Below are 72,089 nucleotides of genomic sequence, written 5' to 3'. Positions count from 1 at the left end.
TCTACAATAGAGGTAGTTATATCTATTGGAAAGAGGCAGGGTGAGAGATGTATGCATGAATGCCCATTGCACAGTGCCTGGCACATGATAAACACATAACAAGTTGCCATGGGACTGGCAGGTCAGTGGTTAGTGATGTGGCTGTGGCTGTGATGTTCGTGGTTGTGAGGGAAGCTATAGGGTGAGTCAGCAAATTACAGAGCAACCTTTATACTCACATCACGACTCCAGCTTAGTATCTCCAGCAGCACTCAAGAAATATTAAGAGTATGTTGAACTAAATAAAAATAACAATACATCTTGTCAAAATGTGCAGTATGCAGCAAAAAACACTGCTTAAAGGAATGTTTGTAGCACTGAATACATATATTAGGAAAATAATCAAATTGAAACAGGAAAACAATAAAGGAAATCAATGAAATCAAAAGCTGCTTCTTTGGCAAGATCAATACAATTGATAAACCTCTAGTCAGTCCAACACAGAAAAAAAAGAATAAAGACATATTACTAATATTATAAATGAAAGAGGGGCCACCACTACAGATTTCATTATGTTAAGAGGATAATAAAAGAATAAATATTAAGGACAATCCCATGCCCACATATTTGATAACAGATGAAAAGAACCAATATCCTGAAAGATACTATACTTCATCTGTTGCAGTGATAACACAGTAGCGTCTTTTCCTCTCTGATTTTTCCCTAACCTCAGTGCTGAATCTTCTTCCTCACCTTATTAATATAGATTTCTCTCATGCTTAGCTCAGTACCTAACACTTAGAGAGGTATGCGTTTATGTGTTTCTCAAATGAATGAGTCACTCCTCATTTCCAGCCTCATTCCTCTCCTTTTCTCCATGTCTTACTTATCTATCAAAAATTTAACTCTCAATTCTAGGGAGATAATAATTTAGTTTCCAGTTTCCATCAAGCTCCAGGTTCATATTTCCAGCTGTCTGAAGGATACGTCCACCAGAATGATCTGCAGCAACTCGGAACAAAGAGCCTGCTGGACTTATGACCTCTGCTGGCTTTACTCCTGATGCTGCAGTTCTCTGTAGTATACCAATGTTCTCCATCATAAAAACCTTAGGTTTGCATGATGTCACCTTTCCTTTTCCCTTGATTTTTTTTTTTTTTTTTTTTTTTTTTTTTTTTTGAGACGGAGTTTCTCTCTGTCACCCAGGCTGGCGTGCAGTGGCGCGATCTCGGCTCACTGCAAGCTCCAACTCCCAGGTTCATGCCGTTCTCCTGCCTCAGCCTTCCGAGTAGCTGGGACTATAGGCACCCACCACCACGCCCAGCTAATTTTTTGTGTTTTTAGTAGAGGCGGGATTTCACCGTGTTAGCCAGGACGGTCTCGATCTCCTGACCTCATGATCCGCCTGCTTCGGCCTCCCAAACTGCTGGGATTACAGGCGTGAGCCACCGCGCCCAGCCTTTTCCCTTGATTTTTAAGTCTTGGACATAGTTTCTTCCTAATGATCCCCAACTCCACCCTCTGTTTCCCCGTTGCTCCTGGCTTAGGCTTTCATCTCTCATTGGAGTAATTCGACATCTAAAACGCCATCCTATTCATGCTTCTCCTTGCACAAATTCACCCCTGCACACAAGTCTCATTGCTAAAGAGAAGTGGCATTTCCAGAAAGTATTTCAGTAGAGAATTCAGCCTTCTTTCCTTCTAGATCATAACCGTATTTCGGGACCCATTTCCTGCCATCCTTACCTTTTTCAAACTTAGAATAAGCTCCAAGATTTGCCTTTGAATCTCCAGTTTTCTGTGGCTCTCCTGTGTAGCAGAAGTTGGTGCTAGCTTACTTCTCTCAAAAAATTGACCAGTGTGGGAGGAAGATATCACAATTCTAGTGGACACGTCCACTGCCGTTAGAAATGACACATCCCCCGACTCAAATGCACAAAAGCCTTTGACTCTAGTGACCAGGCTGTACATTAATTTCATCTACCCTGTATCTCCTTGTTTTCCCTTCACACATCATCTCACTGACCAGAGAGTTTTACTTATGCCCAGTGAATTTCATTGATCTCCTCTCGTTCCATCATAACCCTAAAGGGCCAGGTGATTTTTATGGTCTTTTTTTTTTTTTTTTTTTTTGAGAAGGAGTCTCGCTGTCTCCCAGGCTGGAGTGCAGTTGTGCGATCTCGGCTCACTGCAAGCTCTGCCTCCTGGGTTCACGCCATTCTCCTGCCTCAGCCTCCCGAGTAGCTGGGACTACAGGCGCCAGCCACCACACCCGGCTAATTATTTTTTTGTATTTTTAGTAGAGACGGGGTTTCACCGTGTTAGCCAGGATGGTCGATTTTTATGGTCTTGAATGTCATAAGTATATATTAAACTATGATTAGCCAGCTGCATCCCAAATGATCTTTAAACCCCCAACAGTACAAAAATGTTACCCTGATCATGATAACCCACTTCCAGTTTTGACTAATTCCCCATTTCTCTAGGGTCATGTGTGACTGTGTGAGGAGGCATGGTTTCTGTCAGGAGCTGAGCCTTTGGAGAGTGCCAGGACTGAATTAGGTCACTTTGCTGTTTTGTGTCTTCTCTTTGCTCCTCCAGGCGCAATCTCCACCTGCTCTAGGTTCTGGGAGGCAGATTTGTATCCAAGCCTCAGAGGCCTCCCAGGCCTTGGCTCCCACAAAGGCTCAGCCATTGGGCTTTATCAATAGAGATCTGTTGGAAAAGAGATAGAGGGAAGGTATTTATTCCTCCAGCTTCTCACAGGTGCAGCACTTCCCATGGAGTGGCTATGTCCTCCCATGAAAGTGGATGGCTCCTCTCTGGTGACCTCCTGCCCCTCAAGTGTGACCCTCAGATTTCCATCATCACTCCAACCCTTCATGCCTCTGCCCTAGGGGTGATGATGGCTCTCCCACTGTTAATAGCCCTGGGAAACTACACTGGTCCTTGTGATTTTCCAACACTGCGTCTGCACCTTTGGAAAACAGGCCCTTTATTAAACTTTCCTCAAATACCAAATTTGACTGTGCCCCATGTTTCCTGTTGGGACCCTGACAGACATAACCCCTTAGTGTGTGATGTGGTTTGGCTGTGTCCCCACCCAAATCTCATCTTGAAGTGTAGTTCTCATAATTCCTATGTGTTGTGGGAGGGAGCTGGTGGGAGATAATTGAATCACAGTAGAGTTTCCCCCATACTGTTCTCATGTTAGTGAATAAGTCTCATAAGATCCAATGGTTTTACAAGAGGAAATCCCTTTTGCTTGGCTCTCATTCTGTCTTGCCACTGCCATGTAAGAAGTGCCTTTCACCTTCCACCATGATGGTGAGGCCTCCCTAGCCACATGGAGTTACAGCGTGTGACTTTATGTTACTTAGTTAACTTCTAGGAAGATATTTCTCATTGGTAGAATGGGAATTATATTACTTATCTTTCAGAGCTTTTGTGAAAAGCAAAATAAATAATCCCTTCTAAAAGCAGGAAGCTCAACTCTCTATAATAAAAATAGGATAAGTGTAATATCATTAAACTAAATTTCTGCATAAACAAAATGGGAAAGACAAAATACACTAATGTTAATAAGTTCTGTTAACCCACTACCATTAGACCAGCCCAAAAGACAGAATACACACTGGGAAACAATCTTGCCATATACACAATAAATAAAATTTATAATATATAATACACTCTTACTAATGAATATAAAGAACTAGAAAATGAATGCAATAGGAAAATAGCTAAAGGTAGTAAGAGAAAAACAAACAGGTGGATTTAACATGTTTAAAAGATGCTCAACCACATACTTTGTAAAAAGAAATGCAAATTAAAACCGCATTGAAATATGTTAGTTTTTGTTGTTTTTACCTGTTGAATCCAAAAAGATTGAAAAGTAGGATAATATATCCTGTTGATGAGTATGTCGGGTAATCTGAACTCTCATACATCATTGACAGGAATATGAATTGGTACAACCTCTTCGGAGCGAAACTTAACAATATCTAATAAATAAAAAATGCACATATCCTCTGGCCCAGCAATTCTACTTCCAGAAATTAATTTTCTAGCTATACATACACAAGTGAAAAAAGACACATGTACCAAGCTATTCATCACAGCACTGTTTGCAGATGCCAAAGATGGGGCCAGTCTAAGTCTCCACCAGTGTTATACGCATATAGAGGCTTTGTCTCCTCCAGCTCGGCTCAGCTGGAACCAGCTGTATTAGTTGGGGTTCTCTAGAGGGACAGGACTAATAGGATAGACGTATACATGAAAGGGAATTTATTAAGGAGCATTGATTCACACAGTCAGAAGGTGAGGTCCCACAATAAGCTGTCTGCAAGCTGAGGAGAAGGAAGCCAATCTGAGTCCCAAAACCTCAAAAGTAGGGAAGCTGATAGTGCCGCCTTCAGTCTGTGGCCAAAAGCCCGAGAGCCCCTGACAAACCACTGGTGTAAGCCCAAGAGTTCAAAAGCTGAAGGACTTGGAGTCCAATGTAAGAGGGCAGAAAGCATCTAGCACGGGAGAAAGATGAAGGCCGGAAGGCTCAGCTAGTCTAGTCCTTCCATGTTCTTCTGCCTGCTTTTATTCTATCCATGCTGGCAGCTGATTAGATGGTGCTCACCCAGATTGAGTGTGGGTCTGCCTCTCCCAGGCAACTGACTCAAAAGTTAATCTCTTTTGGCAACACCCTCACAGACGCACCCAGGAACAATACTTTATATCCTTCAATTCAATCAAGTTGACACTCAATATTAAAGCTGGTTTCCCATAATTCCCTTCCTTATAAGTTTCTGGATTGCAGCTCATCACAAGAGACATGTGCAAGAGCTGGAAGACAGTACTGCAGCATGTGTTGAGCTTGAAAGCTGGTGCACGGCAGGTGTTAGTGCCCATCCCAGCATGCTGCTCACTGACTTGCAGAGAGGGCAGCAGCCAGTTGTGCAGCTCCTACTGCATTTGTCTCTGAATCTCAGTTAGGTGTGAGTCTGGCTCCATGGAAAAGGGCACCAGCTTAGCTGGCAGGTGCCCTGAATGGTCAAAAATAAATGTGGTGAGAGAAAGCCACGGCTTTCCCTTATCCTCGCAGGTTCTAGTTTTTCCTTGCCACACCCCCACCCCTGCTTTATGGTCCACAGCCCACCCTGTTGACTTCAGACTGAGCACCAGGTGCGGAGTCAAGACTTACACGGGCTGCTGGCTCCAATGCCCAGAGCAGAATTCGACTGTGTGAGGTCTCATTTTTCCAGATCACTCAGAGTACACCCACTTGCCTGATCAAACCCCAATAGATTAAATAAATCATAAGGATTATATAGCCATCAAAAATTATGAGGTAGATTTATACGTGGATATAAAGCAATGCACAAGGTTATATTAAGTGAAAAAAAATGAGGTTTAGAAAAACGTACATGGTGCTCTACTTCCTGGGTAATACAGAAGTGAAAAAATGCACACGTATGCACTGACCAGGAATCTGTCGTGTGCCAGCTCATTCCAGGCTATCACTGGAAGGACGTAGAACCTGTTTCCTCTCCACAGGGGACGAGACCTGGGAATGATGGGGAGGATGGTACTGCATTGTCTGTCTTTTGTACTGTTTGATTGGTTTCATGCACTTGTATTGATTTTTAAAATAATGATAGTGACATTTTTAAAGTGAAATAACGCTGAAATCTCTGGGCATAATCTCCTGAGCATCAGTGGTGCTCAGTACGCCTCAGCTTCCTTTCTGTCCGTACCTTGCCACCTATTCAGGTCATCCCATGCTTTGTGCCTCCATGACTCCATGAGCCGTGCTACGGACACGATGAATAGCACAGGCCAGGCAATGAGGAGGTGCTCATCTGCGGCAGTCAGTCTGAGAGCCAATGGCACATCTAAAGAAAGAGCATTGTTGGACATGAGTTTAGTTGTTGGAGTAGAAAGTAAAGAAAAAGATATTCAATAGTTTGTTCTTGAAGCAAAAAAAAAAAAAAAAAGGAGAATCTCAAAAGTATACAGAGGGTGCAGGGTAAAAGGAGATATTTCCTATGGCTGTTGGCCTTCTATATTTTACTTATGTTAAAGAAACATAAGTTACTGGAAAAGGGGGAGTATGCACTAACACCATCGGAAAATTTGAAATACTCGTAATGGTATAAAAATCTCAAAAGCTTGGCAGGGCGTGGTGGCTCACCCCTGTAATCCCAGCACTTTGGGAGGCCCAGGCAGGTGGATCACCTGAGGTCAGGAGTTCAAGACCAGCCTGGCCAACATGGTGAAACCCCGTATCTATTAAAAATACAAAAATTAGCAGGCGTGGTGGCACACGCCTGTAGTCCCAGCTACTTAGGAGGCTGAGGCAGGAGAAGCGCTTGAACCTGGAAGGCAGAGGTTGCAGTGAGCCGAGATCACGCCACTGCACTCCAGCCTGGGCAACACAGTGAGACTCCATCTCAAGTAAATAAATAAATAAGTAACTCAAAAGCTGAATTCTGCTTTATTTATAACTAAAAAGTTTAAGATAATAGGTGTGTATATGTAACACAAGTGTATGTCGGTACACTAGAGCCTTAGGAATACGTTTTTGTTTAATTTATAAGAATAAAAAAAGTTTCCTCTGAAGTCACCGTGAGGAAGATATGCAATCTGGTTTAATGTATTCCGGCAAAAAATATTTATGGCAGATTATAAATTTTGTAAAATATTCACACACAAATATAAGATATTCTGGTAAAAAAAAAATGAAACTTAAAAAAGCTCATTGCCTTGAACAAGGCATATTTTTGGTTAGCCAGTTGTAGCAATAAAAGTCATATATTAGAGCCTGTAGGCAGAGAAAACTCAGCTCTGCCCTCCTACACACTTACAGCACGGGAAACACATCCACTGTTTCAAGTCACTTCCTCCGAGTTACTCCAGTGGGATTTCAGCAACAGGACCTTCATGCACAAGTGCCAGTCCTCCTCCGCCTTTTCCTGTAGCGCTCCCACCTCTTACAACTGGCGTAGAATTATATTCGAAGGGAAATAATAGGGCAGGCAAACACCAAAGACTGCACTAGAAAGAAGGAAGGATAGATCTGAGAAAGAGAAGAGCTTTGCCACAGATGTGAATTCACAGTGAGCAACATCACCAGAGATCATGAGGACCCCCTGCAATGCACTCCATCTGCTCCCAAGGTTCCCCCTCAGCCTGTTCTCGACTGTAGCTGCCAAGGGAAGCAATGTGAATAACAGAGAAGAGTCATATTTTTAAAATGAAGCTGCCAGTCATGGTGGCTCACACCTGTAATCCCAGCACTTTGGGAGGCCAAGGCAGGAGGATCACCTGAGGTCAGGAGTTCAAGACCAGCCTGGACAACATGGTGAAACCTCGTCTCTACTAAAAATACAAAATTAGCCAGGTGCAATGGTGCGGGGCCTGTAATCCCAGCTCCTCAGCAGGCTGAGGCAGGAGAATCGCTTGAACCCAGGAGGCGGAGGTTGCAGTGAGCCGGGATTGCACCACTGCACTCCAGCCGAGAGAATGAAACTCCATCTCAAAAAAATAAATTAATTAATTAATTAAATTAAATGAAGCAAAAAGCTTCAAAGTCCTATGCTCCCGTAGCTGTTCTCTGTAAGAGCCAAGTGCACAATGGCCTTCATTCCTGGGCATCTGCTCAGAACTGCGTGTGGCGTCCATGAAGGCGTCAGTGCACTGCCAGGCTCACTTCCACAGACCTAAAAGCACTACCAACTCAAAACAAACAGAGCTCACCGTTCATAACCATAATCCCTCTCAGAGTGGTTCAGGGTTTTTCTGTGCTGATTAGTCCCAGCAAATCAGACATCAAGCTTTCCAGAGGGAGGTTTCCTTTCTTTCATACCAATTAGAGAGCATTTGAGGAAAGGGAAAGGCATCTCTGCCCTGCTGCGAGGCGTTATCTTTCATCATTCAGGAGCATCCCAATCATCATTACCAGGCATTTATAGACCACCTTGCCTCCCCAATCAGCTTGTAAATGGTTTTACAAATGGATTAGAAACAGCATAGATGGGGATCACTTCACACAGCACCAAAGTGTACAGTCTCCTCAAGGGGAAATGTGGGGTCTTGGGTATAAATCAGGATAAAATTATGCTAAGGTTTAAGACCAACCATGAAGAATGGCTTGTTTGCAAAGCCATAGGGAATATTAGGTAAGCAAAGGACATTTCCTGCCCCTGGTGACAAGCTCAGTGCTGCCTGGTCGGTGGAGGTCTGAGGTTAATGAACCTGGCATCCAGATGGCAGTGTTGCCTGAGGGACCAACGGGCAACCTCTTTGACTTCTGGAGGGAAACCGATCAAGCTACAGCCAGGGCTTCATTGTGTCCCTGAGTCTCATCAGCAACGCAGCACCAGCCTCTGACCCTGAGCCTGGACGACACAAGCCACTGGCCTTCTGATGCTCACACGTCCATCAGGACCCAGGCTGTCTGCATTCCAGAGTCCTGCTCTGCAAAGTCAACACTGGCACTTTCCTATAGAACCAAACCACAGGAACCAGTTTGTTTTTGCGTAAACCCTTGTAAAGTACATTGGCCCACAGCTGCCTCACTCAGGTGCCCTTCAGCTGCAACTTTGAAAGTGTTTGCTGTTCTTCTTAAAGTTGCCCATTCAGATACCATCAGGAGATGCTCTGCTGAGCCTGGCTGTTCACTGCAAGTCCCACCGATGCCCCCATGCAGTGCTGGAGAAGTATTGGCCATCCCTGTCCATCTTGCTTTGTTGTAAAGGCAGAGAATTAATGTACTTTATATAGTTTGAGTCTATTAGAAGTGAATTCCCTCAGGGCAGTTATGAGCAACGCTAATTTTTAAATGGGAATTGTACTTGATATTTACTATATGGAGGTGTGGCCTTTCCTCCATGGCATTTGGTGAATTTTGTAGCAAACCTCATAGTTTTTCAAAACGTGTCTACAATGCCAGCAATGGTTTGTGACACACACACCAAGTACACATATATTTTAGAAAATATTCTGACAGCTTCAAAGGTAGCCAGGTTCCTACCCAGGAACTAGTGAAAGAGAACACAATGCTTGTCAAAGGCAGCACACATAGGCTCTGGGTAATGCACAGGCTCTCACTCAGTCTGTCTGGGAGAAGGCCTCAGATTCTGCATTTCTAATAAGCGCCAAGGTGCCACCTGTGCTGTAGGTCAGGGGACCACACTTGCAGTGGCTAATGCCAGAAGGTTACTTGTGCCCTTCAAGTCCCAAGTCTGAGGGATTTTTCCCAGCCAGCGTGCTGCATGGATGTCGTGCTGGCCAGAATTCCTGACAGTTCATGATCAGGCGTAATTAGAGCAGAACTTCTCCAGGACAGCTCACCGCTTGGCGGCATAGCAAGAGGCTGCCACCAGAGAAGGGAACCCATGAGAAACAAAGGTACCCAGCTGTCCAGAAACAAAGGGCCCCACACCCCCGTATTCTGCATTGGTCATTTCACCTCACTCCAAACAGAAGGCAAAGTTAGAATTTGCTGTTAAGCCTGAAAGCCAAGTCTCCTGACTTTAGAGACAATTGAGAAGCAAAAGCAAAGGGAGCCGGGGGTGCAGTGGTGCTGGAGTCAGCTTCAGGGACAGCATCATCATTCAGAGAACCCAGAGGCAGCTGAGCAGGGCTCTGGGGCCAGGGAGATCCCAGCATGTGCAGAGGAGGTGCAGGTGTCACAGGTTCATGAGGAGAGAAGAGGGACTCGGGCAAGGGCAGCCACCAGGATTCCATGTTAGAAGGCAGAGCACACTGCATGGTGAGAGCCTCAGCCAGGGCTTTCCCGGGATGGCATTCTGAAGGAGCAGGCAAGCCAGTTTTGTACTAGAAGAACAGAAAACGGAAGAAACAGAAGCAGGAGCAAGTGGGAAACACTGAGAAGCCCTAACACCAGGTGGAGGGCCTCTTGCTTCCCAGGTTATTCTCCATGCATGATTGCATGACTGTGGCCTCTGCTGGTGAAAGATTGTGGTGTTCAAGCCTGGAATGAGCCATTTCAGCTACAATCAAGTTATTCAAGCCGTTGGGAGGGGATCTCAAGAGATGCATCAAAAATCTGCAGACTCCGTAGACAGAGCTTAGTGAAGTGGGAGATGGCAATTAACTCATTTTTTTATGCCATATTATTAAGCATCTTCCAGGTGTGAGATGTTGGATGGTGTGCTAAATGCTGAGAAAGAAAGAAAGACGTGAGCTCCTCAAAGATGACCTCATAGCCTCACTCTGTTTCCCCAATGTGTAGTATACACTCTGGAACACAATGGGATTAAAATGTATTTACCGAATGGAAAAAAGAGCAGTGAACATTGTGTACTTTGTGCCAGGTGCTGTACTAAAATTCTTCATAGGCAATGTCCAAGGGAAAAGAAAAAGATGAATATAGAGGCAACAGCCATTCTTCCTAGGGGTTTTTAACTGAGTATCAGGACTCATTATGAAATCTCCTGCAAAGATTTTTTTCAACTAGAAGAGAGTGTGGAGGATGGCATGGGCTTTGTGGATAGGAATAAAAGAGATTTCCAAACACAGCTGTTGCTTCCTGGACATCCTTACAAGAGGATTTGCCTCAGTTGCTGCTCCAGAAGGAGCATCTTTAGATGTTTATTTGGCTATATGAGCATCACATCTTCTTAGAAGCCAAGGGCATAAAGAACAGTGGTGTTTCCAGAATTTGAAGAAACTCTACTGTCTGGGAAAAGACAAAATTTACATTTCTAACAGGTCTGGGTAGCTGGAGAGGTTATGGTGACCTTCCTCTCAAAAAAAATGCATGTATGTTCAAGCATGTGTGTTAAACCTCTTAAATCAGAAGCCAACTCTTAAAAATGAAATCCAGAAATAAGAACAAAATTAGTTCTCCCTGAAGCTGCAACTTTAGGGTAGAGCTTGTTACCGTTTTCCCCCTTGGCTCTGCTAACCTATTGGAAGAGACTTTCACTGATTCAAATGCCACCAAGAAGTGTCAGAGAACAACTTGTTTACTGCCCCACAAGCTCCTAGAACAACCTGTGTCCAAGAATTCAACAAGAGAACTAAACAGCCACATAGTTTATTTGCAAGAATGAAATTAGCCTCAATTATTTTCTTAATGGGGAGGAAAAAGCTCTCTCCTGCTGTAGCAAACCAGAGTGTGGGGTGATACACAGCTTTTCTTTCATAATATACATTGCCTAAATTCAAAGTTGTTTTGTGCTAGCCCAAGATTCCCTTAGAGGAATTCTGTACTTTCATAGCAAATACCATTTGCATTTGCTCACTGAGTCACTATCAAGCTTCCTGCTGGAGAGCTTCAAAAGATGTTTGCATGGCGCAGGAGCTAATGACTGCTCTCCTCAGGAGTCTTTGCTCAAAAATGTTTTTCCTACAATGACTTGCAAAAGCTCACAGCCTACCTCTTGGAAAAGTCTCAAATGTGATAGTTAGAGCAATAGGCATTTTCTTATGAAGAGGAGGTGTATGCATCTAGTGATTGGTGTTCCAAATTCTTGGATTTTATTACACAAAATACAATGCACTCATGGGAAAACACTTAGCTTCCTAACACAACGCCTAGCTGAAGTTTAAGGAGGAAATAAAACAGCTTCCTAAATTAACCATGCCAAGTCTAGAACTCAGGTCTTACAGGCTAACAGCTGATTATGTTTTGGTGAGAAGAGCAGCACAATGTGATAAAAGAGCATTTGTTTGGAATCAGAGATCAGAGTTTAAAGTTATTCTATGCTCGGTCATTTTCCAGCATTTCATCAGAAAGTCATTTGACATCGCTGAGCCTCTGTAATTTCAAGTGTACAATGGTCATAATAGTATTTATAATATCTATTTTGCTGAGAGGATTAAATGAGCTATAAAAGTTTCTTAAACCATGTAGTCTCAGAGAAGTTCCCTTTGCTCTTAACTTGTGAACCTCTCCATAATCATTGTTAACTCTGAAGAACAGGAAGGTGAGGCAGAATAATGAAGCAGCAATCAAATTAGTCTAGAGACAAAAAAGGCATGAGAAAAAAATTATCTTTGCCATATGATGTAAACAATGAAGAATGAGAGACAAAAGCCAGATAAGACTGTTTTAGATAGCTTCATGTTTCTTTGTTTGCATGTTTGTTTTTCTTTGGTTGGTTTTCTTGGTTGTTCATTTTGACTTTTCGGAGCCGGAACTGTCATAGATGTGATCTAGAACGAATGTCTCATTTTACCATCTGAAAACTTAAGTTTTATGAGATTAATCCTGAGTAGTCACACATCTCAGATAGTGGCAAAACATGAAATGAAGTCCAGAATTTTCTGATTCTCATGTAATATTATTTCTACTCTAGCTTTTTCTGCTGACTCCCCTAGGACATGGCTTTGAGAACGTGATTCGATGATTCTCATGAAGTCCTGAACAGATCTGATGTCTTTCCTCTACCACTAACTTATGGCATGACTTTGGCAATTTTCTTAATGTCTCTGGACAAACTTTTCCCATCAACTTCCTATTTATATCACCAAGTCCTTTAAATTAATCAGATGAATAAATAAATGAAGCCTTAGATTAGTTTAGGTATGGTCTGCCCTTGACACACACAGCTAATCCATCGCAGCACCATCCTGTTGAGATCAGGCTTGAATCCAGAAGCTTTCTCAACACAGATGTCGACAGAGCCTATCAATAAGCTATCATGAAAAATAAAACCTATTTGCTACCCCTTTGTTACCAGAAAAGGGTCCCCATCCAGACCCCAAGAGAGGGTTCTTGGACCTCACACAAGAAAGAATTTAGGACGATTCCATAAAGTGGAAGCAACTTTATTGAGAAAGCAAAGGAATAAAAGTATGGCTATTCCATATGCCAAGCAGCTGCATGGGCTGCTCGACTGAGTATACTTACAGTTATTTCTTGGTTATATGCAAACAAGAGGTGGATAATTCACGAGTTTTCTGGGAACGGGGTGGGCAATTCCTGAAACTGAGGGTTCCTCTTCCTTTTAGACCATATAGAGTAACTTCCTGATGTTGCCATGACATTTGTAAACTGTCATGGTACTGGTGGGAGTGTCTTTTAGCACGCTAATGCATTACAATTAGCATATAATGAGCAATGAGAATAACCAGAGCTCACTTTCATTGTCATCTTTGTTTTGGCAGTTTTTGGCTGGCTTCTCAACCGTATCCTGTTCTATCAGCAAGGTCTTTGTGAACTGTATCCTGTGCCAGCCTCCTATCTCAACCTGTGACTAAGAATGCCTAAACTCCTGGAAATGCAGCCCAGTGGTCTCAGCCTTATTTTACCCAGCTCCTATTCAAGGTGGAGTCTGGTTCAAATGCCTGTGACACCTTGATTAAATAAGTTCAAATTCTCAAATAATTTAATTTATTCCTATGATTAATATTAGAGAATTAACTTCTGCTAATTTTTTATAGTTTGTTATCTGTCTGTAATCATAGTTTCCTTCGAGGACTACTTTTGCACTGATGGCCGGTGACTGGATTAACGAGGTAATGAAACATGCCTCAAATTCCCCAAGTAGTTGTGTTTTCATGTGGGATTCATTTATTCAGACATAAGAAAACCCCTTTGAATTGGTATAATCCTAAAAGTTAAGGGAAAAGAGACTTTTAATTAGCTTATATGATGTTATTTGGAGTAAATGTATAATTTCCATCAAGGTTTTTGAAAATTGATAATTACTTCAAAAATTCTTCTAGTAATTTTTCATAATCCTCAAGGATCTGGCAACCCAAGTTTGGAATCTGCATTGCTAGAAAGTATTCTAGAACAACGTCATAAAAGAATTTTTAAAAAGAAGAGCTCTCTCTGGGTCTGGTGACAAAAGCAGTGGTAGAATTAGGAAGATCAATCAGATATGGCTCCATTTCTGATCAATTTGTAAAACAGGGTCAAATTGTATTTAGTAGAGTCCTGGCAAACTGTAATGTCCCAAGAGGTCCACAAACCCAGCTAAATAGTTGTTTCTTTCCCAGCCAAGTTGTGCTTTACCAGATAAATGCTACAGAGGAGCTATAACAAGTAGACCAAAAGGTGACAGCTGAGCCCCATGTTTCAGCCTTTGGGTCTTGAGCCATCAGACAACACTGCCCATCACTTCTCTTTGGGGCCATCATCTGTCACACCCAGGGACACTCCTGCTTCCTTGAAGAGTTAGCTCCTGACTCATTCACACCCTCCAGCACTGTTCCCACTATGATTTCCAGTGACATTGGTATCCACCTAGACAGTCCTTCCTATAGCCCAGTGTCTTTGTTTTTTGACCCCTTCTCCAATGATCTTTACTACACTTCAGCCAATTCACTCCAATTGACAAACCCCAGATATTTTCATGACAGTAAGAGCAACCCTTCTACAATCTAAATTTCAAGGATTCTCCCCTCCCCTCCCTACCTCCAAGTTTTCCAAATCAGTCTCTACACTGGAGGGCACACTGGCTGGTCTGTTTGTTTTTACTAACAAGGACTTTCAGGCCTATCTTTGTTCTATCTCTCACTCCCTTAGTGTCCTTACTTTTTTCCTTACACAGCTTTAATTTCATAGGCAATTGTTATAATCACTCCCTTGAATCAGTTCCTCAGTTTATTTCTAGACTAAATCAAAACCATGGCCAAGCCCAACTGGACACCTACACTGCACCTGCACATCTGCAGTTGAACATGGATTAAAAAAAATACACCAGTAACCTCAAGGGCCCTTAGTAATGACTGATGATAACATTATATGATCTTATCCATTCCACCTCCAACTCTTCCAGATTAATATCTCATAGCTTCCTCTCTCTCCTCAAACTTCATTCACCTGCTCTTCCATTATCTCTCTTATTCAATAACCTTAATTCTTATTTCAGTGAAAAATAGAAGTTACTAGAGTCCATTCCACCTCCCACTCTTCCAGATTAATATCTCATAGCTTCCTCTCTCTCCTCAAACCTCATTCACCTCCTCTACCATTAGCTCTTTTATTCAATAACCTTAATTCTTATTTCAGTGAAAAATAGAACTCACTAGAGGACGCCCTCCAAGTGGCCCCACTCTCACTCTCACAGCACCCAACCTCCTTCACAGGCACCATGCTACCATGGCTTAGGGCCCAGACTTCAGCTAAACTGCCTATGTAAATCTTGCTTCTGCTAGATGGGGAGTCTTACTCCATTTGCAGGCCATTCTGTGCTTAATTTGTCCTTTGTAAAACAGGTATAGACAATGATATTGTCTACCTTGTTGAGTAGTTGTTGAGAATGAAAAAGGAGTAATACATGCAAAGCATATAAATAGCCTGGCACACAATGTACCCCATATGTATTTCCTGCAGTTATGCCTTCTGTGCTGCAGACTCTGCCTCCTCTCCTGTTCCTATAGATCCACTCCCTCACGGCTAGCAAAGGGCAACCTTGCCACCCAAGCACCAGCTCTTATCCCTTCTTGCCTAAGCAAGGACATCACTTCTTTCTGCTGGATTTTTCCCGAAAGTATACAATATGCTGTTATTTTTTTTAATCTCGGAAAAACTCTCTTGATGCCCACATATCCAGCTTGCACTATTTTCTCTTCTGTTTATGGTCAGACTACCTAAAAGAGCTGCCCACCTCCTATCTTCAATTTATCTTCTCCAAAATCCCCTCTCCAAGCAGACTTTGGCCCTTGCCACATGATATGGTTTGGCTGTGTCCCCACCCAAATCTCATCTTGAATTGTAGTTACTATAATCCCCACGTCATAGGCGAGAACCAGTAGGAGGTAACTGAATCATGGGAGCAGTTACCCTCACGCTGTTCTCATAATAGTGAGTGAGTTCTCAGGTGAGATCTGATGGTTTTATAAGAGGCTTTTCCCCCTTTCACTCTGTATCTCTCCATGCTGCCACCATGTGAAGACAGATATGTTTGCTTCCCCTTCTGCTATATTGTAAGTTTCCTGAGGCCTCCCCAGCCCTGCAGAACTGTGAGTCAATTAAACCTCTTTTCTTTATAAATTACCCAGTCTTGGGTATGTCTTCATTAGCAGTATGAGAATGGACTAATACAGTAAATTGGTACCAGTAGACTGTGGTGTTGCTGTAAAGATACCTGAAAATGTGAAAGCAACTTTGGAACTGGGTAACAGGCAGAGGTTGGAACAGTTTGGAGGGCTCAGAAGAAGACAGGAAAATGTGGGAAAGTTAGGAACTTCCTAGAGACTTATTGAACGGCTTTGACCAAAATGCTGAATAGTGGTATGGACAATAAAGTCCAGGCTGAGGTAGTCTCAGACAGAAATGAAGAACTTGTTGGGAACTGGAGCAAAGGTGCCTCTTGTTATGCTTTAGCAGAGACACTGGCAGCAATTTGCCCCTGCCCTAGAGATCTGTGGAACTTTGAACTTGAGAGAGATGATTTGGGGTATCTGACAGAAGAAGTTTCTAAGCGGCAAAGTGTTCAAGAGAAAGCAGAGCATGAAAGTTTAGAAAATTTGCAGCCTGACAATGCAATGGAGAAGAAAAACCCATTTTCTGGGGAGAAATCCAAGCCTGCTGCAGAAATCTTCATTAGTAACAGGGAGACTAATGTTAATCACCAAGACAATGGGGAAAATGTCTCCAGGGCATGTCAGAGACCTTCACAGCAGGCCCTCCCATCACAGGCCCTGAGGCCTAGGAGGGAAGAATGGCTTTGCGGGCTGGGTTCAGGGCCTCCCTACTGTGTGCAGCCTCAGGACTTGGAGTCCTGCATCCCAGCCACTCTAGCCATGGCTAAAAGGGGCTAAGGTACAGCTCAGGTGGTGGCTTCAGAGGCTGCAACCCCCAAACCTTGGCGGCTTCCACATGGTGTTGGTCCTGCAGGTGCACAGAAGACAAGAAATAAGGTTTGGGACCTTTGCCTAGATGTCAGAGGATGTATGGAAATGCCTGGATGTCCAGGCAGAGGTGTGTTCCATGGGCAGAACCCTCATGAGAACCTGTTAGGGCAGTGCAGAAGGGAAATGTGGGATTGGAGCTCCCACACAGGGTCCCCACTGGGGCACTGCCTAGTGAAGCTGTGTGAAGAGGTCCACCGTCCTCCAGACCCCAGAATGGTAGATCCACAGACAGCTTACACCGTGCACCTAGAAAAGCTGCAGACACTCAATGCCAGCCTGTGACAAGCAGCCAGGAGAGGAGCTGTACCCTGCAAAGCCATAGGGGTAAAGCTGCCCAAGGCTGTGGGAGCCCACATGTTGCATCACTGTGACCTGGACGTGAGACATGGAGTCAAAGGAGATCATCTTAGAACTTTAAGGTTGAATGACTGCCCTAGTGATTTTGGACTTGCATGGCCCTGTGGACCCTTTGTTTTGGCCAATTTCTATCATTTGGAATGGGTGTGTTTACGCAATGCCTGTATCCCTATTGTATCTAGGAAATAACTAACATGCTTTTGATTTTACGGTCTCATAGGCAGAAGGGACTTGCCTTGTCTCAGATGAGACTTTGGACTTGGACTTTTGAGTTAATGCTGGAATCAGTTAAGATTTTGTGGGACTGTTGGAAGGGCATGATTGTGTTTTGAAATGTGAAGACATGAGATTTGGGAGGGGCTAGGGGTGGAATGATATGGTTTGGCTTTGTGTCCCCTCCCAAATCTCATCTCGAATTATAGTTCCCATAATCCTTACATGTCACGGGAGGAAAAGAGTGGGAGGTAATTGAATCATGAGGACAGTTTCCTCATGCTGTTCTTATGATAGTGAGTGAGTTCTCATGAGATCTGATGGTTTTATAAGAGGCTTTTCCCCCTTTCACTCTGCTCTTCTCCTTGATGCCACCATGTGAAGAAGGACATGTTTGCTTCCCCTCCTGCCATGATTGTAAGTTTCCTGAGGCCTCCCAAGCCCTGCAGAACTGTGAGTCAGTTAAACCTCTTTCCTTTATAAATTACCCAGTCTCAGATATGTCTTTAACAGCAGTGTCAGAATGAACTAATACCCCACACCACCCAAACTGCTTTGTCAAGGGCACCATGTTCTTGAAAATATTTTCCTAACTTGGATTTTAGGACACCCCAAACTCTTTCATCTTCTCCTCTCATTGCATTTACTCTTTCTCGAACATATTTTCTAATTCTTCCTCATTATCTTAAACTCAAAATGAGGGAGCCCATGTACTCCATTCCTGGGCTCTCTTCTGTCTGCCCTCACTCCCTGGGTGATCTCTCCCAATGTCATGACTTTAAATATCATCGACCCAGTGCACCTCCTCAGCTGATATCTTCAGTCTGAACCTCCTTCCAAACTTCTGAAATCCAGCTGCCTCCATCCTCTATCCTCCATCTCCATCAAACTCAACACTCCTGAATGAAACTCTTCACTGTCCCCGCTAAAGCTCCTTCTCCAACAGTCCTCAGCATCCCTATAAATGGTCATTCTTTTCTTTCAGTTCTCAGACTGAAAATATCACATCTGACTCCTCTCTTTGTCTTGGGTCTCATATCTTATCCAACAAAAAATCCTCCCAGGTTTACTTTCAAAAATACATTTGGAATCTAGCCAATTCTCACCCCCTCTACATCCTCCTCTTTAGTCCAAGCCCTCAGCATCCCTTGCTGCAGACTGCAGTGTCCCCAAGGGTCCTGTGCCTATCCAGGCTCCCTCTAGGTCTGTTTCCAGCAGAGTTCTTAGGGGCTTATGATCCACTGTCGTTTGGAGGATGTCCTCTCATGGCTTCTCATGTCTGTGAGACCAAAACCAAATGACAGTGACATACGGGGCCCCACGAGGTCTGCTTTCCTCATGCACAGTGCTGCTTCCCCAGCCTCGTTTTCCTTCTCCATTGTCCTTGTGCCATGCTGCTCCTGGAACACCTCAGGCACATTTCTGTCTCCTGGAAAGTTCTTCCTTGATGCCTGATATCTACCTGCCTCTCTTCCTCACCTCCTTCAAATGTTTGCCAAATCCCTTCTTCTCACCGAAGCCTGTCTTTGTCACCAGATCTAAAATGTTAGCATTCACCACCTCAATACTCTCTGTCTCCTCTCCTTATTTTTCCCCTACTCTCTAATGTATCCAGGTGTGCAATCCATTTTTGCCTATTTCACTTAGTCACTGTGCATCTCCACCCTAAAATATGAACCACTCGTAGGCCGGAACTTCAATTTGTTTACAGCTGTTTCCCGGTCTGTGTAGTAAAGGGATTTGGCCCAAAGAGAGGTCTGGCCTTAAGCCCCAGCTCCTTGAGAGTAATCTCTGAACCCTTCTGATTTCTCAAGTGATGGTAGTGTTTTTAGTATTCATGATAGGCCCTGTGGATCACATCTAATAGTTCAAGCTAACAAGGTAACTCTTGTTACCTGAGAGGTGGGCTTCTCAGGCACATGATATCTGCTTCACCTCCAAGAGTTCAATCATGTGGAAAATTAATCAATCAATCATGCCTACATAATGAAGCACATTAAAGACTCTGGAGACCAAAGATTGGGTGACCTTCCCAGTAGGCAATACTCCATGCATATCATCACACTTTGATCTGGGAGGGTCACAAGTCTTGAGAACAACGGAGACTTTCTTCACTATTGGAATCTTCCCAGACTCTCTCCTATAAATCTCTATCCTTGGTTGATTTTAATGTATCTGTTTTCTGTAACAAATACAACCATGGGTATAATAGGTTCCCGTCAGTTCTGTGGGTCATTCTAGTGCTTATCAAAACCGTGAGTATTTGCAGGAAACCCCCAAGCTTGCAGTTGGTGTCAGGAGGGAGGATGGCCTTCTGTGTACTCTTCCATCTAACTCATGCAGTTGGACCCTAACTCCTTGCAGTTGGGGTGAGAAGTCTTGGGTTCACTTGGCCATCTAGAGACTGTACTCCTAACTTCACATTTTTACTAACTCTGGGTACAGCACTAAGACCTGTACTTGGCATCCATAAATAAATGTTGGGTGAATAAATGAGTGGCTGAATACAAAACCGTAACCCAAGTTTACATTGGGAAACACTCAAGATAACGACTGTTAAGTTCAGCCTCCATTCAGCACATTTTCTCCCTGGTTTCATTGCCTCTCCCTTCTAATGGACTTGCAGGAATTGTAAAACAAAAAACCAACATTCACCCTTGTGTGATCTATTCCAGAACATAGTCCTCTGTGAAAATTTGATATATGAAACTAAAAACTGCATTTTTTAAGATGCCATGTTGTTATGAATAACTTTTGGAGTGAGCAGTTTCAGGTATAAAATTATTGGCATGTGCTAAATGTGGAATAGAATAGACCTAACAAGTTTTAAATTATTTTTTATTTTTATAGATTTAGGGGCATAAGTGCAGTTGTGTTATTTGGATGTATTTCATAGGGGCGATGTCTGGGCTTTTAGTGTACCCATCACCCAGACAGTGTACACTGTACCCAATAGGTCGTATTTCATCCTGCACTCATCCCTTCCAGTTTTTGGAGTCTCCGATGTCTATTATTCCACTCTGTATGTCTCTGTGTGCCCAATGTTTAGCTCTCACCTAAAAGTAAGAACACGTGGTTTTCTACTTCCTCTTTCTGAGTCATTTCACTAAGGATAATGGCCTCCAGTTCCACCCATGTTTCTGCAAAGGACATGATTTCATTCTTTTTTGTTGCTGAGTGGTATTCCATGGTACATATATATTACATCTAATCATAAATGGATAATTGGATGGTTTTATCCAGTCATCCACTGATGGGCACTTAAGTTGACTTCACAACTTTACTATTGTGAATAGTGCTGCAATAAACATATGAATGCAGGTATCTTTTTGATATAATTATGTATTTTTCTTTGAAATACCCAGTAATGAGATTGCTGGGTCAAAAGGCATTTCTATTTTTAGATCTTTAAAAAATTTCCATACTGTCTTCCATAGAGTTTATACTAGTTACATTCCCATCAACAGTGTATAAGTGTTCCCTTTTCTCTGCACCCTCACCAACATCTGTTGTTTTTTGACTTTTTAATAATAGCTATTCTGACTGGTATGAGATGGTACCTCATTGTGGTTTTAATTCACATTTCTCTGATGATCAGTGACGTTGAACATTTTTCATCTGTTTGTTGGTTGCTTGTATGTCTTCTTTTGAAAAATTTTTGTTCATGTCCTCTGTCCACTTTTTAATGGGGTTATTTGTGGGGGGTGGGTTGTTGAGTTGTTTGAGTTCCCTGTAGATTCTGGACATTAACCTTCTGTCAGATGCATTGTTTGCAAATATTTTCTCCCATTCTGTAGGTTGTCTGTTTAGTTTTTCACTTATTTCTTTGGCTATGCAGGAGCTTTTTAGTATAATTAAGTTCCACTTGTTTATTTTTGGTTTTGTTATTTTTTTGAGGACTTGGACGTAAATTCTTTGCCTAGACTAATGACTGAAAAAGTTTCTCATAGGTTTTCTTCTAATATTTTTATAGCTTTGGGCCTTACATTTAAGTCTTTAATTAATCCACCTAGAGTTAATTTTTGTGTATATTGAAAGACAGAGGGGTCCAATTTCATTCTTCTACATATGGCTTTCCAATTTTCCCAGCACCATTTATTGACTAGAGTATCCTTTCCCTAGTGTATATTTGTGTTGACTTTGTCAAAAATCAGTTGGTTGTAGGCACGTGGCTTTATTTCTGGGCTCTCCATTCTGTTCCGTTGGTCTATGTGTCTATTTTTATACCATGCCATGCTATTTTTGTCTTTGTTCACTGACTACCTGATCTTATACTTTAGGAAACCCTACATACTCCTCCAGAAGACTCCTCTATTTGAATAAAGACTTTAGTAAAGTTTTAGGATTCGGATTCGAAATCAATGTGTAAAATTCAGCAGCATTTCTATACAACAATAATGTTCAAGCTGAGAACCAAATCAAGAACTCAATCCTATTTACAGTGGCAACAAAAATACAATGAAATACCTAGGAATACATTTAACTAAGGATGCTAAAGATCTCTACAAAGACAACTACAAAACACTGGTGAAAGACATATTAGATAACACAAACAAGTGGAAAAATATCCCATGCTCATGGATCAGAAGAATCAACATTGTTAAAATCACCATACTGACAAAAGTAATCTACAGATTCAGTGCAACTCCTATCAAATTACCAATATCATTCTTCAGAGAATTAGAAGAAACAATCCTAAAATTCATATGGAACCAAAAAAACCAGAGCCTCAATAGCCAAAGCAATTCTAAGCAAAAAGAATAAAAGCATCAGGTATTATATTACCTGACTTCAAATTATACTACTAAAGGAGTTTAATTGTGTCTCCTTCTCTAAAGAAGATACATAGTAAACAAATGCATAGGTTCTCTAACACTCTACCAATATGAAAATATCAGTCTTGTTATAATTTTTTGACTTTCTTTTTAAACCCAAATCATTTAATTCATTTAGATTGAAAATCCTATTTATCACTTTAAAAAATACTGCCTTTCAGTTTTCTTTAGTGGTACACTATACTCTTAGAAAATAGTGAACCCTAACCTCAAGTAGAGAGGAGCACAAGGGGATGACAATTTAAAAACTAATAATAAAACCCTCTGCTCCTGTGTGGGAAGCCTGGAAGAACTGCACAAGACCTTCCATTGAGGAGATACCCTTTGCACTTTAAAAAAAACGCTGCAAAATGCTTATCTGCAGATGAAGGAAGAAAATCGAGTGATATAATTTTCTTTCAAATTAATAGCAAGTAAAGGTTTTCTGTTTCTATACAGATTTGACTTCTCCTCGAAAATATGTAGCCAATAGCAGGGAGACAAGGAGGCGGGGAGTTATAGACAGCCCAATTTAAGATTCGGTGCAAGTCAGGGTTTGCAAGATTTTCTGGCAGAGTTTGAAACACCATTTATACCCAGTGTGACACAAGTACAAGTTTCACTGAAAATGTAGTGTCAGTAATCAACAGTGAAATATTAAATTATGGCTTGGGGCTGAGCAGGGACTCTTTATCAATTTTATTACTTTGGAAAATGTACATACACACACATTAATATTTCTCAGGCCCTTTTCCAAAAAAATGTCCAGCAATGAGAAATATATAAGATCAAAAAATAACTTTGACACAAGGATATTTCCGGACAACAGAACCAACCTAACATTTTCTAACCTGCCATTAAGGTCTGGTTCATTCAACTACATTAGAAATAAGAACTTGGATAATGAGATATTCCTTCAATGAGATGTGAACTGAGTAAATCTCATTCAAGATGTAATTTGAATGTAATGTCTTGTCCCTACAATAAACAAAGCATTGTAAAAAGTTTAATGGTACACAGTGAATCAGGAAAACGCAGAAAGTGCCAAAAAATGTTTATTCCCAACAAAAGCATCTCTCTATTTACTGCGACATGTTGTCAGAAGAGCTGAGCTCATTATGATATTTCCATGTATGATCACAACACAGGCTTTCTCTCAACTTGCTGAGCTAGTCCTGATTGCTCTTTCTCGTCAGTTTTTAAACCATTTTACCAAGTATCCATGCTTCAAAGTCAACACTTCCATGTTTAAGAGGGATCTAGCTTCTCTTGGCACAAAGTTTGGTATTTTCAAAGAAGCGACTTTATTATCTAAGGCAGAGATTCCTGAAGAACAGGTCTAGTATCATCATTTGAACAGCAAAACTCATCATCCTTCTGTGGGTGGGGTGAGCCACATGCCTTGTGGTTTCACTTAATTACTGTGCAGGAATTGTGCTCTTGGGCCAAGCTACGGGTGCATTTTGCTTTTTGTTGCAATCTTAACAGGAAATAAAGTCTATGGACCTAAAAATTGTGCCCGCCATTAATGAGCTCTATCTATGACTCACAGAGGCAAGCCATGCAAACGCTGGGTATCATTGAGGTACAGGGATTTTTCACTGTGAGTACAGGGTCATGATTAAGTGGGCAGGCTTTGGAATCTTTGAATTTGAATCTCAGGGTCACCACTTACTGCACGCATGTGGATAGGTCTATCAACTTTTAGGATTTTAATTTTCTTACCTATAAAATGAAGATTATATACCTACATATAGGAGGGCTATACAGATGAAAGAAAATGATGTATTTAAAGTAGCTAGTACTGTGATTATTATATGATTCTCAATACATGATGATCAATTTTTATTATTAAAATGCGCCCAGGATAAATTTGCATATTTTCAATAATAACTTGGAAGCCAAGTGTGTGCTTGTATATAAAATATATTTTAACAAGAAATCTTTCATAATTCAGAGATCATAATAAATTTTGATAGATATTATCAATCTTTCAAGTAGGAGGTGCTTGTCCATTCCATTATACAGATGGAGAACCTGAAGCACAAAAAGTGAATTTCCTGATATCACAAAAGAAAGTTTTCTTTTAGTGTTTTTAATAATAAAATGAGGTCCAAGGTTGACGTTAAAGAACATGCAAGTTGTATCACAACCAAAGCAGACACACAGGGTCTGACCTGCCGCTAGTTCAGTCCCTGTTTCGCTGAAAGGGTCGGCCTCCTGTTTTGAAGACAGGCATTGCTTCGGATTTGCAAAGATTCAGAAACAGTCAAGGATAGCACCTTCCTGAAAAACAGCTGCAGCATTTGGTGCCAGATTGTGAAGACAGAGGAGGAAAATTACCTTTAGCAAACCTAACTATCTGGATGACATTCTGCATGTAAAACAGATAAACTGTTAGTTGAGAAACCAGAGTTGCTTCTAACAAATGAATTAATACAGCGGTTTAATTTGTCTCCTTGTTCTATAAATACAAGCAGCTATGAAGAATGTGTCCAGTGTCTGCTGTGGTGGCTTCTGTGTGCGTGTGTGTTCTTTCTCATGCGCTTCCTTGGTGGCAGGGTGCCCGGGGACTGTGGAGGGACATCCTGACTGCCTCCCACTTCTCCTCCCCAGAACGCTTCACTGTTTCTGCTGAAATCCCTCTATTTAAAGGTGAGATAATCAGCTTTTGTTCCATTGGCTTGGATTAAAGACAACCTCTGAGCTAAAAACAAAGCTAGCCTTAGGCTGGGGGGCAGTCAGCCTCTGTATTTGCTAGCAAAGAAAAGGACTTTTTAAAAATTCTTTTTCCAGGACTGAAAATTCTCATGCCCTAGAAACCCCAGAAGTAGAACTTCAAGTGTTTCCCAAAGACAAACATCCCTATTAAGAAGGGGACAGGACTTTGGCAGCCACCTGCAAACTGTGGCGGGCAATTTGGCTCCAGCAGCCATCCTGCCTTGTAAAGAGAGAGCAAACAATCCCTTTGTCTACAGCCCCTGGGCTTGCCTGGGCACCCCAGGCAGGAAGTGCTCTTTCAGCCCCCACCCTCCCCTCCATCAAAGCCTTCTTTTTCAACATAGTGCTTTCCTGATCATATTATCTGACTGCTCTGGTGAAACAGCCTTCCCTGTCCACCGCAAGGAGGAATACCGAGCCGTGGCAAGACCACCTCCATGCTCTGCCCTCACAGAGCAAAGGGCCAGATACCAGCATGGATCGCTCATAACTGGGGTGTGTGTATACAGAAGGTGCCTGAGGGTGAAAGGAGCTAATAGTGAGTAGAGCTAGTACGAATTGGATTTAACCTCACACAAAGCCATTGCAAATATCATGGTTATATGAAATCTCTGCAGTTTTTACACAGTCCCTAAAATATAAAATGAAAAAACTGGTGAGATGATTGGATGACCTCAAACTTTCCAGATCATCTCTGTCTTTATATGTGAACTGTATTCAATTCCTTCCTTCTGTGTTAAAAGAAGCCTGGAAAGCCCTCCACACCCTGGTGGACAGGGTGGATGGTCTTCCCACAGAGACAGCTGACAGCCTCCCCACCAGCCAGGCTCTGCCACCCTAGAAAGAGGGCCTGGAAATGTGCAGGTCTGGGTTTCTTGATTTCCCCGCTTCTAAGCAAAAGGGAAAGAGAAAGGTCTATAAAATGTCTTAACAAAAGGAGCATGTAGGCATTTCCATTTCACAAAGCGTGTTCAACAAATGCACTCACTGCTGATTAGCACTGGAGGCGCGCTTTTCCGAAGTCCTTTTTGCCACCAGATCTTCTTTATCCTGGGAAGCCGGACACTGCTGATTGTCAAACGCTGCTAAGAACCCCAATTAAGACCTCTCCCCATTTACCAGTTCCTATGAAGCTGCTGATTGTGGCAAGCCCTTCTCTGCCACTGATGTCATCCTGCAGCAGGACTTTCTTAAGGAAAACAAGCTCTCCATTCTGCACTCTGCGGCATTCAAAAATAGGATTTCAAGCCTTCCCCTTCCCCAGATTCCTGCGATCCTCATTCAGCTGCCCTTGCATCTGTGTCTGAGTCTGAACCAGGAACACTAAGATTCTCCTTCGTTCAATCTTCTTCCGTTTTTCCAACTCTATTGCGGGAAAAAATGCAATACTCCCAGCTGTGAAGACAGAGAAAGACAGAAAGAGAGGTAGAGAGACTGAGAGACAGAGAGAACCCACGGACATGGCACATATTTCTATTAACGTCGTGGTCACAGTCTAATTAGCTTAACCTTTCTATTTTACCAAATGATCATTGTTTTTACCAAATAATCATAGACCCTATATCTAATTAAATATAAATTAAATCTAAACAACAGACCAACAGACTGTAGAATAAGAATTCTATTGTTTTAAGCTTTTAAAATTACGTATCTCAAAGTACTAAAATGCCATTGTGAAGCCATGTAAAGTGTATGCAACAGATTTTTATCTACCTTGCATGGGTACTATGTTTTTCTTGTTTTTGTTTTTGTTTTTTTGAGAGAGAGTCTCACTGTCACCCAGGCTGGAGTGCAGTGGCACAAACTCAGCTCATTGCAACCTCTACCTCCCGGGTTCAAGCTATTCTACTGCTTCAGCCTCCCAAGTAGCTGGGATTACAGGTGCCCACCACCACGCCCAGCTAATTTTTGTATTTTTAGTAGAGATGGGGTTTCATCATGTTGGCCAGGCTGGTCTCAAACTCCTGACCTCAGGTGATTCGCCCACCTCGGCTTCTCAAAGTGCTGGGATTACAGACTTGAGCCACTGTGCCCGGCCATGAGTACTGTTTTTAACCTTGTGGAGAAAGTTCTAAACTTTTTCCTGGGTGAGGTCTGCATTGATTTATTCAAAGTAGATGACAAGCAACTCTCTTACTTGTGTTATTAAGTTAAGATGTACATTTTGGAGGACACTTTTAGCAGTCTGTAAAAAACGTTTATTCACACTTAGAGTGCCCCAAATGATATAAGGTTAGGAAATCAACCCAAGTCTTTTGATTTCACAGACTTTTGTTTTCCTTGTAATAAGCATAGGCCTGGGCTGTTCTCTGTTTTTTTGACCCTCCTGCTGTAATCAACATTGGTACACATTTGCTAAAATTTAACTTTAACATATGTCCTTTTGGTCATTGCTCTCCATTAGTTAGATGAATAACAACAACATCTAATTGCCTGAGGCAATAAAAGAAACTGATGTCATTAGAGGTCTAGTCATAAATCCCTCCCATGCTGATACAAGTCATCTTCCCGAAATAGACTTACACACATGCATCTGTGCATAAATATGCAGGCAGACAGAAACAGCCCTCTACCCTCTTCCTTTTAGTCAGTTCTGACCTTGTCACCAGACACTTAGGAGTTAAAATTAGCAACATCCCTCAAACCCAAAATATCTGCATTTTCTTGGAATATACAAAGCACCACCCACTAAGCTGAAATTCAATTCCATTTCTTCTCAATTCCAAAGAAAATCCCTCTCTCTCCACCACCTAATACATGTGCAATGAATGGAAGGATAAGAAAGAGAAAGCCATTTTTAATTTGGAAACATCAGGATAGACAAAGTGACCACTGGAACAAAACAGAGTCTAGAAACAGACCCCACATGCAGGTGTCTTATTTTAAAGCAAAGCCACCTTTGTGGTGTGGCAAGGAAAGGATTGGCCTCTAAAGACTGGGTGGATAGGCTGTCCCAGTGGGAAACAAAATGTGTTTCAACACCATACAGAAAAATCAATTTCTGATAGATTTCAGATCCAACTGGGAAAAGCAAACAATAAAGCTTTTAGAGGAAAATATAAAGGAAATTTTTGTGACCTTGGAGTAGGAAAAGATTTATTAAATGGTAAGTAGTTAAGTTCTAACAATGAAGAAAACTGATAAATTGTTCTACTTCTTTAAAGTTAAGAAGGTCAGAAGACACCATTCAGATAGTGAAAAGGCCAGGCACACAGGGCGAGAAGAGATTCAAAAATACATATATTTGACAAAAGACTTCATATCCACAATATACAAAGAACTCCTACAAATCAATAGAAAAAAATATACAATTGTCACTTGGTATCAGAAAGTGATTGGTTCCAGGACTTCCAGTAGATACCAAAATTTGCAGATGCTCAAGTTCCTGCTATAAAATGGAGTGGTATTTACATATAACTACACAATCCTCCTGTACAGTTTAAATCATCTCTAGATTATCCTCCCTTATACATTAAATCATCTCCAGATTACTTACAATACCTAATACAATGTAAATGCTATGCAATTGTCATACTGTACTTTTTGTATTTGTATTAGTCCATTTTCATACTGCTATGAAGAAATACCTGAGACTGGGAAATTTATTAAAAAAAGAGGTTTAATGAACTCGAAGTTTCACATGGCTGAGGAGGCCTCACAATCATGGCAGAAGGGGAAGGAGGAGCAAAGGCATGTCTTAAATAGTGGCAGGCAAGAGAACATATGCAGGGGAATCACCATGTATAAAACCATCAGATTTTGTGAGACTTATTCACTATCATGAGAACAGCACAGGAAAACTCACCCCCATGATTCCATTACCTCTCACGGGGTCCCTCCCACCACATGTGGGGATAATGAGAGCTACAATTCAAGATGAGATTTGGGTGGGGACAGAGCCAAACCATATGAATATTATTTTGTATTGTTACTTTTTCCAAATATTTCTGATCTGTGCTTGTTTGAACCCACAGATACAGAGGACCTACTGTACCAGCAACCCAATGAAGAACTAAATAAAATCGATGAACAAACTCTTCTCAAAAAGAGAATACCTGAAAAACCAATGAGCAAATGAAGAGCTACTCAACTTTATCAGTCAGCAAGGAGATGCAAACTAAAGTCACAATGCCATAAGACTGCATACCCCCAGAATGACTAAAATGAAAAAGTTGTAAATACTAGTGTCAAAATGATGTGGAGTGAAGGGATCTCTCATATACTGCTTGTAAGACAGTAAATTGTCACAACCATTTTGGAAAATCATTTAGCAGTTTCATCTGAAAGAGACATGGGACTACACCATAATCCAGCACTTCTACTCCTAGGTCTCTATCCCCACAGAAATGCACACATTCATCCACCAAAAGTCAAGAACCAGAATGTTCATAGCAACATTGCTCATAACAGCCAAAAACTTTCAACTATCAAAATAGTCATCAAGCATAGAATAGGCAAATAAATTGTGGTTTATGCACTTTTGGAACATTAAGCAAGATTGAAAATAAGTATTAAGCTATAGCAACTACTGAACAAGACAGAATGTTTGAGAAAGAAGCTAAACACAAAAGAATATATACTACATAAAATAATAAATCGAGACAACTAATCTATGCTGATAGAAGAAAACAAGGATTTGGGCCCTTGGTGGGAGGGTGGGTAGAGCCTGGTTTGGAGGAGAGAAATCTCTCAAACGCAGTTAATGGTCCATTTCCTTACCTGGGTGCTAGTTACACAGGTGTGTTTAATTTATGGAAATCTGCTGCTATGTGCACTTTGCATATATGATGCTTTTTTAAAGTGACATATGCCCGTTAGGAAACACAGTAAAGCAGAAAGAAAAAAAGTAACTGAATCACAGCATTAGTAATGAACCTTATATTTTTCAGAGTTTTTACCACAGTTATAACCATATTTAATGGTATTCATTTGAACTCAAATTAATACAATGTAATTCAAGGATAAAAATCAATTTATCTGCACTCTACGTCTATCCATATGTTAAAACAATAAAAATTGCTGGCAGTATTTCCTGGTTTGTTGAGGGGAATTCTACCCCGGATGTTCATGATCATTTGCTCATTGTGCATTAATACTTCTTTTTTTGTTGTTTTTTTTTAGATGGAGTCTCAATCTGTCACCCAGGCTGGAGTGCAGTGGTGCCATCTCAGCTCACTGCAACCTCCACCTCCCGGGTTCAAGCAATTCTCCTACCTCAGCCTCCCGAGTAGCTGGGACTACAGAAGCATGCCACCATGCCCAGCTAATTTTTGTATTTTTAGTAGAGACGGGGTTTCACGATGATGGACAGGCTGGTCTCGAACTCCTGACCTCATGATCTGCCTGCTGGGGCCTCCCAAAGTGCTGGGATTACAGGCGTGAGCCACCACGCCCAGCCCTGTGCATTAATACTTCTAAAAATATGTCCACCACTTTTTTAACCCATTGTCTTTCCTTTTTTGTGTATCTTCCATTTTTTTTTTTTTTTTTTTGAGACGGAATCTCACTCTGTCACCCAGGCTGGAGGGCAGTGGCACAATCTCGGCTCACCGCAAGCTCTGTCTCCCGGGTTCACGCCATTCTCCTGCCTCAGCCTCCCGAGTAGCTGGGACTATAGGCGCCCGCCACCACGCCCGGTTAATTTTTTTTTTTTTTTTAATATTTTTAGTAGAGACGGGGTTTCATCGTGTTAGCCAGGATGGTCTCGATCCCCTGACGTCGTGATCCGCCCACCTCAGCCTCCCAAAGTGCTGGGATTACAGGCGTGAGCCACCGCGCCCAGCCTTCAATTTTTATATTTTCCCTTGGTTACCTGGAGTTTATCTTTCAAACACATGGTTTGGAAATTGCATATTTATTGAATATTTCTGATGCCATGTGTATAAGAAGAAGTTTCTGTCACCTTGTCTTAGGAAGGTAAAAACTATTCCCACTTCATGAACTTTTCTTCACAAATATCTGTATGGCATGCCTTAAAATCTCTTGCATTTCACGTTGTAAGGAAGTACGATGCCGGTCTTTTTTTCCCCCATTTGGAGAAAAGCTTATTGTTTTTCCTTGGGTATTTGTAACACTTTTTCTTCATCATTGTAACTCATAAAACATGCCGGAAGGGAAGGAAGTACAGCTGTCTTTTCAACTCAGATAAAGATTGAACTCTATCTCCATTTCTCAGGCATCTTTTTCATCTCTCTGAAGCGTTTTCTTCAGCACTTACGTGATCACTGCTTTTGTTCAAGTTGCCCCGCATCCTTGGGAACACCTCTAATCTCTTTTTCTCTTTTTTCCTAAGCTGTGAGAGAGCTTTACAGGCCCCTGTTTGACATCGCCTGGGCTTTCCAAAGTCTGTTTTACTTTTCACTGACTTTGATTGGGGGCTATAATTCACACTTTTTTGTATTCTTATCTCTCCTATTTCTCTTTTCATCTTAGGTAGCATTCTCAGCACATGCGGCTACTGAGAATCTCACCGGCTCCGTTCCTACCTGCAAACTGCACTTGTGGGGTCTCTAACTCCAGGGGTAAGGTTCATCCTTGCGTGTCCATCCCTACGGTGTGTCCAGTAGTTTCCTGGAGGCAGAGCTTCTTGACAGGAGGAGGAGGAGATGTCGGATGGAGAATGAGAAGAGGACTCTGGCTGCCTCCCAAAGCTGCCCTCCTGAGCGGGCTGGGAGAAGAGGGTAACAGGCAGAGGGTTGAAGTGACCTCGACATGCGCAGCTTAAAGGCCAGCCCTGCCCCTCCAACTTCCGGGACCTCGGAAAAGTCACTTCAGTTTCATCCACAAAATAGGAATAAGCTTAGCACCTATATGGCGGTTAGAAGCATTACCTAAGCTAGTATATTTAAAACGCCTCTCTGGCTTTTTGTAGAGTAGCTGTCATTCATCCACCTGCTGGTTGGAGCTGACCCGCCTTTTCGGCAGGATGCCTGCTGGAAGGAAAGACGGTCCCCCAGTCCGCTCCAAAAGGCATATACAGGTCAGCCCCGGATAACAGACCGCAGCCGAGGGCCTCCAGCCCTGCAGCTGGTGGCATGCAACCAGATCCTAGCTGCAGACGGACTGTGTGCCTCAGTTTCAGCACTATTGTCAATTTACCCCGTGTTTTCATGGATATTTTCACAGGTATGTCAGGAGCTGCGTCAATATCTGGTCACCCAACACCATTTTAAACCATTCAAAACTGAAATCTCAAAACAAAATGGCCAGAAACAAGGTAGAATCATGAGGAAATGCAAATACGTGGAAACACAGACTACCAAGGCAGGAACCCACCAATTGTGAAAATTGCCTTCAAGTGATAATGCAAGGAAAATCAAAATATTACTATTCAACATGGAATCCTTGAGAATATTATCTTGATGACATTTTGTAAAACATCAGCAGAGCAAAATGGAATCTCATTTTTCATAAGCAAATGCCAAACAGCACAACATTTGAAGTTAAAATACATTACCAAAAAAAAGTCAGAAAAAGAAAATAAACATCAGAAAAGGATGGGCCAATTTAAGTAGAATCATGTGGATCAACTGCAAACAAGTAAATTTTAGATATTCTAAAACCTCCTAAATCTATCACTCATGTTAGAATTCTCCCCAGTTAAGTGTATTATTATACATTTGGACTACTTTTGCTTTGAAATAAAAAATAAGTCATGTAAGTACACATGAAATGCTATGCAGTGATGTTATAACATTAGTGACCTTTATGAAATCTGGTATTTTAACATCAGATTTTATGTGATATAATTTTCCTCAAAACATTAATTTCACAATAATTAGTATCATATGTCCTCAGAATAGGTTATTTAAAAGTGTGTCTTTTTAATAATTGTGAGCCCTTAGGAGTGTTACTCAACTCATAATTGAGTGAAATTATTCATTCATGATTTTTAAGAACTGTTATATTGGAAAAATGTATAATTAAACTAGGTTTGAGTGTTTAAGTATATTGTTTAAAAATTATTCTTAGAATGTGGGTACAGAATATAAATGTTTCATTTTCATTTCCTAACATGCCCTCTAAAGGACTTACTAATGAAGAATGACCCAGGCAAGGTTGCTGAATTCAAGGGCACCATGGATAATTCTGCACTGTTCAAGGTCGCAGAGTTAAGAGTTTTCCAAATGAAAGCTCCTTTGTGAAATTCTTCTCGATTAGGGCTATTAGTGTAAAGAAAAATAGCTTTTTTGAGCATCTATGTTGACATTTTACATTTGGAAATGAAGAAGTATTTACCTGATTTTATTTTTCCAGTTTTTCTTATGTTCAACATTATTATATGTTAATATATCTTTTCAAAATATTGTGTTAGAAAAAGCTGGGAAATAGGCACAAATTTGGGCAGGCTGTGAAATAGCAAGAATAGAAATATGGGGACCACTGAGCTAGGGTATAAAGTTAATTTTGAAATGTTTTTAAATGAAAGCAAGTTCTAGGCTTTCTTTTAAAAAGAAAGTTTAATTAACTGATTTGTATGAAAGGAAAGACACATGACTAGGTTTAAAGGCCTTTGCTAAGATGAAAAGTCTAGCAAGAGAAAAGTCCCTTCCTTCCTCCAGACCCTCCCTCAGCTGGTGTGGTAGAGATCCTGCACTAATCTGGGGCTAGCTGGCTCCTGCCCTTCAACCTCATGCTCTAAGCATCCTAGGCATCCTTGGAAAAAGCTACAGAAACTGTTCAGTCTGCAGGGCACTCAGTCTTCAGGGTCTAACCCTCACTGATCCTAACACAAGCTACTTTCTCTCCCAGGTTTTTAAATTTTTCTTTCAAACCAATGTAGACTAAACACAAACACCTTCTTACAATGTGCAAGCACAAAATAGACCAGGCACTGTGCAAAATTCTTAAAGACATTCTCGTTTATCCTTATAACATCACTATCAGGAAACGCTATTATTAGTGACAATAATGTTTTCCAACTTTCTCCCATTAAGCAAGTTGTGTCCCACTGTGATTCCATCTGCGGTTTTACACCCATTACTCTAAACAGACGGGGCCATTATTCTTTGCTCTGGTTGTCATGTGCCTACGCTGGCTCTAAGTTACCACCAGGTGACAAACTTTTATCCTTGGTGGCATGAACCCAATGCCAGCCTTCTCATTTGCATCTGAATATCCAAAGAAAATTCTTTATTGTTTAAATTTGACTCTTATGACTCATTTCCAATCATACCAAGACTTAAAATATATGATTCAAAAGGCATTTTCCAAAATATCCTTAAATACCAATCTCAATAAAAGCAGCTGGTTTTATAACACTTAATATGCTTTCTGAGCATCTGTCAGAAAATAGTTTTGATTTAAGTAAAATTGCTTTTTTCTTATCTGAAACCTCTAGGAAGCCTGAACCTAGTATGGCAATGTCTGCTCCTACGTGTGATGAAGACTTCTGCAGTTTGTCTCCAAACCACCCACACATCAAAAACTCTTGTCTTTCTCGTCACTGAGTTCATCAGATATATAAGGCATCTAAAGGGAGCGACTTCTGTCTGCTGCAATCGCTGATCCAAGCTAACCCCCCTGCTTCCGATATTAACCCTGCTTCAGATATTTAACTAAACAACTTACCAGCCCTGCTACTTATATGTTAGCCTCTGGCCACTTCAGGATTCTTATGTGTAAGATGAGCAACATAATGCTATTTACCCTCTCGAGTTTTTGGAAAAATTATGTAAGCAATACGTGTAAAACTCTTAACCTGGATATAGCAAGCCCTTAAAACTTCACTGTTACCTATATCATCATTAGTGCCACTGCTACTACACATATTATATAATCCCATGCCAAGACATGGGAGGATTCTTTCTTTCTTAATCTCATAATGACATGGAGTAAAATGGAATTTAGGCAAACATAAACTTTGTAGGCTGGCTTTAACACTAACATAGTAAAGTGTCAACTTTTGTTCTCCTTCTGTTGGTGCCTCTGTCAGACCCAGGGCTGCCACCCTTGATCTTCTCTAGCACATGGAAAAAACAAACGTAAAAGTGTGAAAATTTCCAATTCTATGTGTAGATTAAATTAGAAATTTCCTAAAAATTTTATTGTTTTCAATCTCTTTAAATAAATAACAGCCAAGATATCTTTGTAGCATTCATCAGACTTCTTTTTTTTTTGAGATGGAGTCTCACTTTTTCACCCAGGCTGGAGTGCAATGGCGTGATCTTGACTCACTACAACCTCTGCCTGCTGGGTTCAAGTGATTCTCCTGCCTCAGCCTCCTGAGTAGCTGGATTACAGGCGCCCACCACTATGCCTAGCTAATTTTTGTATTTTTAGTAGAGACGAAGTTTCACCATGTTAGTCAGGCTGGTCTCGAACTCCTGACCTCAGGTGATCCACCTGCCTCGGCTTTCCAAAGTGCTGGGATTATAGGCATGAGCCACTGCCCCCGACCCATTCATCAGACTTCTAAGATGCAAAAGGATGGGCTCTCCAGGCTCAGTGATGAGGCTCCAGGTCCATCGTGGCCAATGGGACGTCCTCAAAACCCAGCCTTCATGCAGTTCCAGGCAGAACAGTCTTGTCAGAAAAAGTCCAGTTTCAAGTGTTATAATGGGAGACTGTATTTAACTTGAGTCTGGACAATTTCATTCAGTTTGATTTGATTTTACTTTGCCCATCCTCCTTAGTAAGATTCTGCATATATTAAAGACACAGTTTTTACAATAATGGAATGTGGAAGGTTTGAGTAGTCGTCTAGTTTCCAAGACACTTACTCTCAAGAAAACTTTTTAAGCCAACATACTGGGACAAAAATCCTTGAAAACAGAAGGCTTTGTTTTTGTTTTTGTTGAAAATAAAGGCGATTAAAAATTCCAATCAAGAAGAGGCACCAGGGTATAGGGGTAAAAAATACAGAATTTAGAACCAAACTGCCCAGATTACCAGTGGGTGATCTTATACAAGTGACAACCTCTCCATGCCTCGGTTTCCTCTCCTATGAAATGGCAGGAGTGTTGTTACCAACCTTGTAGGTTCCAGAGAGGATTAAATGAGTTGATATAGTGAAGGTACGTAGGACAGTGCCTGGAACATAATAAGTACTGCATTAAGTATTAGCCATATTATTGCTTGAAAGAGTTTATTATGCCACGGACTAATGTTAGCATGAAAAGAATCTTACCTTTGAATTTATTAAGATGAGTAGGGACTCATTAAAGCCCCTCAATCAGGCAGCCATATTATTCACACTCAGAAAGTGGGTAACCCTGTACTTTGGTTCTTTCTTGTGTGTTTCACGGCACAGAACTACAATTCTTGTAAGACATTGTAGTAGAGGCAAATTTATGTTCTGAATAAAATGCTGGTCCTACTTACAGGGTCCTCACCACCAGTCTCTAGGTGTAGGGAGCTGCATGCTTCCATCTGAGTCACATGCTTTTTATCAGACAAAGCCAGAATCTACAGAACTGACAGTTTAATGATATTGGATCTTCAAATCCATGGGAATGGCATATTTTTTCATTTATTTAGGTAGTTAATTTCTCTGAATAATGTTTTGTGGCTTTCAGTGTAGAGCTCTTACATACGTTTCTCTAGATTTAAATCCAGCCCTTTGATTTTTTGGATGCACCTTAAATAGTATCATTTAACACTTTTCGGTGTTACTGATACACATACACACACACACACATATACGTACACATATATATGCATATACATATATATATATCTATAAAAAATTGATTTTTGTATGTTGACATACCAAACCTTCAAACAAATGGTTTGGTATTTTATCTGGTTTTTCTACTTGTCAGTGGAAATTGTGGAATACTGTAAGTCTCACATCTGTAGCAGAAGCGGAAGCCCCCAATCCATTTTTTTTAAATTTTTGCACTTATAAGATGAAACGAGGCCCCAAAGAGAAAGTATTCTCCCTCATGAGAATATTAGCAATTGGAAATATATTTTAATTAAAAAATATCCTTTTGTATTTACCCACTGTTTTATCTTTTTGAAAGTTTCTTGTAATGCTAGACTAAAAAGGCATAAAGAATGAGTGGTATTAGAGTGCTTGTCTCTTACAGTCAATCTTTTTTCCTCCACATAAATAGTACATATAGTTTTATTTATTAAGCTACATTTATTTTACAGTTTGCAATTCATTTCACAAAGTGCATTGCTTTCAGGAAATAAAAATACATAATGCTGAACAAAGCAACAAAGCTCCCAAAAGAGGATTAAATGAGCATAAAACCTCAAAGATAAAGTTGCAAGAATCAACAAGTGTTAAATAAATTGAGAGAAAGAAAAAAATATATATTTTTTTATTTTTTATTTTTTGTTTTTGTTATTATTTTTTTAGGTGGAGTCTTGCTCTGTCATCCAGGCTGGAGTGCAGTGGTACGATCTCAGCTCACTGCAACATCTACCTCCCCAGTTCAAGGGATTCTCCTGCCTCAGCCTCCTAAGTAGCTGGATTACAGGCGCCTGCCACCACGCCCAGCTAATTTTTGTATTTCTAGTAGAGACGGGCTTTCATTCTGTTGTCTGGGCTGGTCTCAAACTCTTGACCTCAAGTGATCTTCCCGCCTTGGCCTCCCAAAGTGCTGAGATTACAGGCACGAGCCACCACGCCCAGCCTTCACCAGCATAACAATTAGTCAAAACTAAACACTTTTTAGAATAAACACTGAGTGACAGAAATTTTGAGGAAGACATCACTATACATAAAATTCAGTTTTTTCCCCAAGCTACTACCCAGACTCTAAGAAACTGGATACAAGAAGCTGTCTCTTTTTAAGAACACCCATAAAGATCCTAAGTAATAAACATAATACACAGCAATATGTGACTAATTTCCAGAATGCTATAGTTAGAAGCTCTAGCTCCACCGGGCACATTCCATTTGTAAACAATAGCAGAACTTTCTTTTGTTCCCGCACAGGCAATCTCTCATGATAAGGAGGCCTACACACAAGTGCCGGAGACTTTTACTTAAAACTACTGTTCGTAATAAATGTGAGTTGAAATATTATTGGAATTAAACCCCATAAATTCCCTAAGCGTGCCCACTTTTAATAAATGCAAACGCTCGCTAATCACAAACCCAATATAAAGTTACACAGGGTGGCTTCACAATCAGGATTATTCAACCTGGCCATGGCTACCAATCACAGATGGTCCGTTTTCTGAGATGATTGATAGCTGGAGACCTTCCAACCTCTGGAATGCCATCAGCATCGTGAAATCTCTGAATTCACAACACTGTAGCAGCCAATCATGCGGGTGTCAGAAACTCTCCTGGAAGGAGCAATATGGAGAAGCTCATCAGGGAGGAATGCGGAGAAGCAGGTGGGCTCAAGGTCCTAGCAGGAGCTGAAGAAGCACTGTCCCATTGAGACGCAATGTGGGGAACAAACGTAATTTTAAATTTTACATAGCCACGTTAAAAAGTTCGTAAAAAATCAAATTAATAGTAATAATATATCTTATTTAACCCAATATATCCAAAGGTTATCATTTCAACACATAATCAATGTAAAAATCGTTGATGTCTTTTACATGATTTATTTATACCAAGTTTTTAAAATCAGTGTGTATTTTACACTTACAAAACATCTCAATTTGGACTAGTCACATCTCAAGGGTTTCACAGCCACATGTGGCTGATTCGGGTTGAGTATCCCTTACCCAAAATGCTTGAGACCAAAAGTGTTTCAGATTTTGGATTTTTTTAGATTTTGGAATATTTGCATTATATACTTACTGATTGAGCATCCCAAATTCAAAAATCTGAAATTCAAAATCTCCAAGTAGCATTTTTTGTTTTGAGCATCCTGTCATCATTGAAAAAGCTTTTGGATTTTGAAGCATTTTGGGTTTCAGATTGGATTTGAGATAGTTAATCTATATCTACTATATTGGGCAGCACATATGTAAAGCCGCAAACATTTCTCTTAAGAATTGTAGATGTCTATAGGTGGCAGCCTTTGAAACAATAGCTAATGTTTATAGCCAGGAGATACAATTAACAAATTAATAAATTATTCAATTTGTTATAGTTTCAACAAGCATGTTCATTTTCTGAGTGTTATGTTTAATACATGAAGCTATGTACATATTTAAATATATAATGCTATAATTGTTAATAGATATTTAATAAAAGGATAGAAATATGAATGTAAATAATACACATAAATTTTTAAATAACAGTTCTAGAAAGGGAGGGGCATGAATTAGCATTTATTTATAACTATAAAATTTTTGAAAGATCTTGTTTCAAAGAAACTATTTTGAATTACACATTTTTAAATGTTACAAATCTTTTACTGGATTCCAAGCAATAAAGCTTAGTGTGTGTTTTATCGTCATGAAAAAATACCTCTTATTAAGGCACAAAGTAAAACACCAGAACATTTTTATTTAGATTAATACCTTAAAATATGAAAATTAGGAAAGCTTCAAAAGAAATAATTCATACATTTTATTCATTCTGAAAACTGACTACGTGAATTCTCACAGCAGAAAGTATGGAGAATTCAAATGTGCTGAATGAAGGAGAGAAGCAAATCTGCCCAAGCAATACTATACAATCACAGCATCATAATACTATGCCAATCACAGTGGTCTGGTAGGGGTCTAGACCTCACCTGGTCTCTTGCCATTACAGATCTTGAAGCATTTTCTTCACCGGAGCCCTAACACAATCGTGATGCCCCTGGAAGCTCTTGGTAGTCTCAATTAATTCTAGCTAGTCTTACTTTCTAAATCTGTCGGTGTTTCCCTCCTATTTAAAATTTATTTCCTGGCTAAAATACATTCTAGTAAAGCAGTGGTACTTCTCAATAAAAGCACCTGTTATTGGTTTTTTATTAGGTGGTTGAAAAATTACAGGAAAGGAGAAAAAAAGAGAGAAGTGTGAAAAAAAACAAGTGTTAATATCCATTGCCTTCAGTCTTATGCACAGGAATAGAGTTGCATGTATATAAACTATCTTTGAAAACTGTTCAGTTGGCAAGCATCTTTTCAACGTCTTCAGGGAGACCTGAGTAGAAACTAGTCATGTTTCCTTTTTAAAAGTTAGCAATAAATGTTCCAGTTATTTTCTCTCACTTCACCTTAGACAGAGTATATTCTTCAGTATCTTCTATCCTGAAAAAATATCTACAAAAATATTTTTGAAAGTCAGGGAAGAGATGAGAAAAGGATGTCGGCCTTACGTTTATGGTGTATTAAGGACTGACTAAGCCCTGAGTTCTTTGGGCATTTATCTACTGGTATTCAAATACAATGGACAGTTACTCTGCCAGCATGATTAAATCACAGTATTCATAGTTTTCATAAATCAAGCAGATAATTTCCTGCATTTTAGGTCTTTCAGCATCAAACAATGTTTTCCAGTAACAACTTATTAAATAAATTACTCCTGTGTGAAATCTCCTCATTATGAACATTCATCAGAGGGAGATAGGCTGAGCATCAGACAAGAATAAATAGCGGCAGAGCCTACAGAAGATGCACGTGGGAGACAGAGGGTGAAAGGCAGTGAGCTGTGGGCAGAGGACCCTGTTATATGAGCCTCCTCTCCCCTTCTCCCCAGAAAGGTTACCATTTGTTCCATAGCAGCAAAGTCACATTACCGTGTGCAACCTCTCCTCAAAATCATAAAGGTGGCCATATTTCCTTGTGGCATAAGTAAATGTGTCTACATTCACCACGTCAAGCAAGGGGTGGGGTGGGGGCTCATCTCTCCAACAGAAGCCCTGACTTGCTCTAAGAAAACAGATATTAATCTTAAACTCATGCCAAAGAAGGAGAAAGAGACAAAGCAACTGTGCACCCATCAATGCTTCTTGCAAACACAGAAGGAAAGTCTGCATGTACCAGAAGGGGAGCAAAAGCCAGGCCAGGCAGGAGCACTGCACAGTGTGCAGAGGGAGAATGGTCATCGGAGCTCAAAACACAGAGGAGGAGCCTCCCAGGACATAGAAGAGAGAAGATCTCAGATTAATCTTAAGAAAATGGCTGGGCACAGTGGCTTACGCCTGTAATCCCAGCATTTTGGGATGCTGAGGCAGGCAGATCACAAGGTCAAGAGATCAAGACCAGCCTGGCCAACATGGTGAAACCCCATCTCTGCTAAAAATGCAAAAATTAGCCGGGCGTGGTGGCAGGCGCCTGTAGTCCCAGTTACTCGGGAGGCTGAGGCAGGAGAATCACTTGAATCCCAGAGGCGGAGGTTGCAGTGAGACAAGATTGTGCCACTGTACCCCAGCCTGGTGACAGAGCAAGACTCGGTCGGAAAAAAAAAAAAAAAATGACGATGCGACAGAGTTCATTGGGATGTAGTTTTCCCAGGAAATAAATGAGGGTACTCTTCCCTCCACGGACCTGAGGTCTCAAGGATTCCAAACCATGCCACCATGGGAGTCAGTGAGGGGCTGGTTCCCCTGGCTCCCGCTTCAGTGACTCTGCAGACAGGACCCAGGCGAAGCCACACTTACATACCTTTCCTATCCAATAGCTGCAACGTCCTTACTTGCCTGGGTCAATTTTTATATCAGGGAGCTTCCTCCTCCGTGTTTTCTCAGCACTTACCTTGAGAATCTCAGACTTAAGGAAAACACCTCATTTGTGTTAGATCTTTATGTGAGGCTAAATGAATAGAAGGAAGTGTTTCTTTTATTTCTTTCATTGCATTAAAAAAGCACTTTTCAATTAAGAAGATGCTACCATGGAGGAGGGTTTCTTTTCTATTGGAGGTCGGTTAATGTTCCTATTTCAGAAGATTATACCATTTTTTAAAAAAGGAACCCAGTAATATTAGTAATAAGATAGAATTAGCTGGGGCTCTAACAAACCAATCGTCACAGTCTACTGTAGAAAAATTATGGAAATTATTGATTTAAGGAAATGCAACTGTCAACAAGTAAAACTGTGTGATTATTTTGTCTGGACTTCCAGCTGAGTAACAATTTACATCAACAAACTAATTCCTTTTTTCTTGAGTTCTTCACAAGTTTATCATTAATTCATGGGTATGCTAGAAACTGCTAAACGGACACTTGCGTAAAGCATAAATATTGACCTCTGTGTTTTGAAGGCAGCAAACACAGTTGAGCTTGAGGAGGAAAGTGGTGCAGGGGCACAGTTGCTCATAGTCCTCCACGGGGCAGAATACTCTTCTTTCAAAAGCGTGGGATTGTACCAAAAGCCCATCTTTCTCCCCAAAGTGTAGATCTCTTGAAAGAGAAAAACAATAGCAGAGCTGCGTGTGGGATGCATCTGTCCAAGGACAAGAAGACTGAACCTTACTAATGTCCAAGGCATGGTGTGTACATGTGAGTTTTCAGTTAGAGACTTCTGGACCCAGTAATTAGATAATCAATGTGTAAAGTGAAATATTTGCGTGTAGTCTCCACCCTCCTGTGTCCAAACCAGAAAGACAGTGATGGACAAGTGAAGACTTGAGAAATTCTACACAGGAGGGAGTCTAGAGGCGCAATCCAGTCCTAAGGATACAAAAGGGAGCCCTCCTTGTCACACATCTGCATAATGAATACACCATGTTTACCAAGGTCCTCTGTTTGATTAGGGTGGCTTGGGGGTGGGGAGATACTTCCCAGTGTTTCATGGTCTCACCACCCACTGAGTTCTAACGTTGGCTCTCTTAGAATTGACAATGACCTTCATGATCCAATCTCAATTTACAGGTGGGAAAATTCACCAAGGAAAAGGCCAAGGTCCCAACCCTTAAGCCAACTAGACTAGCAGACATGGGTCTCAACTCCAGGTTTCCTGCTCTGTCTTAGGAGCCTCTCCAGTGGCCCTGCTTGTGTTTATACAGCCCATCTGTCTAATGTCTGCCCTCTCTCTGTGTTATACACTGAGAGTTAAACATGGAGCAAGTGTGGACTTAACCGTGGTCAACATTGATGAGTCATAACTTGGCTTCCCAGAGAGCAGCCAATATTTCCCAGGGAACTGGCTACACAACTCGTAAGACCCAATGCAAGGTCAAAAGAACAAAAGAGCTGTGAAAGGTACCAAGACATAAAACTTTTCCCTTTCCTCTCTCGTCTCTCTTTTGAATAGGCATGGTTGTTTACTGTACTTGTTTTCAACAACATGATAAGTAAATATGTATTCATATGTTTTAATTATTAGCATAAATTTCACCATTCATCTCTATATCACACCATGCCAGTTTTAAATGAAACTCTAAACGCATCTAGTTTGTAGGCACAATCACTGAAATTACACACTGGCATTCAGTATCATGAACATGACCGTGTATTTTGTTCTTACTGGAGCTGTGGAAACAGTACACAAAACTAACTCAATTGCTTTTATTTCAGGTCTTGATAAGTGCACATTCTACCAACAGTGTCTCAGTGGTGAATAAGGAAGGGCAGAAAGAAAAAGGAACCATGGATCATCCAGTCCTTCTATGTTATCATTTGGAGCTTAACGGGTTGGTTAATACAGGAATAAACATGAGTAAGAAAGGATATGATGGGGACAGGAGTAAGAAAGGGTATGATGGGGTCCCATGGCTGTTGTGTCTCTTAGGATGCCATTGCCGCCTCTGTGTTCAAAGCAAGTTCTAGTTCAAAAGGAAGGCTTGGCCTCTGGGGCTGCCAGTGCCCTTAATACATTCATAGACTCAACAAGCTTACCTTAAACTTCACACACATCATGGGTCCAAGGGAATTCTTATGACACATCACAAATGCTGTATGCACATGGGCAGCCAGGCATGGAGGACCACACATTGCCTGCACCTCCTCTGCCCATGCACAAAATGCAAGTTCAAAGCTAAAATTATTAAGAATTTCAGCAACAACTGAGCATTAAACCAAGTGTGGCCCCCGTCTGAGAAGTGGGGGGAAGTAGGGAGTTTGTGCTATCACACATATTGGACACTCATGAAGCCGCCCCAATCTACCTCCAGAATGTTCAGTTAAGCTGTGTCTAAAGTTCTAAACACAGCTTAGAAATGCTTGTCTTCAATGAAGAATTAAATTCATCATGTACAAACAAACAAACAAAAAAAAGAAGAAGTCTATGCCCTGTGGAATCAACATATAGACACCAAGCTATTAGAGCATTCCCCAGCATAGATGCATAGGGGCCTAATATTTCCCATGACATCAAACGTTAAAGTGTAATGATTTACACTCCTGGGCTAAGAGTCTCAGAGTCACTTCTAATGGGAAGAGCCCCTAAAGATCAAAGCCCATTGTTCTGGCAGATCAGGGAAAGCCACCGTGATCAAAAGCGTTGCCCAAAGCCACAGACCTATAAGCCATGAATGAAGGAAGAGCAGAGACTCCTGGTTAGACCTCCTTCAACTCATTGTCCACACCTCACTTCCCATCTTAGGCAAGGATTCTTCTGTTTATTAGGTGAAGGGTCACAAAGGTTCAAGAGGAAAAGACTTAAGGTATAATTAATAAATCATCTTTTGCCTTTGGTACTATGAAAATTAAACAGAAATATATGTAAATCATTGTATTAATCAGGGTTATCTAGAGGGACAGAACTAATGGAATAGATATACATATATATATAAAGGAGTTCATTAAGTATTAACTCACATGATCACAAGGTCCCACAATAGGCCATCTGCCGGCTGAGGAGCAAGGATAGTCAGTCCAAGTTCCAAAACTGACATTCAAGGGTAGGAAGCACTCAGCATGGGAGAAAGATGTAGGCTGGGAGACTAGGCCAGTCTCTCTGTTCACATTTTTCTGCCTGCTTGTATTCTAGCCTCACTGGCAGCCGATTAGATTGTGCCCACCCCAATTAAGGGTGGATGTGTCTTTCCCTGCCTACTGACTCAAATGTTAATCTCCTTTGGCAACACCCTCACAGACACACCCAGAATCAATTCTTTGTATCCTTCAATCCAATCAAATTGATACTCAGTATTAACCATCACAATCACCAAATTTGGAAATACATTAATTATCTTAGAATTAGCTACACAATGAACACAAAACAATGTGGCTATCTTAATAGAAATATGTGAGCTGCCTGTGGCTATAGCATTTAGTTTTATATTCCTTTAATACCCTATCTCCTATGACAATCTTTGGTATTAACATTATTTTAGATTTTAAAAGCAAGTGGAGAGGGCTGACTTCCTAAAATTTTTGCAGAAACTAGTTTGCCAGTGGCTACAGAAAGGAAGAAGTTTTTGTTTTTTGCTAATACGATCCTTTGAGTTGGAGGCAGAAGAATTCCGATATGATTAAGAATCATAGACTGGTTGAACAGAATACACACACCCAAACAAGCAAATTATCTAAATACCAAGAATTTGAGGCCTATAGAACCCCCATGTTAGACACCCATGAATCCATAGAATTAAACAAAAGATATGGATTAAAGTCTAAACATGAGAAAGATGGAAATTCAGTTATCTCAACCCTTAGCATTGCAAAGAAGTGAGTTAATGAGAAAATGTTAGAAAAATGTATATTCTCTTCAATTATTGTGCAATGCAATTGGATCAAGTATTCCCAAACAAAGTGAATGCTAACTTGAGTGGGAATAGCCTGGCAGAGGAGAAAATGGAGTGCTGATTGGACCTAGGACTGGGACTGTGAAGAATCAAACAGAAAGCCCATCCTATAAAACACTCTCGAGACATGAGAAATTTTTGAAATAGAAAATCTATGTGAGTTCAGTTTGTTTTTCTGATGAGAGGTGTAGATTTTCCAGCTGTCTGGTCCCAACCAAGGTCAGTGCTAAGGATTTCCTTCCACCTCTGGAGTCACCAAGAGATCAACTTGTCAAGGGCTCATGTGTGTGCTGGGCTGGCGGTGTGGAGAGTTTCCTCAGGTGAAGAGAGATGAGGAGCCCTGGGGAAAGTGTGAGCAGTGGTGGTAGGAAGCTCCTGCCATGGCAACAGAGGGCCAGCTGGCTCAGCTGCTCGGTGTGGGTGGCACAATATGCCCATATGACTGGCAGATCACAGTCTGCAGGGCTTGGCTTGGCACCCACTGATGTTCTTTGTCATGAAAGTTCTTAGCATCCCCATGCAGCCACCTCTCCAATGAATTTATCCAGTGCCACTGCATCTCCTCCAAAGTCAGACCCTACCCCCACCTCCTTTCCAAGAAGAAGAGAGAAGCCTGGGGAAGAAGAGTGCGGGCCTGACAGGGAAGATGATGCTCAGGCCCACAGGAGGCGCGGTGCCGCCTCTGGCCCCTCTGGCCCTCCAGGAGTTTTCTGATCTGCCTGTGGCTGCTCCCTGGGTATGTGGGCAGGTGAGGTCAAAGCTGCTGGACTCAGACCCTGTTTGCCTGGAGGCTCCGTCAGGACCCAGTGGCCCTACAGACACTTATCCGAGATTTGGCTCCAATTCCTTTCAGCTGGGCTGGCACAGCACCAAGAAAACCTGACCGGAGCTCCTGCAGATCCACAGGCACCTTCGCTTTCTCCCCAAAGGACACTTTCTAATTTACCTGGGAGTCTGTGGAGGCTGAGCTGTGAAACTGGATTCCCTGAGGGATAAAGCTCCACTTCCCTGGGGCACAAAGTTTGAGGGACTCTTTGATTTGGAGATGCGTGACTCCAAGGTGCTCCAGTGCAAGGGCAGTGGATTCAAAATACCAGTTTAACAGTTGAAAAATGACAGATAAGAGGCCAAGTAGGCTCATGATTTTTATTATGTTCTAAAATCCAGATACCCACATGCTGTCATTGTTTTGCTTTTTAACCTGCATCTCCCTTCTGTAAATGCAGCCAGTGCCTGTCCTCTATGTGCTGCAGACATTTCAAGTTTGAGAACTTGAGTGACACCCTCAGAATAAAAGAATATCTCACCTCTCGTTGAGAACATTTCCACACTGGCTCCCTGGTGCTCCCGCCTACTGTGAACATCATGATGAGTGCTAGAACCGGCTGGTGTAACTCTGCAGGAATGAGACAGTGACCCAAAAAAGATCAGAGACTTTGCCTGTTTTCCTCTATCCTCGAAGTATGTCAGATATTTTCAAGAGAGAATGTAAGAGTTACAGGATTGAGCAGAGTGACTGAGGAGCATCTTGTGAGGTGCCTGGCTGTGGGGTGAAGCAGAGATAAGCAGCTACAGATTTACTTGTGGTGATTGTTATTGCTATCGCCTGGGGAAGATTTGAGCAAGCTTATAGAGTGTAGCGATGATGCCAGTTAAAAACCCAGATGAAACCCATGGAAGAACATGGAAGCCCATATACAATTGTGTTTGTTGGGGGCCAGGAGAGCATCACGGGTCCATCACCTTTGTAGCCACATGAGTCCAGGAGCCCAGAAGGAACCGGCATGTTGTTTCATGCTCCGCCTTCACCATCTTGAAATCCTTGATAGTTTTATCTACAACTTTGTGGTCTGTACATGAAGTATAACGAAACGAGGAAGCATGTCAGTGAACAGAGGAGATATGTGCAATATGCGTGTCCCACCACGGTGGCTCCCTGCTGCTTTATGAACACAGGGCGTTCTCAATGCCCCATGAGCAGAGAATTCCAGTGAACCCACCATGTGTGAGTTAAGGTTACAACGTCCACACACGGACAGCCCCCAGAGGCCACGCTTGTCTTTCCTTCCAGAACATGCTTCAAACACAGAAAGAAGATAATGTCATTGTAACAAAAAGGACAACCAAGAGCCCTGTCAGAGCTCTACTGACTCGAGTTACTTCCCTGTATGACATGACTACATGTGCAGAAAGTGACGACAGAGAAGGACAGGAAAGACACAGGAATCCGCAGTCCATTTTCCTTTCAGGTCTTTCTTTCTCATCAGTAAACCAAAGATAGAGAGTGTTGGTAGAATGAATGGGTGTCAAGAAGTGAGGTCAAATCAACTGAGTAGTTGGTGCAGTGTTTCCCCTGCTCTGCTAAGAATGAAATACATGTGTATGTGTGAGCTATGAGACACATATGTATGTGTGAGCTATGAGACACATATGTATGTGAGAGCTATGAGACACATATGTATGTGTGAGCTATGAGACAGATACGTATGAGTGAGCTATGAGACACATACGTATGTGAGAGCTATGAGACACATACGTATGTGTGAGCTATGAGACACATAGGTATGTGTGAGCTATGAGACACATAGGTATGTGTGAGCTATGAGACACATAGGTATGTGTGAGCTATGAGACACATAGGTATGTGTGAGCTATGAGACACATAGGTATGTGTGAGCTATGAGACACATAGGTATGTGTGAGCTATGAGACACATAGGTATGAGTGAGCTATGAGACACATAGGTATGTGAGAGCTATGAGACACATAGGTATGTGAGAGCTATGAGACACATATGTATGTGTGAGCTATGAGACACATAGGTATGTGTGAGCTATGAGACACATAGGTATGTGTGAGCTATGAGACACATAGGTATGTGTGAGCTATGAGACACATAGGTATGTGTGAGCTATGAGACACATAGGTATGAGTGAGCTATGAGACACATATGTATGTGAGAGCTATGAGACATGTATGTGTGGGCTATGAGACACATATGTATGTGAGAGCTATGAGACACATATGTATGAGTGAGCTATGAGACACATATGTATGTGTGAGCTATGAGACACATATGTATGTGTGAGCTATGAGACACATGTGTGAGCTATGAAACACATATGTATGAGTGAGCTATGAGACACATATGTATGTGAGAGCTATGAGACACATATGTATGTGTGAGCTATGAGACACATATGTATAAGTGAGCTATGAGACACATATGTATGAGTGAGCTATGAGACACATATGTATGAGTGAGCTATGAGACACAAATGCATGAGTGAGCTATGAGACATATGTATGAGTAAGCTATGAGACACATATGTATGTGTGTAAAATCATAACAAGTTGAGAGACTACAAAAAGAAAAGAAACAGGCTTTATGTTTTATTACTTTCCCTGGAACTTTTTTCTGATTTTTAAACAAGGGAATCAGTTTTCATTTTGCAGTGGGCTCCACAAATGATGTGAATGGTCCTGGTCAGAGCATTGATCAGTTGCAGAGGCGGAGGCAGGGGTGGGGTGTCAATGTGTGATGATGCTTTAAAGAAGGCACTGAAGATTTAAAATAGCTGCTGGCAAAATGAATACAGCACATTTAAAAAAATCATTCACCATAATTAAGTGGAATTCATCCAGGGATGTTAGAATAGTTCGACACATCCAATTCAATAAAAGTGACACATTACATTAACAGAATCACAGACAAACACTGTACAATCATTTCAATAGATGTGGAAAAAGCATTAACAAAATTTAACATCCCTTTATGATAGAAACTCAACGAACTGGATATAGAAGGAACATACTTCAAAACAATAAAAGCCATATATGACAAACCCACAGTTAGCATATCGAATGGGGAAAAATTGAATGCCCTTCTTTTAAGATCTAGAACAAGATAAGAGTGCCCACTTTCACCACTTTTATTTAATGTAGTACTGGAAGTCCTAGCCAGAGCATTAGGCAAGAGAAAGAAATAAAGGGCATTCAAATTGGAGAGAAAACAGTCAAATTATGTTTGTTCACAGAGGGCATAATTTTATATTTAGAAAAACCTAAGGGCTACACAAAAAACTGTTAGAACTAATAAAATCAGTAAAGTTGCAGGATACAAAATCAGCATACAAAAATCAGTAACATTTATTTACACCAATAACAAACAAACTGAAAAACAAATAAAGAAAGCAATTCCATTAATAATAGCTATGAAAATATATAAAATACCTATAAATAAATTTAACCAAAGAAGTAAAAAATCTCTATAGGAAAAACTGTAAAACATTGATGAAATAAATGTAAGAGGACATTAAAAATGGAAAAATATCCCATGTTCATGGATTGGAAGATTTAATATTGTTAAAATGTCAGTACTACTCAAAGTGATATATAGATTCAGTGCAATTTCTATAAAAATACCAATGACATTCTTTATAGAAATAGAGAAAGCAACCCTAATATGTGTATGGAATCACAAAAGACCTTCAATAGCCAAAGTCATCATCACCAAAATAGCATGGCAGTGGCATAAAAGCAGCAAAAAGCTGAGGAGGAGGCTCATTTGAAGCAAGGAGTTTGAGACCATAGACTGAATGTTTGTGTCCTCCTAAAATTCATATGTTGCAACCAAGATGCATATTACAACAAAGATGATATTAGGAGGTAGAGCTGTGATAGGCAATTAGATCAAAGCAAGGCAACAAAGCTGGGCAACATAGCAAGACACTGTCTCTACAAATAATAATAATAAGATAAATAGCCCAGTGTGGTGGCACTCACCTGTAATGCTACGTATTCAGGAGGCTAAAGGAGGAGGATCACTTGAGCCCAGGAGTTCAAGGCTACAGTGAGCTGTGATTGAACCACTGTGCCTGGGAGACGGAGCAAAAGCCTATTTGGAAATCAATCCATCAAAAGTACATCTACACTCTTATGTTTTTTGCAGCACTATTCACAATAGCCAAAATATAGATTAACTTAAGTGTCCATCAACAGATGAATGGATAAAAAAGATGCAGTAAATATACACAATGGAATATTATTCAGCCATAAAAATAACAAAATCTTGTCATTTGTCATTACCTTAAGTGAAATAAGACAGGTACAGAAAGACATATATTGCATGTACTCACTCCTATGTGGGAGCTAAAAAAGTCATTCTCCTGGAGGTAGAGAGTTAATTGGTGGTTACCAGAGACTGAAAAAGGAAGAGAGCAGCCAAGGGAGGAGGGTGGGGAATGAAAATAGATTGATTAGTGGGAAGAAAAACAGAGTTAGATAGTATAATAGGGTGACTACAGTTAACAATAACAGTTCAAAATAGGTAGAAGAAAAAAATTAGAATGTTTCCAACATAAAAGATAAAGGTTTGAAGCGATGGAGATCCCAATTACTCTGATTTGATCATTACACATTGAATGTGTATATCAAGATATCATTTGTACCCCATAAATGTGTATAACTATTGTGTATCAATAAAAATAAAACAGCTTCTGGAAATAATAAAATAGTACAGCATTAAAAAGTCACCATGGGAAATTATATACAAAGTTAACCAGATTGTGGATTCCGCATAAGGTTTAGTGGTACTAGCCTCTGAGACGATGCAATTCTCTCCAGCTGTGCCCAGCACCATGGAAGATTGGATAAGGTGGACAGCTGGATTGATTCGAGCCTCATCTATATTTGCAAGATGGGTATGACAAGGAAGTGACTCACTGAGGATGCTGCACCAAGTGGATCAGTGCTGCAGCTGTGGTGTAGATACAGAGGGATAGATGTAAACAGTGAAGAAAAAAAGGCTGAGTGAAGATAGGGACAGTACATTGGGGTGGTAAAAGGAAGTTTTCCTGGGGTCATAGTGTCCTCTGAGGTCCCAAGGTTTAGAACAAGAGTGTCAAGTGTTGACACATTCTAAAGAAAGGGGTAGACCATGTTTCAAGAATGTTTTAAGGAGTGATCCTCTCTCCCAACATAAACTACTCCAAAGACCTGACAACCACCCCTCATCCCAAGGCTCAAAGTTTGGTCAAGGCAGATGGGAAAGTGAGAACTTCTTTAGAGAGAATTATGCCCTGCTCCTCTCACCTCCTTACACCCAGTGAAGGGTCCTTGGGAAGCCCTGAGTGAACCTCACACTTGGGCACCCTGGGATTGACCACATCTGGGGTGAGGAGCACTCTGGAGCCACCAACTAAGAAACAGCATGTGGGGAGAGGGGAGGGCGCCCTTCGCCCAGAGCAAGGAATGGGCCACGCAAGGCTGGAGTTGTCTTGACAAACACCACCCAGAGGGCCATCCACAGGGTGAGTGGCTCCCAAAGGACAAAGTCCATGTAGTGTGGATGCTGAAAGGCGGGGTCTGGCAGAGAGCTGGAATCATGATTATGAAAAGTCAGCTGAGGCTCCCCTCTCCCAAGCATAGGCCAAATGTCCCTCCTGAGAATGTATCAAATGTAGGAATCAATGTGCAAAAAGCACATTCATTCAACAAATATCTATGGAATGCCTATGAGGGGCCAAGTGCTCTTCTGAAGGAGAACAGATAGCAGCCAGCAAAGTTCCTGTCTTATTCTAATGAGGAAGACGTGGCAAATGGAGACAGACTATGGTGTCAGGTGGTGGTCATTGTTATTTTTAAAAAGCAGTCATGGTGGCTCATGCTTTTAATCCCAGCACTTTGGGAGGCCAAGGAAGGTGGATTGCTTGAGCTCAGGAGTTCAGGACCAGCCTGGGCCACATAGCAAAACCCCTTTGCTACCAAAAAAAAAAAAAAAAAAAAAAAAAAAAGGCCAGGCTTGATGGCACACACCTGTGGTCCTAGCTACTTGGGAGGCTGAGGTGGGAGGATCATCTGAGCCTGGGGAGGTCGAGGCTACAGTGAGTCAAGATCACATAACTGCACTATAGCCTGGGCAATGGAGTGAGACTCTGCCACAGAAAAAAAAAGAAAAAGAAGCAGAGTATGAGTGGGCACATGGCATTTGAGGTGGGTCATCAGGAAAGGTGTCTCTGAGGAGTGATGTGTGAACTGAAACCGTGATGAACTGAGGACACACTGTGTGCAATCCAAGGAGACCGCTCCAGCCAGAGCAGAGGCCCTGCTGCGGGAGCCTGCCTGGAGGGGAGGAGCTGTCTGGAGTGGGTGCGAGGGCTTGAGCTCCGGGACAGGGGGAGGATAGTGGATGAGACCGCACAGGAACCAGTTCAGGGAATTAATAGCTAGCATCATTCTTTATGTGCTGTTGATTTTGGTTGCCAGCTAACAATAGTGGTACTTGGGGTTGGCATAAACCTATTTCTTACAGGCATCATCAGAGATATGCAGAAATAGGTACCTTAAGCGTAAACAAACTTTGCGGTGGGTTTAGAAAGCTCTGCCCTAGAGTTTCTGTTTGGGGTGATAAAAAGTTTGGGAAATGTATAGTGGCAATGGTTGAACACCATTGCAAATGCACTTAATGCCACAGAATGTACGCTTAAAAATGGTTCAGATGCCAAATTTTATGTTACATATATATTTTACCACCATAAGAAAAAGAAAGCTTCACATTACTTAGCTTAATGTGGAACTTAGAAAAACGTTTTTCAATAAAGAAGGCCAATAAAAACTAATAACACCATAACACCACGGTATTAGTTTGCCGTTACAAATTACCACAGGCTGGGTGGCTTAAATGACAGAAACTGATTGTTCTGTCTCCATGATTGTCTCACAGTCATGGAGGCTAGAACTGAAGAAATCAAGGTGTCAGCGGGGTTGTGAAGAAGGACTGGCTCCACGCCCCTCTTTTTGGCTTGCAGATGACTGTCTTCAGGCTCACGTGGCATTCTCCAACTTTCTCCTTTTTTTTTTTTTCCTCTTGAGACGGAGTCTCGCTCTGTCACCTAGGCTGGAGTGCAATGGCACAATCTCAGCTCACTGCAAGCTCCACCTCCCAGGTTCATGTCATCCTGCCTCAGTCTCCCGAGTAGCTGGGACTACAGGTGCCTGCCACCATGCCCGGCTAATGTTTTTTTTTTTCTGTATTTTTAGTAGAGATGGGTTTTCACCATGTTAGCCAGGATGGTCTCGATCTCCTGACTTCGTGATCCACCCACCTCAGCCTCTCAAAGTGCTGGGATTACAGGCATGAGCCACCGTGCCCGGCCAACCTTCTCCTTTTTATGAGAACCCCAGTCCTATCGGATTAGGGCCCACCCCACTGACTTCATTTGAACTTGCTTTCCTCTGCAGAGATCCCTTCTCCAAATAAGGACCCGTTCTGAGGTACTGAGGGTTAAGGGATTAGCATGCAGATTTGAGGGGACACAATTCAGACTCAAATAACCACCACAGCACACAAACGTCCACACCCACACCCTACATCACCACCGAGAAGCTCACGGGGACAAAGCACATGGCGTGGCCCTCACCACTGCTCCTGGCTGGGGATGCAGCTCTGCCACTTCGTAGCTGTGTGGCCCTGGCCAAGTGACTCCACTTCTTCGACCTGCATTTCCATACTTTTAAGCGGGGTCAGCTCCACCTCAGAGGCTGGTCTGAGGCTGAAGCGAGCTAAGCCTCATGTGGTGCCAAGCACGGTCCTGGCCAGTCAGCAGCCCCCTGGGATCCCTCCAGCAGCCTCCTGCCCTTCTCACCAGGCCCTTCTCTGCCACCCTGTGCTGCACACGCTATACAGCCATGAGTCTGTCTTTTTGCAGTTCTGTCTCCTACTTGTACATCACACAGATTACTGGAAGGCTGGTGATATGGTTTTGCTGTGTCCCCACCCAAATCTCATGTGGAATTGCAGCTCCCATAATTCTCACGTGTTGTCGGAGGCACCCGGTGGGAGATAATTGAATCGTGGGGGTGGTTTCCCCCATACTGTTCTCATGGTAGTGAATGAGTCTCACAAGATCTGATGGGTTTATCAGGGTTTCTCCTTTTGCCTGGCTCTCATTCTCTCTTGCCTGCTGCCGTGTAAGACGTGCCTTTTGCCTTCTGCCATGATGGTGAGGCCTCCCCAGCCCCGTGGAACTGTGAGCCCATTAAACTTCCTTTTCTTTATAAATTACCCAGTCTCAGGTCTGTCTTTATCAGCAGTGTGAAAATGGACTAATACAGCTGGGGTTCACTTACCGTTTGACTCAGCCAGCTTCAGGGTTTAGGGGCAGCAGTTTTATTGATGGGTGTGGAGAAGGCCCTGACAGAGCAGTAGAGAGGCTTTGATTTGAGTCCTCCCTCCACTTCTAACTAACCACAGACACTCAGCCTTTGTTTCCTGAGGGAAGTGGAGTGGACATTCTCAAATCGTCTGCCATCATTGGCATGCTCGGATGCTAAATATTTAGAAAGCTTGGACTCATTCTTGTCCTCAGGTACAGCCAAAGTGGGGTGAGGGTCAAGCAGGAAGGGAGATTTGTTTCTGATTTAGTGCTCAACGCACAATTCTAAATCAGAACAGACAGCCTCATATATTTACCTATTTTAATTATGTATTTCTTCACTCTGCAAACCACGCTACTTTCTCCATATGGATAGTGCAGTGTGCACGAAAACTAGTTTCTCATTTTTCAAAATGGATATGTCAGTTTCTAGTACTCTTGGGAGCCCTGGCAACATCCATTGGATTTTCTCCTCCAGCTTCAATCCCACTCCCTCTCCGGCCCCACTGTAATCCAGATCTTTCAGCGCTGGTCCTAAGTGGATTGCTCTAGAAACCACAGCTTTTTATGGACATGTAACCTGCTCCTTTCTAATTCCATGCAATCCACTTAAGCTATTTTGGCTTCCCCAGTACTCTCTGCCAGCCCAAATTCTACACTTGTTTTGCCCAGCTCACTGCTCACATCTTCCACAAAATCCTCTCTAGGGCTGCCCCACTCTTTGTTTGCTCTGTTGGCCCTTCCACAAACATCTCTATTTTCCTTGGAATCCCCGTTACACGCAAGCATCTAGAATGGAGCTGAGGATATAACCACACAATCTTAGAGGTGAGAATGACTTATGGTCTGAGACTAAACTTTGGCCTGGGATATAAATCAATTTACAATATCCCAGGTTTATTTGTTTATTTACTTATTTATTTATATTCTACCTGAATGTCTCTAGTAAATCATTTATTCATTAATTGAATAATTACTATGGCCCAATGTTTGGGACTATAAAGGATGTTAAGACAAAGCTACTGTCCATCCACACACAAATTACCATCAGGTGATGGAGACATACAAGTCAACAGACAATCACAGTGCAGCAGCAAAGATACATGTTAGAGAATCTCGTCATCTCCACTCTCAATGTCAACTTTCATCACAAGAAAGAAGCATTTAGCAATGACCCTACTTTTTTCAAGATGTAAACACACATAAATGCTCATGTTCCTCCAGGGGAAATATTCAATACAATTATGCATAAATCAACAGAAAGAACATTGTTTCTGCCTTTAAGAAAGAAAATAACTTAAAAAGTAATATGAAAACCAATCATATAAGAAAGGCACTGTTATCTAATAATATAGCAGACAACATGGCTCAATGCTATTTTTAAGTTCTTAAAAGGGGATTAGAACTAAAACTGAGCACTTGAGCACTTCCCGGTAATTAAATTTTCTCAGGTAGGCCATGGTTCTCATTACTACACTGTGAGGCAGCCCATTCAGTCACTGGACAGCTGTAATTGTGAGAACATTCTTCTTCCCTGGAATGAATTGAAATCAATTCTCTATCATTTCCCCCCACTGAAAGCAGTCCTGCCCTCTAGAGCTCTCTCAACGATTTCCCTCCTTCTCCCCTATGGTGGTCCTGTAAGTATTTCAGGGCAGCTCTCATCTCCCCACTTAGTCTTCTCTTGTTCAGACTCAAGGCCCCAGCTATTACCCTTCCTATGTGCCATACTCTTTCATCCCAGTAACTTACTTCTGCATATACTTGACCTTGGAATATCCCATGCAACCCTGTCCCGTGCCTCCTCCATCTATCAATGCGAGCGAATGCAGCATTGCTGTGTGCTACCCCATCACACTCACAGTTTATATCAGGGTTGGGACTGGCAAGATCTTTCAAACCCTTTCACACATCTTACTATTTAGCTATGTCTCTCCTGTTTTTGCAATTGGATTTATTTTAACACAAGCATGCTTTTACATTCATTCTATTAAATTCATCTTGTTAGGGTCAGCACATTTTCCACATTTTTGAGCTGTTTGGACATCCTAACTCTTATGCTGAAATTGCAGTATCTCTGTACTTTTGATAAACACATCTTCTAAGTCTTCATCCAAGTGATTGGACACTTTAAATCAGTTATGAAGTCACCTGGGAAATCCCTGTCAATATCTCTAAAGTCCAGGAAAACAATGTTTAAAGATGTCGCCTCCTCCTCTTCTGGCTTCGGAGTTCTCATCTGTGGCTCAGCTTCACTCCCTTCACTTTCTCCCCACTGCCACCCCTACCCCACATCCCCTGTCCCAACACACTCAGCTACGAGAGTGTTCATCTGCTCTTTGTAGACTTCAACTGTACTCATGTGCACCAGAATGAAGGAAGCTGTGAAGCTGGAAGTATCCTGGTTCAAATTCCTTCCAGAGGTGCAGCATGTTAGCTGGGTGAGCTGTGTGCGCACCTAACTCTCTGCGTCTGTTTCCTCCCATGTAAAATGAGGATAAAGCCTGGAGGATCATCATGAGGGCTGGAGAACGTTTGTCTAAAGAGCCCAGTGCAGAGGCTGCCATTCAATTTCAATGGTTATGGTGGTGGTGCTGGGAGGAGGAGTAGTTGTTGTTATTTTATTAAACAGTAATTTTCCAAAAGATCAGCCCATGTTGGTTGTTTGGTTCTGAGCTTTCTACACACTCTTTACCCCCGTGGTTGGTCCAGCTCTTTTGCTGTCCAATACTAGTCTAGAAAACAAGCCAGAACTACTATTTTACCTGATATCGTCCCAAACCTATTAGTTGTTTCATGAGTTCAATTCCTCTAGAAGAGCATAATTAATTAAAGGAAGAAAGTTCTGTACTTGTTTTCCAAGCAGCTGCTGCAGTGTTGGGCACATATATAATGCTCAATAAATGTTTCTTAAAAATGAAAAATTCAGGTTAAAGTAGAATAGTTTAGAACCCCAAAGTTATCCGCATACTCAAAGGCATCCCCATGTCACAAATATGACACTTAAAATTACGCATCCTATAATGACCATGGGCCTTTACATTTGTGGAAGGAAATCCTGTTTCTTCCAGGTGATGCTGAGACACCAGAGTAAATATATAGTCTTCTACTTTTTGCTCTTAGACTTATCATACTTTGTAATAACCATCTGTTTACACATCTGTCTCTTGCACTAGGTCATGCTGTTCACCCAGGCAGGTCAAACATTTGTAGGTTTTTTGTGTTTGTCTTTTTTTGGTCAGGATTTTTTTTTTTTTTTTTTTTGGTCTCTAACACCCGTCACAGTACCTGGCATAAAGTAGGTCCATACATACACAAACAAAATTTGTTTAAAAACATAAAGGAATAATGATGACTGGGGAAAAGTAATTTTTAACAAAGAAATCTGTATTTTTAGCATATTGGTGGAATAAACATTTCTACAATTCAATAGTAATAGCAATGCCAATAATAGCGTTTGCACACAGAATATCTGTTGCACTTCACAGCTGCTCTCACATGTATCCGCTCCTTGACCCAGATCATATCCAGGTGAGCAGGCATTATTATTCCAATGCACAGCTGAGGCACAGGGGCTCAGCATGAATAACCAGCTCTTTATGGCCTTGTGGCTATTAAGTGGCAGAGCCTAGACTTGAATTTGCATCTTTACATAACAAAAACATAAACAAAATAGAATAGGCACTACCAGAACCTCCTCAATTTCCAATTTGAATTTTCTTTAAGAGTATGTTTTCTCTATCATCTAGTCTGACAGCTTCAGCTTCTCTGATCCTTGCTTCTGAGGTCATCTATTCTGAGCATTTTGAATCAGTCATCGAAGGAGGGATGTTCTGAACAGAAAAGGGAACTTTGACCAAAACTTAAGGAATCAATAAAAAATGTAGGGTCCCAACTTGAATAAGGGTTTTGGAAATTATTATTCCCTATATTCAAATAAAATGAACACATACATGTTCCAGTTTCCAGGGTGGAAAAGATGTGGAATTTCTGAGAAAAGTTGATCTGCTGAGATACATGAAAGAGTGAAATTGGCAAACGGATTTGGGGCCTGTCTTCCATTTGATATTTTCCCCTGAGAAGGGAAACAGAGCAGGTGCCTGAGGGGAAAAAGCACTGGAAAAGAGGGAAAATTCTCAACACAGAAATGGGAACCTAACAGAAAAAGAGAGAGGACTTAAAAGAGAGGAGATTCAAGAGAGAACAAAAGGAAAATGGCCATCTGGCCTCACGAGAAGCTTTTTCAGGTCCTGAGCTCAGATTCTTTACGCAGACGTAGGTAAGAGAGGTCTCCTGGGAGCATTTTCCCCAGGTTTATCTTTCTTTGATAAAATGAATTGTGAATAAGGAGAGAAAGAGAATTCAACCAAGGATTTTGGAGGTAGAAAAACAATAATATCCTACTATTTTGTTTGTTTCCTGGCCTAGGGAAAAAATAACATTCTCACAAGTTAAAATGTAGGCAAATCTCTTTCCCAATACCAATGCAAGCAAAAAAATTAATAAATAACAGAAAAGCTTCAAGCCTTAAAATCCAGAAAAACTGAAGAATGTATAAATCAAACGTGATATTTTTCAGCCATATCTCCTTAATTTTAGGAGACTGTGTAGCATAATATCTACACTTTGCAAGAATCAAACACATGAAATTGGCTATTAATGGGTACCTTGGGGACTTCATCGGATTTTAAATTCTCCTTTCAACTTCCAACCAGATATAAAATATCTTGTCACTGACTCCTTTTTTTCTAAATTGTATTCATCCCTACAAGTTGATGTTTTTTTTTCTTCAACAAATTCTGTCTAACAATTTATCTTTCTCTGGCCCACAAAACATTGTAACTTTAAGTTCATCCGTAATGAGGGCTTTTAATCAGTGCCTAGGAAAATACTGCCACCGGATCAGCCGTGGGAGAACTCATCATGTTATCTAGACAGGCCCCTCAGGGATAGCTCACAAAATACCAAGATTCAAAAGGGTCTCAAAATTTCAAAATGAAGGTTGAAAAGAAAATTGAGCTCTTGAGCCCTTCAGCACTTCCAGGTAATTACAGACCCTCAAGTAGCCTTTAGACATCTTAAATAGAGATTTAACTCTAAGCTGAGATAATGCAGTTTTACTGGTGGCTAAGATTACCTGCTGTATGCAAAGCCCTATGGTAAGTACTGGGGAAGTTGAGGTTCTGCTCTCACAGTGACTTGAGCACTGTTTTCTACTACCTGGATTTGAGAGTAAGTTCAAATGCAATTCACAAATACCTACTGAGGGTTTACCATATGCAACGTGTGAAGCAAAGATCTTTAGTAGATAAGAAAAGGAGCAAAGAGTATCTCTCATCTTGAGGGCATGGATGCATCTGTGAGCAGACGTAAGCCAGAGAATCACATGATAATTGAAGTGGAGTGGGGAAATTTAGCAAGATGTCTAATTGCTATAACCTTTTCAAAAAACAAACTCTACAAAAGATAAATACTGTATAATTTCACTTACACAGTATTATATTTTATATGAGGTATCTAAAATAGTCAAACTCAGAGAAGCAGAGAATAGAATTATGGCTGTCAAAGGCTGGGACTACGGGGAAACAGGGACTTCTTGCTCGATGCATACAAGGTTTATGTTATGCAAAATGAATAATTTCTAGAGCTCTATTGTGCAGAACAACATTGTAATTAACAATATAGTATTGTGAACTTTAAAAGGATAAATCTTAACTGTTCTTATCGCACACAAAAATGTAAAAGAAGCCACACACACAAAAGAGCACAAGGAAATTTTTGGAGGTGATGGGTGTTTAGTGTCTTGATTGTGGTGATGGTATCACAGGAATGTGCTTATGTCCAAACTCATCAGGATATATACATTAAAGGTATGTAACTTTTTAATATCAATTTTACCTCAATAAAACTAATAAATACACTCTGCGTATTTTAGGAGGATAAAAGGATGCCAATAGACATTTTAGAATTCCTTTCAGAAAAGAAAAATGTTCACTTGAGTTTTTTGCACATGAAAAATTGGTTCCAGAAAATAATAAGGAAAGAGGGGAAGCACAGAGACAGAAGAAAAAGAGAGAGAAAAACTCCTGATCTTCCCTTTGTGTTTTGCGAATACAGTTGTTATTGCATGATGTGGAGAGAGGCAATCAAAATTAAGGAAATTCTGTATCTTGATATTTTTCTGCAAGACTGGCATATTTTATACTTCTCATACCCATAGCTCTAGTAACAGATTCTGAATTCACGTATTCTCATCACAAGAAGATATTTAGCCCCAGTAACAAGTAGTTTAATCAAAGAGGGGAAAACCCTAGAAGATAGAAATTCTCCTAGTCAGGCACAATACTGATAAACAAAAGTCACATTTCAAAGTGAGAAGCTCAGATGAAAAAGGCTCAGAGAACAATTCACAATGTGACCTGAAAACTTGCTGACCTGCAGATACAGGTTGAGAGTCCCTAATCAAAAAATCTGAAATCTGAAATGCTCCAAAATCCCAAACTTTTTGAGCACCAACATGACACTCAAAGGTCATGCTCAAAAGAGCATTTTGGATTTCATATTTTCAGATTAGGAATGCTCAGCTGGTAAGAATAAGGCAGATATTCCAAGATTAAAAAATAAATCAAAACCTGAAACACTTCTCATCCCCAGCATTTCAGACAAGGGATACTAAACCTGTAAAAGAAATTCACTTCTTTGTTACTTGTCACAGATATAAATAAACATGTAAGGTTTAATCCAGAAGCAGAAGCAATTTACATCTGACTAAGCTGTGTCTGTGGCCACTGCTCACCTTCGGGCTGCCTGGAATCTCTCGTTGGAAATATCCACGTAGCTTGCCCTAACCCCCAGTCTCCATGGAGACCCTGGAAAGGCCCCCAGGACCGTCCTATTCAAGAAAGCCACCACCCCATCCCCATCCTTCCACCTCATCCTCCTGCCTGGCACTCACCACCATTTGGCACACTGCGTTTTTTATTTATTGATGATCTCTCTCCCCCAGTCAAAGCTCCAAGAAGGCAGGGATTTTGTTTTCTGTTTTGTTTTGGGCTCTCCAGTGCCTTGAATATTAGGACTTAATAAATCTCTGTCAACTAAAGTATCATTCTTCATTTCTAAAGAAGATGATCAATTTCAAATACTCATCTTTTTCATTTTATTTTTTATTTCTTACAGACAGAGTCTCACTCTATTGCCCACGATGGAGTATGGTGGCATGATCATGGCTCACTGCAGCCTCAAACTCCCAGACTCAAGCAATCCTCCTGCCTCACAAATACTCTTTATAAAGGTTAAATTTCAATTCTAGTTGAAGGTATAACCAGTTCTTCCATTACTAGTTCTTTTATCACCTAAACCATCCCAACATGTCCTCCACGGTGGGAGGAAGCAATGTTGTCAGAATGGAAAAACCCTCTGTTTTTCCCCAGGACTCCAAGGACTCTTCCAGTTTCTCATTTCTACATTTGGCAAAAATAAGCAGGAGGCCTGCATGCTCATTCATGGCACAAAGTTACCCAGTGAAGGGGCAGTGGGGATGAAACCCAAGAAGAGGAAATCAGACATGTATGGAGGAAGGACCACGTGAAGCCATCTGCAGGCAAACAGAGAGGGCTCGGAAGAAACCAGCCCTGCTGACACTTGGATCTTGGACTTTCAGCCTCCAGGACTGTGAGAAAATTAATTTCTGTTGTTTAAGCCACCTAGGCTTAAACTTGTCATGACAGCCTTGGCAGATTAATATGCAGAGGAGCCACTGTTATCTCCCCATTTACAAATGGTGAGCCTGAGATGTAGAGAGATTAAGATCAAACAGCAAGAAGTCTGCAGAAGCAGGACCTGACCCTAGGATCAAGGCGTCAAAATCCACATTCCTTCCTGTAAGTTGCTGCTGCTCCTTTGTTCTTTCATTGGCCAAAATGCACAGAGGGGAGGGCCCAGGGAATGGCAAGCACCCTCCCTAGACACCTAAGCACGCATGCACAGTCCCTGGCATCCCAGAGGCACACTGCTTGGGGGAAGAAAAACACACAAAAATAGCTCCAGTCCTGGGTGGAGATTCAGTGCTTTTGTGTTGAGAGGTCTTCCTGGAAACAAGGACCAACATAGCAGTGCCTGGAGGGAGGCATTGATGGGGACTGGGGAGGATCCACCAGCTGGGGTCCAGTGTTCCAGTTGGCGAGAAGCAGACCCAGAAGTGACGTTCAACCAAGGCCCTGTCAAACTGGAGGAGGCAGGATGGATATACCTCGATGAAGTTGAGTTATCCTGAGATAGAATATTTCCATTGGTTTTCAGATTTAAATAAGCATTAGCTGTGTAATATCATGTTTCACACACTTGTCAGTACAGAACCTTTGTGTTAGGCTGTTTTCATGCTGCTGATAAAGACATACCCGAGACTGGGCAATTTACAAAAGAAAGAGGTTTAATTGGACTTACAGTTCCACATGGCTGGGGAGGCCTCACAATAATGGTGGAAGGCAAGGAGGAGCAAGTCACATCTTAGGTGGATGGAGTCAGGCAAAAAAGAGAGATCTTCTGCAGAGAAACTCCCATTTTTAAAACCATCAGATCTCATGAGACCCATTCACTATTGCGAGAACAGCACGGGAAAGACCTGCCCCCCATGATTCAATCGTCTCCCACCGGGTCCCTCCTACAACACATGGGAATTATGGGAGGTACAAGATGAGATTTGGGTGGGGACAGTCAAACCATGTCAACCTTATGTAGGTGTGCAAAGTCCATGCAAGTACCATAGTATAATCTATATTTTAATAAATATGATAAATATCAGCCCATGTATAGAAACATTCTTCAGTATATATAAAAACTCTTGGTCAGTTTTATGCTGGATAATTCTTTTTCTGAGCAACTGGACCAGCCTCTGAACCAATCACCATCATCCTACCCAGAAAGAATTTTTGCTCTAAGGGATCTTCTTGGGGCATAAGTTGGATCAGGACACACCTCTGCTTAAGCACCTGTATTAGTCAGTTCTCATGCTGCTAATAAAGACATACCCCAGACTGGGTAATTTATAAAGAAAAAGAGGCTTAAAGGATTCATGGTTCCACATGGCTGGGAGGCCTCACAATCATGGCTTAAGGGGAAACAAACACAACTTTCTTTACATGGTGGCAGGAAGGAGAAGTGCTGAGCAAAGGGGAGGAAAGCCCCTTATAAAACCATCAGATCCCGTGAGAACTGACTTACTATCACGAGAACAGCAGCATGGGGTAACAGCCCCCATGATTCAATTACCCTCCACAGGGTCCCTCCCATGACACATGGGGATTATGGGAACTACAATTCAAGATGAGATTTGGGTGGGGACACAGCAAACCATATCAGTCCCTCATCAGCAGAGAATATAATCTATGCAGCTGTCATCCTGAACCATGCGGTGTTGAACCTGGGGAAGCACCCCAAAGCCCCCACCATCCCAGGTATCTGCCTCCTCTTCTGCTCTTACTTGCACCACCTGCCCTAGCTGCCCCTTCTCACTGGATCCTTCACAAGCCAGGATGCTTACCCCACTAGGACTTTGCTGGACTGTTCTATCCCAGCTCTCACTATGATCTAATCCAAATGTCACCTCCTTGGACAGGTGTCCTGACCACAGCTGTTGCCACAGGTGCAAAGTCAACACAGTTGCATGGGGCCCACACTCAGAAGGGCCCTGAGCTTGTTTTAGTGCTCTCCTGGGGCCATCTTGAAATTCGTAAGTCTGAACACCACCATTCATAGTGACCCTTTTGTTCTTTAGTCCGCTGCCCTTTTCCCTCTCGGAGCCATGAGCTCCCCAGCTCCACAGTTGAGCTGAGAGTTAGCACCTGGCCAGCCTAGCATGCCACTGTGTCCCCACACCTAGAACAGAGACACAGGGCAAGTGCTCAACAGGCACGGGCCAGATCCATGACCAAGGAGAGGGGTGCAGTCATGAGTCAGAAACAGGCAGAAAGGAACTGATGCTGGCTGGGCCCTGTGCATGGCTTCCGGCTCACTTCTTACACACTGGTAGTCCCTCTGAAGTGAGATACCAACTCTTTCTCTTTACCGAGAGAGAAATGTGAACTTGCCATCCCCCAGTACATTCACCCCAAGTGAAGAAGGCCAAGTGAGAAACACAAGTGAAGAAACAAAAGCATACCCTGAGTTCTAACATGCCATGCCACGAGTGTCATCCCTGCACCGCAAACCACCTCCCTCCTTTTTAGCAGCATCCCAGTTGTTGCTGCCATTGAGGGAGCCCTCTTTAAGAATCCCTATTTAAGCCCAACTGTGCGAGGTTCTTGAGGATAGGTGGGGACAAGGGTGAGCTCCACTGGAGAATCCTGAGAAGGTCCTTTCCAGCTGCTCTGGAGGAGCTTCTGCGAGCCACTCTCTGCTCCTCCTCTCAACATTGTCTGCCCAAACGTGGGTCTCATAAGCTTACATCTTAGTTCACCAGCAGCCACCAGTGGAAAGAAGATGGGCCCGAGTGCGGCATGCTGTTGGAGCTGGAGCCGTCAGCTGAGTAAACCCCAAGGCCCACCAAGTGAAGGTGGACAGTTTCCTTACTGTGGAAGCCCCTTTGGTTGGGCTCTCTGCCATTCAGAGGCAGCAGCTTCCTAAGATGTAATGATCATTTATCTACCCACGAGAGTGCATCAGAGAAATAGATCTTAATTTGCATTTGTCACATATTTTCTTGTATATTCAATAATGTATAATATTTTTAAATAAGCTTTATTTTTCCAAATATTTTACTATATTCATGTCTGAAAGCAGACAACTTTAACGTTTCATCATTATGTTTGCGATTATGACTGTTGAAACAAACTCATATCACAGGGTTTTTGTAAGACAGACAACACTGTCAGGAGCGCAGTCCTGCATGCCATGCTGGCCTTCTCTCCTACTCGCTTGCAACCAGGACAACCTCCATGACCTGTCTACACCTCTGCTGCTCCAGCTGTCTACACTTCTGCTGCTCCAGCTGTCTACACCTCTGCTGCTCCAGCTGTCTCATGGGACTAATAATATGGATGCCACAGTGTTCTGTGAGGTTAGGTAAACCGATGCTCACACAGAGCTTCGCCAGTGCCTGGTGAGTAGTGAAAGAGCCACATGTATCATTATCACCGTTGCTGCTGCCGTTGATATGAACCAAAGAGGAAGAAAAAGTGAAGAGTTGGCCCCTTCCCATGAGAGATCATCTAGATAGGGCGATAGATCATTATTTTCATAAGATAAAAGATGCAAAATCACATGAATTGCAAACTTCGAGGGATTCAAGTGGAAGCCTCCACAAAGGGCCACAATGAGGACCTCGTGGTGAGATGGACAGAGATGCTCCTGGGAGAGGACGAACTAGGTTTATGAAGACTCTGGAAGAACCTAGAGCCTATGAAGGGTTCAGCCTTTAAATTATCCAGAGGACAGCTTTTCACACTTTCTGAACAAAGCAGGGACAAAAACAAACAAAGTGTTTCAAGAAAATTTAGTTTAATTTTGACACAGGTAAGGGCACAGAATCCAGAAGGCAAAGAGACCATTAAAGAGACGTCTTCAATGTCCAGGCTGGAAGGACAAGCTCGGCTGACTGGGGCTTGAATACAGCAATGATGATGATGATACAACTACCTCTAATTTCTCTCTCTCCCCCCTACTTATCCTCAACTAAAAACTAGCATTTTTCACTCCCAAGATTAGATAAAACACAAAAATTGAGAAAATGTTTAATAATGTAATTCTTTTTTTAAAAAAAATAAAGTCGGTCAAAGCTCTTCCAACCACAAGAGGGCGTTCCTGGACCCAGCAGTGGAGCTGGGATTGCCCCGGCCATGGACGGAACTTGCACCAGGGCTGCCCAGAGGTCACCTGTGCAAGTGGTTACCTGGGTAGTTACAGAAAGGAAACAGTGTCTGGCATTCACCTGTGCTTTGTGACATCATAGAATCTTAAAATCAAGGAGGGCAGCCTTGAGCTCTTATCAAACCTAAGAACATGTAGACTTATGAGAAGCAATTCAGGATTGGGACTTTTTTTGAGTGACTGCCAGGTGTAGGCAAAGCCAGAAAGCCCTGGCAACCCAAAACTGAAGGATCTGGGGCTTTCTTCCTGCAAGCTCTGCTCAGCGAGGGGCTTGTGCTCCTACAAGCTCTTTGCTACATAAGTCAAGCCAAACTTCCATTTCCCGACATGACATGGCCAAGTAAGAGAAGGCCAGGTTACCAGAGATTAAAAATAGGACGTTGCTGCAGAGTCCTGGGACCGGCTGGCAAATGACACAGGAACTTTGGGAGCGCATGGACTCAGGCCAAGCGGGCGTCCTCACCCTCGGCCACCTCAGGGCAGGGACGAAGAGTAAGGTTCGCAGGAGTCCTGCCAGGAAAGGGCTGGGAGTCAGGGAAGGGTGGAGAAATCGCTTTCCTATGAGTCAAGGGACAACAGCTGTCACTGCAAAGGGGAGAAGAGCTGGAAAACTGGATCCAACCTTTCATAGAGCAGTGGCAGCTAAGTCACAACAAACAAGCAGAAACACGAGGCCCTTAAAAAATACAGTAATTCAGGCGACATCAAAGCAGTGATTAGCACAGCTTCCTGGAGGTCTCTTTCTGTTTATTTATGGCACATTACACATTTTCATGCTATTTTCATAAGGTGTTTCTGCTGCTACAGTTCCATATTTGGGTGACAAGAGTGCCTGAGACATACCACAACTATTGGGCAACTCACCCCCAGCCATACTCAAAGCCAATGGCAACCACAATAACAACAACCTCCCAAAAAAAGAGAAGCAAAAGAGAAAGTGTTCCAAGGGCCTCTTCTAGCAGCACGGGAGACGCCCCTCCTCTGGAAGGAGAAGCAAGTGCATGGCCCTGTTGAGAGGGAGGGTGAGGTGGGGTGCTGGGGCAAGTTTCATCTTGATTCGTGTTTGTGGAGGGGGGAGATCAATGCTGGATTCTTACTGACATCCTGCTTTTCTTGCACCGCACAGCCCAGCCTTTGATGGTGGGGATTAGTCCCAAAATCCCGGAGTTCACCACTCCTCCCGCTATACTGGCTTTATTTTAAATCTCTGTTGGTCCATGTCAACATCAGCGATGGGAGTTGAAAGAAGTAAAACAATGACTGGTGCATTTTTCATTCTTCTCTTTGCTTCTTTCTTTTATAAAAGGTCAGGAGAATGATAAAAAGGAGACCTTTAGGAAGCAACTGCGACGTTCCATCTCATAACCACCAAAGGAGGTTCATTTCCGATTCAGACAAATTTAGTAACCGTTTCCTCCAAGTCTGACTACTCTTTACAATTAGGCTCTTGGAAAAATACATGTTGGTGTGTTTACAACATGGGAAAAATATGTCATCTCAGCATTCAGCGATAAAGCAGGTATAGGTCCCAACAGAAGTGAGGGTCAGGACAGGCAACGGGAAACATGTGCTCGCTGCTGAGTCCCAGGACTGAGTGACTCAGGAAAGCTGCTCAGACTTATCAGCTCTGATCCCTGGGACTTCAGGCTTCAAGAGACGTGGTTTGACAGGTGAGCTGAATATTCAACATGTCATCACAAGCACCAAATTCAGTGTCACCACTACTATTGGAAGCATTGATTCCCCCGCTCCTCACCATTATATTTTACTTTTCTAAAACATTGGCAACTGACAAGCTTTGGAAACCATCATTGTGTGTGTTTTTCCACCCCACCATTTATAGCCAGTGTCCCTACTTTTAGGTCTGAGACCACTGCCCAGTGGGCCTTTCCCTGAGGTTGGGGATCTAAGGACCCGTGGATTAATCCCAGGCTTTGTCTCCCACAAAAGCTTCCAAGACCACTGCCAACATTCTCGGTGGACACGTGTTCTCTAAGAGCTGGGCTTGAGCCCAAAATGCATCTCACACAGGCCACTTAAAAGCCATCCCAAGATAACTTGGGTCAGAATTTAATCAGCCATCTACAAATAAAGTCCATCCCATGACTCCACTCTGCAGGCATTCGGTTCTCTACAGCCTCTTATTTCCAGCCATTGCATCAGCCGCAAACACATGGTGAGTTGGTGCTTGGTGAATCAGGTCCCAGCAAGACTGCACCACCTTTTTCTAAATCTCCAAAACAAAATTAGTTTGACTTTGGCGAGATCCTGAAGCACAAACGTGTTGAAGCAACAGTTCACGGAAGTGTACATTTTTGGGTGCTGTCTTCATTCTAATAATAATAGCTAACATTTATTGAATGTCAGGTAATGGCAGCTCCAGGTAATATCTCAGTTAATCCTCCCAGGAGATCTCAGGCAGGTACATTTTTCAGATGAAGACACTGAGGAGCACATGTTTAATAACTTGCTGAGAACCACATGACAAGTCAACAGCAGGGCCAGCCCCTGAGCGCAGGTAGACTAGATCAACAGCTCACACTCTTAGCCACACCACTGTGCTCTTTCCCGGATGTAAGTCCACTTAACCTAACAAACAGCCCGTAAGTGCTGTTTTACAAATATCAGAAAATCCCTATTTCTTTGATTACAAAAATAGAATTTACGTGAAAACGTAAAATGAAGGAATTCCTAATTCTCAGCAAAAGTCAGGTCCGTCAAATGCCCCGGTAAGCCTTCTTCAGTTTTGAGACTGTGGTTGCTGTTTTGGTTTATTTCATCGGTGGTGGTGGTGTTTCTCAGGGTCATTTGAGAATTATAGGGATTAAAATTTGCAAAACAATTTCTGGGACACGAAAGACAAGAGCTGGGGGTGGGGGTGCTCCCGTGCAGCTCCAGCCCCGGTGCAAGAGTTGTCTGCCCCTTTACCTTGGGCTGCCAGGCAGGCCAGCAAAGCCAAGAAACCCCAAATGCAGTCTTCAAGGCAAAAGCCTGGGGTCAGGGCACTGGCAGAAAATTGAACCTGAAGGCAGAGAAGAACAAAACCCCTTCTCCAGGGCTTGCAGACCTCCCTGGTGCACGGTGCCTTTGGGATAAGACACTGGTACCTGTCAGGATGCTCCCACGGCCCCTGGAACTTAAGAGAGACTCCAGACCTCAGCCACACTAGGGCTTAGGAAGCAAAATTCGGGATGGGGTCCACGCACCACTAGAGGGAGCCAGGGGCATGGGTGTCCACATGTCTTAGGGCCCCCAGATTCGAGGAAGGACTGAGGAGTCCCCACAACAGCTGTAGTCGCACGTTTGCACGTTCACACACAGCACAGCCACCCCTGCAGCATCCTCAGACACAGCGGAGAGGGACATGTCCGGAGGCACTGACTCCTCCTGGAACCCGCAGCCTCGATGCAGGGCAGCCACACAGAGCCACACGTGGCCGAGCACCCAGGGAGGCCGCCAGACCCACCAGGGCCGTTCTCAAAGAAGTGGAGGTAGGTATTTAGGTGAGAGACCAACGTGGTGGCAGCAGGGTAGTTGGTGACGTTGGCTTAATAATTTTGCCACACCCGGGGCGGCCACTGGAGAATCACAAAGTCCCAGTTGCTGGGCTTCTCCAAGAAGCAGGCGGCTCTCAATGGAGGGAATCTTTTAATTACACTCATCGAAATTAGCAGTGCCTCTGGCCGGGGCAGCACGAGTGCAGTTTGGAGTCCTAGCCCGCGGCATGTTAGCACAAGAAGGACCCCAGGGGTCACAGAGTTCAGCTCCTCAGCCCCTGCACCACTCACGCTTCTCATAAGGGAAAAGTGCCGACTCCACTTCTGAAGCCTTCACGATCCAGGATAGCCATCTATGTAGTCAAAGAAAAACTAAAGCTCAACTCAAAACCAAATCGACAGCATCGACTCACCACGGCCCCAAATGAGTTCTACTTCTGCCTGCCGATGACCCACCGCTCCCCCCGCACCCCGCCCCGCAACCATGAGAAAGACTCCAACACTTAGCATCTCTGACAGACAGCACCAATTTCCACAGCAGGCAGGTTCTTCCCCACCTGATCCAGAGGAGCAGCGAGAACTAGAGCCCCTGATAATAACTCGGAGGAAAAATATCCCTGCTCCTTCTCGGTATCTTCATAAAGAACTGCATATGCTATTCTGGACGCAAAAATCTATTACCAGACATGTTCTAAATACGGATCTGTGTGAATGTATAGATTAGACTAAGCACACAACAGAAAAACAAGCTGGTTGCTCATCCCCTCCCCTCCCGCTGCAGGAATTTGGCTTGAGATAAAGGTTTGATCTTTTAGCAATAACATTCTCTGAGTCCAACTGAGTGCGCCAAAGGGAAATAAACACATCGGCTTCTGAACCAGGTTTTGCAGTGGGGTTGACACAGCCCCTGACAAAGGATTAACCTCTTGTTGCCTCAGGCCCCCTGCTCTACAAAAGATGACCCATATTTTCGGCCCAAACAATTTCAATACATAATTCCTAATGGCCACAGAGCATGGTATAAAGATACGAATGTTTAATTGAGGTGGCACTTTCACCACCCGTGCTGTTTTGGTGCTAAGTGGGCCTCCTGCCTTCACAGTTACATGGAAATTAAGTGTCCTTTAAAAAAGGAAAAATGTGTGCATGGAAGAAACCCAGTTTCACAGACCACACCTGTCATGCCTTGGCAAGTCTGAGGAGGCAAATGTTCTCAGTTGCCCTTCAGGAAAAGTCTTGGTTTCTGGTTAATATACTTGTCTCTCGCCCAATAGCGAAATTACCATCCTAGTCCCAATTAGGATCCCTTTTGTTGCCTGTGGCCCCATTTTTTTTTCAATAAAAATTAATTAGGAAACAATTCAAGATCCAGTGTCCCCCAAGCTGCCCAAGGTCTATATGGTGACCAAGGTCTAAAAATGACTCAGAGGGCGTGTGAAGTAAGGAGCTATGCGCCTGCTGAATTACAGCTTCCATTTTAGCTGTTTGGGAAGGTTTGGCTTAAACTAGCCGCGACAGGGGCTCTTAACTAGGGCTGAAACAAGTCAGATTCCTGACCATTTGTCCTAGTGGCAATGCCTGAAAAGAGAAATTTCTAGAATTCCTATGTAATTCATAAATTCAGAAATAACACATATTTACTGAGAATCAACACTCTCTTTACATTTGGAAGAAGACATTATTAGGATAATGGTGGCTGCTGTAAAAAATAAATAAATCCCCAGATTACACTGGCTTAACTCTGGCTTATATATCCATCTAGTGCACATGTTCTTGGTCTGTGGGCAGCTTTCAAGGCCTGAGCCTCCTTCCTTCCTGTGACTCCAAGTCCTCAGCATCCAAACCGCAGATGGAGGAGGAGAGGGTGAAGATGGCCACCGGCTCCCTAACAACTATGGCTCAGATATGACAATATGGCTTCTGCTCACATTCTCATGGTGAGAACGTCTCACAAGACCCCAAGTGTATGGAAACAAGGCTGAGAAGTGGGGTCCCCAGCTCAGCAGCCATTTCTTAGGGACAAGTGTTTTCTGTGGTTGGGAAATGCTGAATTTCCGTGGACAAATAGCAATCTCTGCCACGTGGTAAGGCACCAAACTTTTCAGTAGTCAGTAGTACACCAGACAGTGGCATCAGTCCATGACTCTGGGGCCCTGCCAGGGATCAGGAGTTGCCTACTTTGCAA

Source organism: Pongo pygmaeus, chromosome 5 (genome assembly GCF_028885625.2).
Source record: "Pongo pygmaeus isolate AG05252 chromosome 5, NHGRI_mPonPyg2-v2.0_pri, whole genome shotgun sequence".
Taxonomy (NCBI): domain Eukaryota; kingdom Metazoa; phylum Chordata; class Mammalia; order Primates; family Hominidae; genus Pongo; species Pongo pygmaeus.
This window is presented reverse-complemented; position numbering follows the sequence as displayed.